At 46.0% G+C, this 72,089-nt stretch overlaps 1 protein-coding gene across 2 annotated transcripts; it reads left to right on the top strand.

Annotated features, from left to right (window-relative positions):
• Positions 1-32,518: 32,518 nt before the first annotated feature.
• Positions 32,519-60,785, top strand: LRR1 (leucine rich repeat protein 1). 2 transcript variants are annotated; one of them, XM_068251964.1, is made up of 4 exons: positions 32,521-32,856; positions 38,002-38,100; positions 55,691-56,418; positions 60,315-60,785. In XM_068251964.1, exons 1-4 carry the CDS (start codon positions 32,674-32,676, stop codon positions 60,568-60,570), a joined length of 1,266 nt encoding a protein of 421 aa, XP_068108065.1. In that variant the 5' UTR covers positions 32,521-32,673; the 3' UTR covers positions 60,571-60,785. The 2 variants fall into 2 exon arrangements, with proteins under 2 accessions (XP_068108066.1, XP_068108065.1); XM_068251965.1 differs by lacking the exon at positions 38,002-38,100 and having other exon boundaries at positions 32,519-32,860; positions 55,695-56,418.
• Positions 60,786-72,089: the final 11,304 nt, after the last annotated feature.

Raw genomic sequence — 72,089 nt, 5'->3', positions numbered from 1 at the left:
ACAGGTACATTTACACACAGGGGAAAAGCTGCGGACGGATTCCTGAGAAACTTCATGCTGAAATCTGCCTATAATAGCTAAATGCATGGCAACAGTGTTATCACCACAGATCTGCGTTTCATGAGATCTCAATTGCTCCCCCCTTCCTCCTGAGACTCACCAGCGGAGTGGTTTTGGCATGGCTGTGATTTATTCTATGGTTTATTCTATGGAGTGTGTGAATTCTGGGAATGATTACCATCATGAGATACAAATAATTTACTCTAACATTCAAATTTCATGAAAATTATACAGCTTGAACCTGTAAAAAATAAAAATTGACAGAATGTTATTCTAATTGGTCCAACTTCAAACTGCATATAACATTTACAAGTCATTTAAATGTTGAGAAATTTGCATCTCATTGATCATCCCTAGTAAACTCCACCCCTCCCCAAATGTTAACTCCTCCCCCTCCATGCCATGGACAAGCCCAAGACTCACATTGTGTATCCTGTACAAATATACCAATGGAAGGGAAGCTCCATTGCACATTACCTATGAAGCAGTTTAGAAGCATTTAACAGTATGCTTCAGTGCAACTGTAAATGTATCTGTCTGCCCTAGTGTGACTAGCCTTGAAGTAGGGGACACAATTGACTGTTTTGTGTGCATTTTCTGCACATAAAAAACTGAGAACTCGTAAGGTGGCCATCCACTGGTCGATTTGCCATCAGATTCAACCAACAGATGGATCCCTCTCTGAACAAATCTGATCAGAGAGGGATTGTATGGCCACCTTTACTGCAAACAGATTGTGAATCGATTTCAGTCTGAAACCAATCACAATCTGTGGAGCTGCCGCCCCTCCCCCCCCCGCATACATTACCTGTTCTGGCCGGCGCGAGTCCCCACTGTCTTCTTCTCTGCTCTGGCTTTGCTCTGCTCTGGCTACTGAACTTCCTGTCCAGGGGAAGTTTAAACAGTAGAGGGCGCTCTACTTTTTAAACTTCCTGCCGGGACAGGAAGTTCTGTGTAGCTCTGGAGCCCGAAGCGGAGAGGAAATGGTCTGGAGCCCGAAGCGGAGAAGAAGACCAGGGGACTCGCGCCAGCTGGAGCAGGTAATGTATTACCGCTGTATTGCGTCGGTCGTCGGGCATTCGAACGCCGCACTCCCGACCCGCCGTCGACCGAGAAAAATCTTCCGCACGGATGGGTCGACGGGAATGACCTCGGGAGCTCACCCACAAAATCCATGGACAGGTGGGTCCATGGTTCATTCGGGGTGGGCAAAGGCTGCAATGTTCCCACAGGTGCCAGACGGGAGGGTTTACTTTTTGCACATACTGCACATTCTCTCACATACTCCTTGCAGTCAGTTGCCAAAGAAGGCCACCAAGCACACCTAGCAACAAGGTCCTGTGTTCTGGAGGCCCCAGGATGTCCAGCATTTTTGTGGGAGTGGAACATCTGCAATATCTGGAGACGAAACGGCAATGGTACAAATATGACCCCTTCAGGTTTTCCTTCAGGGACATCCTGCTGGAAGGGACTTAAAGTCTTCATCCAGTTCTTCCAGGTCTCTGTGGCAGCCAATACCACTTTCTGTGGGATGATAGTCTCTGGGTCTGAGGGCTGTGCTGTCTCTGGCTCAAAGCATCTGGATAAAGCATCTACTTTAATGTTTTTACTACCCGGAGTATACGTAATTACAAATCTGAATCTCGAGAAAAACAGTGACCACCGAGCCTGACGGGGACTCAATCTCTTAGCCCCCTCAATGTATTCCAAATTTTTGTGATCAGTGTAACTGTAATCGTATGTTCTGCTCCTTCTAGCCAATGACGCCATTCCTCAAAGGCCAATTTAATGGCCAGGAGCTCCCTGTTGCCAATATCGTAGTTTTTCTCTGCTGGTGAAAACCTACGCGAAAAATAGGCACACGGGTGTAATCTTCCCTGCAACCCAGAACGCTGAGACAGCACAGCCCCCACCCCAACCTCTGAGGCATCCACCTCTACGATAAAGGGATAGGAGGTGTTGACGTGTCTCAAAATGGGTGCAGAACAAAACAATTCTTTCAGAGTGGAGAAAGCAGCCAGAGCTTCGAGGAACCAGTGGTTGGTATCTGCCCCTTTCTTTGTGAGACTGGTGAGAGGTGCAATGACTGTGGAGTACCCCTTTATGAACCTTCTATAGTAATTTGCAAACCCAAAGAATCTCTGGAGAGCCTTCAGTCCCACTGGCTGAGGCCACTCCAGGACAGCAGAGACTTTGGCGGGGTCCATAGAAAGGCCCGAGGTAGAAATTATATAGCCCAGAAAGGCGACAGATGTTACCTCGAAAATGCATTTCTCCAATTTAGCATAAAGCATGTTTTGTCTTAGCTTGTGCAACACAAATCTGACATGAGCCCTGTGCTCTGTGAGGTTAGCTGAGAAGATTAGTATATCATCTAGATATACCAGGACAAATTTACCCAAAACCTCCCTGAACACCTCATTGATGAGTTCCTGAAAGACGGCCAGAGCGTTACACAACCCGAAGGGCATCACCAGGTATTCGTAATGCCCATCGGGTGTGTTAAAGGCCGTCTTCCACTCATCGCCCTCTCTGATCCGTACCAGGTTGTATGCACCCCGCAAATCCAATGTTGAAAAAATCTTAGCATTGGTGACCTGAGTAAATAAATCATCTATCAAAGGTAATGGATAGCGATCTTTTACTGTGATTTTATTCAGACCCCGATAATCAATGCATGGTCGAAGGCCTCCGTCTTTTTTCTTTACAAAAAAGAAACCTGCTCCAGCAGGTGACCGGGAAGGGCGAATGAACCCTTTAGCTAAGTTTTCGCGGATATATTCCTGCATGGCCAATTTCTCCGGCCCAGATAAATTGTAGAGATGACCTCTAGGGGGCATACAACCAGACCGGAGATCGATGGGACAATCGAAAGGGCGATGTGGAGGAAGTTTATCGAGCGGATCTAGGACAAAACACGTCTGAGAATTCAGAATACTGATCTGGTACTCCCTCCATGTGAATCTTGGTCTGGCCCAAGGTTACCTTCGCTAAACAATGATGAAAGCAATGGGACGACCAGCTCGTTAGCTGACCAGTGGCCCAATTTATCTGAGGGGAGTGAAGTTGTAACCAAGGCATGCCAAGAATGATCGTGGAGGTTGTCATGTGTAACACAAAAAAAAACAAAATTTTCCTTGTGCAGCGCCCCGATAGTGACTCCCACCTCAGGGGTCTGTGACAGAGGACTGTTGCCCTGCAGAGGGGAATCATCTACTGCCGTAACTTGAATAGGAGGTTTTACCGGGGTGACCGGAATACCCAACTTTTTTGCAAATTCATAATCCATAAAATTAGCCGCTGAGCCCGAGTCAATGAAGGCTTCAGTGAGTCAGTGACTTCAGACTTATCTTCCCATGAAATCGTACAAGGAAGAAGCAAATGTTTATCATCTAGGGGTAAAAATTGCACGCCTAGGGTATTACCCCCAACTACTCCTAGGCAGTAGCGTTTCCCGATTTCTTAGGGCAATTCTGTACCCTATGACCCCCCTCTGCACAATAAAGACAAAGCTGCTCTGCTATCCTGCGTTTCCGCTCCACTTGAGACAATTTTGACCGACCAATCTGCATTGGTTCAGGTGGAGGCGAAACGGGAGGAGGTGGAGTAACAGGGGTCGTAGCGTGGGAAACCATTCTCGCATAGTTCCTACCCCGTGTCTGTCTCTGATAGCGCAGCTGGCGATCTATTCTGATGGCCGATGAAATGGCCTCATCAATGGACTTAGGTTCAGGCTGACAACCCTGACAAGAAACAATCTAAGGCCTAGTGCACACCAGAGCGGTTCGGCTGCGTTTTGCGATCCGCTTGCGGGTGCGGATCCGCTAGGGTAATGTATTTCAATGGGCTGGTGCACACCAGAGCGGGAGGCGTTTTGCAGAAACGCATACTCCCGGGCTGCTGCAGATTTTGGATTGCGGATGCGTTTCTGCCTCAATGTTAAGTATAAGAAAACTGCAAACCGCTCTGAAAAACGGCACTTCAGAGCGGTTTGCCAGGCGTTTTTTGTTACAGTAGCTGTTCAGTAACAGCTTTACTGTAACAATACATGAAATCTACTACACCAAAAACGCTACACAAAACCGCAAAACGCTAGCTGAAACGCTGCAGAAAAATAAGAAAAAGCGTTTCAAAATCTGCTAGCATTTTGCGGATCTGCTAGCGGGTTTTGGTGTGCACCAGGCCTCAAAGGGCAAAGGTATCCCACCTGGCTGATAGTGACCACCTCCTAAATTCAGCAGCATACTCTTCAACCGGACTCTTGCCTTGACGTAACAGCTTGAGCTTCCGTTCAGAAGTCGAGGCAATGTCTGGATCATCGTAAATTATAGCCATGGCTTTAAAAAATTCCTCTACAGAGGTCAGGGCCAAGTCTCCGTCGGGCAGACTGTACGCCCAGGTCTGAGAATCACCTGATAACAAAGTGTTAATAAATGTAACCCTTTGGGCCATAGTTCCTGAAGAATTAGGTCTCAACTCAAGGGGCTTGATTCACAAAGCGGTGCAAACACTTTGCACGCCTGTGAAAAGCCCTTTATCACGCCTAAACTTAGTTTAGGCGTGATCTGAAGGAATTCGCGCGAACTCCCGCGCGCAAAGTTTTGCGCGCGGTGCGCTACGCGCACAGCGCACCGTGCTTCGCGCGAAGTGCCCATTAAGCCCTATGGGACTTTGCGCCCGCGCGTACGCACGGAAACTTCGCGCGAGTTAGAGCACAAAGCGGTGATAACTTTGCTGGTGCAAAGGTTATCACGCCTAAAGTCTTTTAGGCGTGATAACTGAGTTATCACCGCTTTGTGAATCGAGCCCAAAGTATGATAACACTCCCAGTCTGTACATTACATGTGCTGCAAGGCGGGAGGCGTCTGCTCTATTGTTGGGCTGGATTGATTGATTGATGTGATTGTTTCTATGACATTGGATCTTATGGGTGGGTCGCTGTGTTTTTTTTTTCTTAGTTTTATCTTTTTATCTATTGAGTTTGTGTCTGACCTGGTCTTTATTGTCTGGAACTGCTACGGCAACACACACGACTGCTGACAGGACAATGACTATTCTCTGTTATTATTTCTCCAACAGATTATGGTGCAGACGATAATGGTGCGCACTACATTTACCAGCAGGAAACTCCATTGCAGAAAATATACACAGCAGACGTCACCATGAGGACAAATCACCACATCTCTCCAATCCTGGGGAGTCTTCTGATAGATCCCATCCTGTTAGCTCAAATACCCATCCTTTTTTATCTTCTGAGTGTGGGAAATGTTTTTGTTTGAAAACTGGTCTACATACACAACACAGAATTCACACAGGATAGTGTCCTTTCTCATGTGCAAAGTGTGGGAAATGCTTCAGTCAGAAATCTGGTCTTGTTAGAAATCTAAGAAATCACACAGGAAAGCGTTCTTATCCATGTTCTGAATGTGGAAAATCTTCCCGTGTCAAATCAAATTTTATTAAACATCAGAGAATTCACACAGGAGAGCGTCCACATTCATGTCCAGAGTGTGGTAAATGTTTCATGCAGAAAGGTAGTCTTATTATACATCCGAGAAGTCACAAGGAGAGCATCCTTTTACATGTTCTGAATGTGGGAAATGTTTCATTCGTAAATGTATTTTTCTTAGACATCACAAAGGAGAGCGTCCTTATTCATGTCCAGAGTGTGGGAAATGTTTCAGACAGAAAGGTAATCTTACTACACATCAGAAAAATCATGGGTGAGCTTCCTTTTACATGTTCTGAATGTGTGAAATGGTTGTCAGAAATTTGTTTTTCTTAGACATCACAGGATACACAAAGGAGAGCGTCCTTATTTGTGTTCAGAGTGTGGGAAATGTTTCAGTCAGAAAGCTAGTTTTATTAAACTTCAGAGAAGGAAAGCGTCCGTAGTCATGTCAGGAGGAAAGTTACAGTCAGGCAGCTTATGAAGCTACCGGGAAACAAGCACAAGTCTCCTGGAAGCACATATTATTAGAGCACCAGCAATGACGTGGCCTCATAGTGCTGGAACTACACTATAGATGTCACCTGCTCTACATTCAGGACTTTCTCCAAGCTGGGGACTCACCCTAACCTCTCATTTCTTGCTGATCATCTCAGAGTACATATGCAAGAAGATTACTGGGGAAGACTAGAGTTATTAGTTAGTTACCTGGTAACATTGTTTCCAGTAATCTTCCAGGACAAGTGCCCCCCAGGCTTGCCTGGTCACCTGCTATGAGTTAGACTGTATGCCCATATAACTGACATATAACCCAACTCATTGTTTACAGCGGCGGAGCGCATATGGAAAGCGCGTCCACCGCTTATCCAAAGGGAGCTGAGCGCCATGCGCTCCAGTGATGGCAGAGACAGGCCGAGACCCAGAGGCTTGCGCCTCAGCGTGGATCTCGGCGTTCCGCCACCATGAGCAGCCAGTGGATCTTACACCCCTGAGGACTGGGGCTCCACACCTCCACATTTATTCCACACCTCATTTTGATTACATTAAGTCACCTATACGTCATTTGATTTGATGCACAGCATTCCATTATTTTCAGGCCGGTTTCACACTGTATTTTGGTGTCAGCGGCGCGGCACGCCCACCGCACCATCAAAAACAGGCCTTCAGGAAATACCCCGTTACTATGCGGTATTCCCCTTCTGGCTTCCGGCCAAACAGGAAGTACAGTGCGGTGTTGGGGGAAGGTAGCAGGCACCTCATGGGAGGGTAGGTGGCACAGTATGGTTTAGGAGAAGGGTAGCAGGCACCTCATGGGAAGGGTAGGTGGCTCAGTATGGTGTAGGGGAGATGGTAGGTGGCACAGGATGGTGTAGGGGGAGGATAGCTCTCCTTGGTGGTCTTGTGGCTCCACTCCCTTGCTCTTCCTGTTGGTCCCCCTTTACACTTCCATTGATATGCCTGGGGGTTATGAGTATTAATTAGTATTTATATAATGCTGACATCTTCCACAACGCTTTAAATAGAACATAGTCTTGTTACTAATGACTTCAAAAAGGTTTGGAACCACGGACATAGATGGTTGAAGTGTTTTTATTTTAAAAAACAAAACAAAACATTAGTAATAAAAAAAAAAAATAAATAAAAAAAAAACACAAACATCTTGGCAAACAAATTGGCCATGGTTAAGGCAACCATATATCTAGCGATGATGAGCCTTGTGACACTGCATCTGGCCACCTCGCTTGTGATACTATACAGTGTTCTCCCCAGGGCCAATTAGGTGGGCGGGCCGCCCGGCTGTTTTGAAATCCTGTCCGGCTGCTGGGTTGCCAGTTCCAGGCTCAAATATTTCCTGGCTGCCTCCGATAAGGTTCGCGTTCCGCCCACTGGGCGGGTGTGTTGTGCTAAAGCTGCCAATCCAGCCGTCCTGTCTTTAGGATGCGCCGCTGGTGGGGGATGCCGAGAGTTGTAGGATATTCTCTGTGAATTTCTACCGCAGAGCCAAATACAAAACTTCATCTCCCAGCATACTCTGCACGGCGAACGCGCAGTTTCCTCCCTAGGCGGCAGCTTCAAGTTGCTCTACGCTGCTGGTGACCCCTCCGGGATTCACTCTGCCGTCTACCGCCACAGACCAGGGAGAGAGAGGATGAGCACAGACAGCAGGGCGAGCGATGGCTAGACAAAGCAGCAGAATATTATAGTGAGAGTGCATGGAAACTGGTGACAGCCTGAGCCGGGAGATGCTCCCTGTCACTGACACACACTGAGACTCAGATGCTGCTGCTGTTCACTAGCAGGGGATGGGATTACCAGCTGATCACCTTTGGACAGATGGATTACCGGGATGCCAGACAGTGGAGACTGAACTATCTGGTGAGTGACTGCTGGAGGGGTCAGTGGTGTGGTGATGCTGGAGAGGTCAGTGGTGTGGTGGTGCTGCTGGAGGGGTCAGTGATGTGGTGGTGCTGCTGGAGGGGTCAGTGGTGTGGTGGTGCTGCTGGAGGGGTCAGTGGTGTGGTGGTGCTGCTGGAGGGGTCAGTGGTGTGGTGGTGCTGCTAGAGGGGTCAGTGGTGTGGTGCTGCTGGAGATGTCAGTGGTGTGGTGCTGCTGGAGGGGTCAGTGGTGTGGTGATGCTGGAGAGGTCAGTGGTGTGGTGGTGCTGCTGGAGGGGTCAGTGGTCTGGTGGTGGTGCTGGAGGAGTCAGTGGTGTGGTGGTGCTGCTGGAGGGGTCAGTGGTGTGGTGGTGCTGCTGGAGGGGTCAGTGGTGTGGTGGTGCTGCTGGAGGGGTCAGTGGTGTGGTGGTGAAGCTGGAGGGGTCAGTGGTGTGGTGGTGCTGCTGGAGGGGTCAGTGGTGTGGTGGTGCTGCTGGATGGGTCAGTGGTGTGGTGCTGCTGGAGGGGTCAGTGGTGTGGTGCTGCTGGAGGGGTCAGTGGTGTTGTGATGCTGGAGAGGTCAGTGGTGTGGTGGTGCTGCTGGAGGGGTCATTGGTCTGGTGGTGCTGCTGGAGGCGTCAGTGGTGTGGTGATCTCCACAATTCAATATATACATGCAAAACGTTTTGTTTTTTTCATGAACCAAAGTTCTCTTTTATTCTTCAAATTTTCTTCAGAAAGTTGGTGATAAGTGTGGTGATGCTGGAGGGGTCAGTGGTGTGGTGGAGCATCTGGAGGGGTCAGTGGTGTGGTGATGCTGGAGAGGTCAGTGGTGTGGTGGTGCTGCTGGAGGGGTCAGTGGTGTGGTGGTGCTGCTGGAGAGGTCAGTGGTGTGGTGATGCTGGAGGGGTCAGTGGTGTGGTGATGCTGGAGGGGTCAGTGGTGTGGTGATGTTGGAGGGGTCAGTGGTGTGGTGATGCTGGAGGGGTCAGTGGTGTGGTGATGCTGGAGGGGTCAGTGGTGTGGTGGTGCTGCTGGAAGGGTCAGTGGTGTGGTGGTGCTGCTGGAGGGGTCATTGGTCTGGTGGTGCTGCTGGAGGCGTCAGTGGTGTGGTGATCTCCACAGTTCAATATATACATGCAAAACGTTTTGTTTTTTTCATGAACCAAAGTTCTCTTTTATTCTTTAAATTTTCTTCAGAAAGTTGGTGATAAGTGTGGTGATGCTGGAGGGGTCAGTGGTGTGGTGGAGCTTCTGGAGGGGTCAGTGGTGTGGTGATGCTGGAGAGGTCAGTGGTGTGGTGATGCTGGAGGGGTCAGTGGTGTGGTGATGCTGGAGGGGTCAGTGGTGTGGTAATGCTGGAGAGGTCAGTGGTGTGGTGGTGCTGCTGGAGGGGTCAGTGGTGTGGTGGTGCTGCTGGAGAGGTCAGTGGTGTGGTGGTGCTGGAGGGGTCAGTGGTGTGGTGGTGCTGCTGGAGGGGTCAGTGGTGTGGTGGTGCTGGAGGGGTCAGTGGTGTGGTGGAGCTTCTCAATTGCGCTCGCATAATCTGGAATGATCTGCGCAGGTGAAGAACTACTGCACCTGCACAGAACACTCTAGACTACGTGAGTGCGATGGCGAGGTGGGCATCTACTTAAAGCCAATGGGAACCGGGGGTTAAGGGTGGCCACAGACGATCCAATCTTACCAAATCTATGTAGTAGAAGAGTAAACTGAGTGATTATACTTGAACAGATACTATAGGCAGGCCCTTCTATTACATAGAAATGGTAAGATTGGATGAAAAGGATTGGATGGTTAGTGGCCACCCTAAAATACAAAGCTGGATACTTACCCCAGGAGAGGGAAGGCTCTGGGTCCTAATGAGCTTGTCCTCTCGTTCAGGCGGCAGCTCCTTTATTCATTCAAATCCCCTGCTGCGCGGGACTTCAGAAGTCTTCAGGAGCCGAGTCCTCCCGAAGACAGGCGGCTCTAAACTGCGCACACACGAGTGCGCGTGAGTCGCTGCTCGCGCAGTGTAGAGAGGCCCATCTTCAAGAGCACTCGGGCTTCCAAAGGCTTTTCGAAGCCACCGTTCCAAACAAAAATGCAGCATGCAGTACCGATTAAAAATCGGAACATCAAAATCGCAATCGCATATAGTGTGCAAGAGGCCTTAGCCAAAAAGATGAGGGAGATGGCATGTAGCTGTCCAGATGCTCACCCCTCTCCCGTTCTCCTCCTTTGCCTGATAAATTAACACCGGCAACCTCTTCTGGGTCGCCGGAGCCGGCCAGCACCATGCCTACAAAAGGTAAATATCTTAGCGAGCTCCACCCTTAAATTGCCTAAACAGAAGAAAGGAACAGTGGGTATGCTGCAAATTCAAATGTCACACCAACATATAAGAATGAAAAATAAAAAATTGCGCTGCCTCACAGTCCAATATGAGTATGGAACACACAACAGTTCTTAGCCACGTAGCCACCAGAAGCGTAGTAGTTCCTCTTCAGTTGCCCTCAAAAAAACACAGAAACAAGATTCATCGCATAGACCATCACTTCAAAATTGATCCTCCACCAGCTAGGACCCGCGTGATATTTAGAGGGCACCACCTTCTCCTGTGCTCCACCACCCACAGGTATCGCCCTCACCTTTGACTGTAGCTGCCCAGACCTCACAGACAGCAATCAGCGCATAAGGTAATCACCAAATCCTGGCTTCTCACTGCTTCCGATCAACCAGATTGCTCACACCGATGCCAAGTATAAAGGAAGAGATAAAAAATATCATTGCGTAGGCTGCTAGCAGCACTTAACCACTTCCCGACCGCCGTATGTACAATTGGCAGCCGGGAAGTGCACCCCGCAAGGACCGCCGTATTGACAATTGGCGGCGGTCCTTGTAGGGGCATGGGCGGAGCGATCGCGTCATCAGTGACGCGATCCTCCGCCTCCGCCTGGCGCCGCTCACCCGCCGCAACATCCCGCCGGCCATACGGAAGCGCCGGCGGGATGTTAACCCGACGATCGCCGCATACAAAGTGTATAATACACTTTGTAATGTTTACAAAGTGTATTATACAGGCTGCCTCCTGCCCTGGTGGTCCCAATGTCCGAGGGACCACCAGGGCAGGCTGCAGCCACCCTAGTCTGCACTAGTGTTGTCCGGATCATGAACGATTCGGATCTTTGATCCGAATCTATTTTACGAGTCGATCATCCGAATCATCAAAATGAGTGATTCGGATCGCAAAAGGGGCGGGGCCAGGAGCGACACGCCCCCTCTCAGTGGGCAGCGGGGTCTTGGAAGCAGAGCTGAGATGGATCGCTCTGTTGGATGGGAGGCACCCTTGCAGGGACAGGTAGATGAGAGAGAGGGGACATGGGTGCCACTGCCAGATATGTGTAGAGCACACATACTGGCTGTAATGTGCTGCCCATTATAGGCTGTCTGTTCCGTAGTGCTGCACAGTGAACACATGGGAAGCTTTTGGCTCAGCACAGCTCAGTAACTTTGCAGACAGTGTGATTGAAAGGCAATATAATCCTCCTGCACTCAGCACTAAACAGCTGCACTTATCTTCTGGAAATGCTTTCTTTCACTGTGCGACCTTTTCTTTCAAAGTGTACAGATGAACATATAGGTGAAATACATGTAAAGCATATGATTGCAGCATGTGGGTATTACGTGCAAACATTTCTGCTCTCTGCTCGTCCCTCCTCCCTTCTCTGTCCACTCCCTGCCCTCTGTCCATCTTCTCCCCTTCTCTGTGTGTCCACTCCCCTCCTCTTCTCTGTCCACTCCCTGCCCTCTGTCCATCTTCTCCCCTTCTCTGTGTGTCCACTCCCTCCCCTTCTCCTGTCCACAGACCTGTCCTGCTGTTCATTTCACCCCCGAATGCTTCCGGTAGTAAAATGATCCGAGATTCGGATCAAAGATCCGGATCTCTTCAATGATCCGATTCGAATCATCCGGATCATTGAAAAGATCCGAACTTCCCATCTCTAGTCTGCACCAAGCACACTGATTTCCCCCCCCCCCCCCTGCCCCAGATCGCCCACAGCACCCATCAGACCCCCCCCTGCCCACCCCCCAGACCCCTGTTTGCACCCTATCACCCCCCTAATCACCCATCAATCACTCCCTGTCACTATCTGTCAACGCTATTTTTTTTTTATCCCCCCCCTGCCCCCCGCTCGATCCTGATCCCCCCCCACCCCTCAGATTCTCCCCAGACCCCCCCCCCCCATGTACTGTATGCATCTATCCCCCCTGATCACCTGTCAATCACCTGTCCATCACCTGTCAATCACCCGTCAATCACCCCCTGTCACTGCCACCCATCAATCAGCCCCTAACCTGCCCCTTGCGGGCAATCTGATCACCCCCCCACACCAATAGATCGCCCGCAGATCCGACATCAGATCACCTCCAAAATCCATTGTTTACATCTATTCTCTCCTCTAAACACCCACTAATTACCCATCAATCACCCATCAATCACCCCCTATCACCACCTGTCACTTTTACCTATCAGATCAGACCCTAATCTGCCCCTTGCGGGCACCCAATCACCCGCCCACACGCTCAGATTGCCCTCTGACCCCCCCTTATCAATTCACCAGTGCATTAATTACATCTGTTCTTCCCTGTAATAACCCACTGATCACCTGTCAATCACCTGCCAATCACCTATCACCCATCAATCACCCCCTGTCACCCCCTGTCACTGCCACCCATCAATCAGCCCCTAACCTGCCCCTTGCGGGCAATCTGATCACCCACCCACACCATTAGATCGCCCGCAAACCCGCCGTCAGATTACCTCCCAAATGTATTGTTTACATCTGTTATCTTCTCTAAACACCCACTAATTACCCATCAATCACCCCCTATCACCAACCGTCACTGTTACCTATCAGATCAGACCCTAATCTGCCCCTTGCGGGCACCCAATCACCCGCCCACACGCTCAGATTGCCCTCAGACCCCCCCCCCCCCCCCCCCTTATAAATTCGCCAGTGCATTAATTACATCTGGCCTTCCCTGTAATAACCCACTGATCACCTGTCAATCACCTGCCAATCACCTATCACCCATCAATCTCCCCCTGTCACTGCCACCCAACAATCAGCCCCTAACCTGCCCCTTGCGGGCAAACTGATCACCCACCCACACCAATAGATCGCCCGCAGATCCGACATCAGATCACCACCCAAGCGCAGTGTTTCCATCTATTCTCTCCTCTAAACACCCACCAATCACCCATCAATCACCCCCTATCACCACCTGTCACTGTTACCCATCAGATCAGACCCTAATCTGCCCCTTGCGGGCACCCAATCGCCCGCCTACACGCTCAGATTGCCCTCAGACCCCCCCTTATCAATTTGCCAGTGCAATATTTACATCTGTTCTCCCCTGTAATAACCCACTGATTACCTGTCAATCACCTATCAATCACCCATCAATCACCCCCTGTCACTGCCACCCATCAATCACCCCCTGTCACTGCCGCCCATCAATCACCCGCTGTCACTGCCACCCATCAATAAGCCCCTAACCTGCCCCTTGCGGGCAATCTGATCACCCACCCACACCAATAGATCGCCCGCAGATCCGACGTCCGATCACCTCCCAAGTGCAGTGTTTACATCTGTTCTCTACCCTAAACACCCACTAATTACCCATCAATCACCCCCTGTCACTGCTACCTATCAGATTAGACCCCTATCTGCCCCTAGGGCACTCAATCACCCGCCCACACCCTCAGAATGCCCTCAGACCCCAGCCCTGATCACCTCGCCAGTGCATTGCTTGCATCTATTCCCCCCTCTAATCACACCTTGAGACACCCATCAATCACCTCCTGTCACCCCCTAGCACACCTACCCATCAGATCAGGCCCCAATTTGCCCCGTGTGGGCTCCTGATCACTCGGCCAAACCCTCAGATCCCCCTCAGACCCCCTTCCGATCACCTCCCCAGTGCATTGATTGCATCTATTTTTCCCTCTAACCACCCCCTGAGACACCCATCAATCACCTCCTGTCACCCCCCTAGCACTCCTATCCATCAGATCAGGCCCAATACAACCTGTCATCTAAAAGGCCACCCTGCTTATGACCGGTTCCACAAAATTCGCCCCCTCATAGACCACCTGTCATCAAAATTTGCAGATGCTTATACCCCTGAACAGTCATTTTGAGACATTTGGTTTCCAGACTACTCACGGTTTTGGGCCTGTAAAATGCCAGGGCGGTATAGGAACCCCACAAGTGACCCCATTTTAGAAAAAAAGACACCCCAAGGTATTCTGTTAGGTGTATGACGAGTTCATAGAAGATTTTATTTTTTGTCAAAAGTTAGCGGAAATTGATTTTTATTGGTTTTTTTTCACAAAGTGTCATTTTTCACTAACTTGTGACAAAAAATAAAATCTTCTATAAACTCGCCATACACCTAACGGAATACCTTGGGGTGTCTTCTTTCTAAAATGGGGTCACTTGCGGGGTTCCTATACTGCCCTTGCATTTTAGGGGCCCTAAACCGCGAGGAGTAGTCTAGAAAACAAATGCCTCAAAATGACCTGTGAATAGGACGTTGGGCCCCTTAGCGCACCTAGGCTGCAAAAAAGTGTCACACATGTGGTACCGCCGTACTCAGGAAAAGTAGTATAATGTGTTTTGGGGTGTATTTTTACACATACCCATGCTGGGTGGGAGAAATTTCTATGTAAATGGACAATTGTGTGTAAAAAAATCAAACAATTGTCATTTACAGAGATATTTCTCCCACTTAGCATGGGTATGTGTAAAAATACACCCCAAAACGCATTATACTACTTCTCCTGAGTACGGCGGTACCACATGTGTGGCACTTTTTTTTACACCCTAAGTACGCTAAGGGGCCCAAAGTCCAATGAGTACCTTTAGGATTTCGCAGGTCATTTTGCGACATTTTGTTTCAAGACTACTCCTCACGGTTTAGGGCCCCTAAAATGCCAGGGCAGTATAGGAACCCCACAAATGACCCCATTCTAGAAAGAAGACACCCAAAGGTATTCCGTACGGAGTATGGTGAGTTCATAGAAGATTTTATTTTTTGTCACAAGTTAGCGGAAAATGACACTTTGTGAAAAAAAACAATTAAAATCAATTTCCGCTAACTTGTGACAAAAAAATAAAAACTTCTATGAACTCACCATACTCCTAACGGAATACCTTGGGGTGTCTTCTTTCTAAAATGGGGTCATTAGTGGGGTTCCTATACTGCCCTGGCATTTTAGGGGCCCTAAACCGTGAGGAGTAGTCTTGAAACAAAAATGACCTGTGAAATCCTAAAGGTACTCATTGGACTTTGGGCCCCTTAGTGCAGTTAGGGTGCAAAAAAGTGCCACACATGTGGTATCGCCGTACTCGGGAGAAGTAGTATAATGTGTTTTGGGGTGTATTTTTACACATACCCATGCTGGGTGGGAGAAATACTTCTGTAAATGACAATCTTTTGATTTTTTTACACACAATTGTCCATTTACAGAGGTATTTCTCCCCCCCAGCATGGGTATGTGTAAAAATACACCCCAAAACACATTGTACTACTTCTCCCGAGTATGGCGATACCACATGTGTGGCACTTTTTTGCACCCTAACTGCGCTAAAGGGCCCAAAGTCCAATGAGTACCTTTAGGATTTCACAGGTCATTTTGAGAAATTTCGTTTCAAGACTACTCCTCACGGTTTAGGGCCCCTAAAATGCCAGGGCAGTATAGGAACCCCACAAATGACCCCATTTTAGAAAGAAGACACCCCAAGGTATTTCGTTAGTAGTATGGCGAGTTCATAGAAGATTTTATTTTTTGTCACAAGTTACCGGAAATTGATTTTAATTGTGTTTTTTCACAAAGTGTCATTTTCCGCTAACTTTTGACAAAAAATAAAATCTTCTATGAACTCACCATACTCCTAACGGAATACCTTGGGGTGTCTTCTTTCTAAAATGGGGTCATTTGTGGGGTTCCTATACTGCCCTGGCATTTTAGGGGCCCTAAACCGTGAGGCGTAGTCTTGAAACGAAATTTCTCAAAATGACCTGTGAAATCCTAAAGGTACTCATTGGACTTTGGGCCCTTTAGCGCAGTTAGGGTGCAAAAAAGTGCCACACATGTGGTATTGCCGTACTCAGGAGAAGTAGTATAATGTGTTTTGTGGTGTATTTTTACACATACCCATGCTGAGTGGGAGAAAGATCTCTGTAAATGGACAATTGTGTGTAAAAAAAATTAACAAATTGTCATTTACAGAGATATTTCTCCCACCCAGCATGGGTATGTGTAAAAATACACCCCAAAACACATTATACTACTTCTCCTGAGTACGGCAATACCACATGTGTGGCACTTTTTTGCAGCCTAACTGTGCTAAGGGGTCCAAAGTCCAATGAGCCCCTTTAGGCTTTACAGGGGTGCTTACAATTTAGCACCCCCCAAAATGTCAGGACAGTAAACACACCCCACAAATGACCCCATTTTGGAAAGTAGACCCTTCAAGGTATTCAGAGAGGGGCATGGTGAGTCCGTGGCAGATTTCATTTTTTTTTTGTCGCAAGTTAGAAGAAATGGAAACTTTTTTTTTTTTTTTTTTCTCACAAAGTGTCATTTTCCGCTTACTTGTGACAAAAAATAATATCTTCTATGAACTCACTATGCCTCTCAGTGAATACTTTGGGATGTCTTCTTTCCAAAATGGGGTAATTTGGGGGGTATTTATACTATCCTGGAATTCTAGCCCCTCATGAAACATGACAGGGGGTCAGAAAAGTCATAGATGCTTGAAAATGAGAAAATTCACTTTTTGCACCATAGTTTGTAAACGCTATAACTTTTACCCAAACCAATAAATATACACTGAATGAGTTTTTTTTAATCAAAAACATGTTTGTCCACATTTTTCGCGCTGCATGTATACAGAAATTTTACTTTATTTGAAAAATGTCAGCACAGAAAGTTAAAAAAATCATTTTTTTGCCAAAATTCATGTCTTTTTTGATGAATATAATAAAAAGTAAAAATCGTAGGAGCAATCAAATAGCACCAAAAGAAAGCTTTATTAGTGACAAGAAAAGGAGCCAAAATTCATTTAGGTGGTAGGTTGTATGAGCGAGCAATAAACCGTGAAAGCTGCAGTGGTCTGAATGGAAAAAAAGTGGCCGGTCCTCAAGGGGTAGAAAGCCCTAGGTCCTCAAGTGGTTAATCTGGAGGGAGCAGACCCACCATCCAAAAAGACCACCGTGCCTATGGACTATAGGGGCCACCTCTCACACACGTGTCCCAGCACCCAACAGGACCGCGCTCACCTATGATGTATGCTGCCCCACTCACAGACAGCCACTAAGCATATTGGTGAGCCGTCCTCCGCACAGAGCCGGAGCTTAATGTAAACTTCCTCCACGTATAAGGAAAAAAGTAGCCCACTGCAACTGAGTAATCTGATATAGTGTAAAACTATTTATTAAAAACAGTAAAAAAAGAGTGCTACTCACAAGCATAAAAAAGAGTCAGGCATATCATAAAATCCTTGAGGACGTCTCCTCCATGCACTGCCAACTCCTGTCCGCTTAGCCACGCCCTACGCGTTTCGTCTTACGACTGGTAAGGGATACCAAGCAAATGCTGCAGAAGCTTGAGGGAGTGGTGTTTGTGGAGGGACGGTTCTTTATAACGGCGGACGTCTCCTCTCTATACACTATTATTCCACACACAGAAGGAATTAAGGCAGTAAAGGAAGCTTTGGAAGAGATGGGTAGTCTGAAGGGGCAGCAGATAGAATTTATATTGGAGCTCCTTGGTTATTGCCTAAGCCACAACTATTTCTGGTATGGAGGCAGTTATTACAGACAGAAGGTGGGCTGTGCGATGGGGGCAAAGTTTGCCCCCAGTTATGCAAATATTTATATGGGTAGGTGGGAAAAGTGTGTTCTGGATATGGATATAAGTAGGCCCATTATACACTGGTGGCGTTACATTGACGATCTGTTGTGGATATGGGAGGGGGTGGAAGAAGATATAGTGAAATATGTGGAGAACTTGAATAATAATAATTTGGGGATTCAGTTGGATGTCAAGTGGAGTAAAGACACGGTGGATTATTTGGACCTAACCATATACAGAGAAGGGATAGGGGTGGGGACTAAAACGTTTAAAAAAAAAACTGATCGGAATGGATACATACCAACCAATAGCTGCCACCATGATACGTGGCTGCGCAATATACCAAGGGGCCAACTTATTAGGATGAAGAGGAACTGCACCAGAGAAAGTGATTTTCTGGAGCAGAGTGAGATCCTGGTGAAAAGATTTGAGGAAAAAGGATATAAGAGGGAGGTGTTGGAGGAAGAAGTGCAAAAGATTAGACAAATGGATAGGGCAACAACCCTTATAGACAAAACCAGTGGAGGAGAAGAGAAAGATCATGGGTTCTCCATTGTTTTGGATTACAATTCTCAATACAAACAATTGGAGAAAAGCATTAAACGGCACTGGAATGTTCTGTTAGGAGATCACATATTAGCACACCACTTACCCCCCCGACCGACCTTTATATATAGGAAGGCAAAGAATCTGTAGAGTTTGGTGGTCCCGACTTTTGTGGACGGGCCTAAAAATAACAATACAACGGATCTATTAGGGCAGGTCGGTTTCTTCCCGTGTGGGACATGCAATGCGTGTTGTAAAACTAGGTCCAGGAGAAAGAATATGGTTACATCATTCACAACAGGTGAAAGTTTCAAGATTAGGGAATGTATAACCTGTAACTCCAGACATGTGGTTTATTTGGCATGGTGTCCGTGTGGGATACAGTATATAGGACGTACGACCAGAAAATTGAGGGAAAGGATGTCTGAACATATCAGAAATATAGAGAAAGGAGTAGAAGGACATAGTTTGTCAAAACACTTCAATTTGAAGCATAACCGAGACCCTGCTCTGCTTCAGTTCACGGCGCTACAGAAATTACCGATTAGGTGGCGAGGATGTCATAGAACCAGGGAAGTCTCTAAGTTAGAGACAGAATGGATATATATAAAATGAAATCTTTACACCCTATGGGGTTGAATATAGAGGTGGATATAAATTGCTTTATTGCTGATGATTGAAGGGGATGATGTTTTTGGGCACAGTATAGTGATACATTTGGTTATTATGTTGAATATGTTGTGATATAAATCATAGAAAAATTGGTTGTAATAATGTGTGAGTAGTACACAGTTGGGGCACGTTTTGTTCATGTGGGTGGGGGGGGGGCTAATTTTCCCCTTTAAAAGTCAAATATGTTCGGGGTATCAATAGTATCTATTGTCATAATTATACACATTTGGGTTTGTTATACACGGATTAAAGGGAGGGTTAATAATAATGGGGGAGTAAGGGAGGGTACCAATGGTTATTGGGAATGACACAGGAGGTATATAGGGTATTTTTGTATATGTAATGGCAAGTGAGTAAGTGCACGAACCCGTATATGCACATGGAATGGGGGGGGGGGGTGTTCTGTAGTATTTGCATATATGACTAAATTTTCATAGTACGCAACTTGTTGCCAATTTTTGGCTGCAGTAGGGTCCCTGGTCTTTCTATTGTAGGTGGACCGCAATGTATTGGTTAAACACTTCCTGATAGGAAGCGCCCGATGATGGCCATGATGATGCGGAGGCAGTGTGGTCATGTGACTCCTCCTCCGCAATCTCGCGAGAGGTGGGCATGGACGCAATGTGAGGGATGGAAAGATGTCCGCGTCAGAACGCGGAGCAGTGTGGTGTTTTGCGTTCCAGCTGAAATGACCATATTCTCGCGGGTCCTGAGTGGCGCTTGCGCAGATGGGGGGTTCTTTTCTCGCGCTGTTAATCATGGGCATCTGGGCGTGCAATACTCAAATGCTAGTAAGTTGAATATATTAAATATTGAAGGGTAGGAGGGATGTGGGGTATGACGTATGGGGAGGGTATTTAAGCACTGCTGACCAGTCCTGTCCAATAGCCCCTGATGAGTCGTAAGACGAAACGCGTAGGGCGTGGCTAAGCGGACAGGAGTTGGCAGTGCATGGAGGAGACGTCCTCAAGGATTTTATGATATGCCTGACTCTTTTTTATGCTTGTGAGTAGCACTCTTTTTTTTACTGTTCTTAATAAATAGTTTTACACTATATCAGATTATTCAGTTGCAGTGGGCTACTTTTTTCCTTATACGTGGAGGAAGTTTACATTAAGCACCAGCTCTGTGCGGAGGACGGCTCACCAATATGCTTAGTGGCTGTCTGTGAGTGGGGCAGCATACAGTGGAGGAAATAATTATTTGACCCCTCACTGATTTTGTACGTTTGTCCAATGACAAAGAAATGAAAAGTCTCAGAACAGTATCATTTCAATGGTAGGTTTATTTTAACAGTGGCAGATAGCACATCAAAAGGAAAATCGAAAAAATAACCTTAAATAAAAGATAGCAACTGATTTACATTTCATCGAGTGAAATAAGTTTTTGAATCCTCTAACAATAAAAGACTTAATACTTAGTGGAAAAACCCTTGTTTGCAAGCACAGAGGTCAAACGTTTCTTGTAATTGATGACCAAGTTTGCACACATTTTAGGAGGAATGTTGGTCCACTCCTCTTTGCAGATCATCTCTAAATCCCTAAGGTTTCGAGGCTGTCTCTGTGCAACTCTGAGCTTGAGCTCCCTCCATAGGTATTCTATTGGATTAAGGTCCGGAGACTGACTAGGCCACTACATGACCTTAATGTGCTTCTTCTTGAGCCACTCCTTTGTTGCCTTTGCTGTATGTTTTGGGTCATTGTCGTGCTGGAACACCCATCCACGACCCATTTTCAGTTTTCTGGCAGAGGGAAGGAGGTTGTCGTTCAGGATTTCACGATACATGGCTCCGTCCATTTACCCGTTAATGCGATTAAGTTGTCCTGTGCCCTTAGCAGAAAAACACCCCCAAAGCAAAATGTTTCCACCCCCGTGCTTGACGGTGGGGACGGTGTTTTGGGGGTCATAGGCAGCATTTTTCTACCTCCAAACACAGTGAGTTGAGTTAATGCCAAAGAGCTCTATTTTGGTCTCATCAGACCACAGCACCTTCTCCCAGTCACTCACAGAATCATTCAGGTGTTCATTGGCAAACTTCAGACGGGCCTGCACATGTGCCTTCTTGAGCAGGGGGACCTTGCGAGCCCTGCAGGATTTTAATCCATTGTGGTGTAATGTGTTTCCAATGGTTTTCTTGGTGACTGTGTTTCCTGCTAATTTGAGGTCATTCACTAACTCCTCCTGTGTAGTTCTAGGATGCTTTTTCACCTTTCTCAGAACCATTGACACCCCACGAGGTGAGATCTTGCGTGGAGCCCCAGAGCGAGGTAGATTGATGGTCATTTTGTGCTCCTTCCATTTTTGCAATCGCACCAACACTTGTCACCTTCTCTCCCAGCTTCTTGCTAATGGTTTTGTAGCCCATTCCAGCCTTGTGCAGGTCTACAATTTTGTTTCTGACATCCTTGGACAGCTCTTTGGTCTTTCCCATGTTGGAGAGTTTGGAGTCTGCTTGATTGATTGATTCTGTGGACAGGTGTATTTTATACAGGTGACTAGTTAAGACAGGTGTCCTTAATGAGGGTGACTAATTGAGTAGAAGTGTCTAACCACTCTGTGGGAGCTAGAACTCTTAATGGTTGGTAGGGGTTCAAAAACTTATTTCACTCAATGAAATGCAAATCAGTTGCTATCTTTTATTTAAGGTTATTTTTTCGATTTTCCTTTTGATGTGCTATCTGCCACTGTTAAAATAAACCTACCATTGAAATGATACTGTTCTGAGACTTTTCATTTCTTTGTCATTGGACAAACTTACAAAATCAGTGAGGGGTCAAATAATTATTTCCTCCACTGTACATCATAGGTGAGCGCAGTCCTGTTGGGTGCTGGGACACGTGTGTGAGAGGTGGCCCCTATAGTCCATAGGCACGGTGGTCTTTTTGGATGGTGGGTCTGCTCCCTCCAGATTAAGTGCTGCTAGCAGCCTACGCAATGATATTTTTTATCTCTTCCTTTATACTTGGCATCGGTGTGAGCAATCTGGTTGATCGGAAGCAGTGAGAAGCCAGGATTTGGTGATTACCTTATGCGCTGATTGCTGTCTGTGAGGTCTGGGCAGCTACAGTCAAAGGTGAGGGCGATACCTGTGGGTGGTGGAGCACAGGAGAAGGTGGTGCCCTCTAAATATCACGCGGGTCCTAGCTGGTGGAGGATCAATTTTGAAGTGATGGTCTATGCGATGAATCTTGTTTCTGTGTTTTTTTTTAGGGCAACTGAAGAGGAACTACTACGCTTCTGGTGGCTACGTGGCTAAGAACTGTTGTGTGTTCCATACTCATATTGGACTGTGAGGCAGCGCAATTTTTTATTTTTCAGCACCATGCCTACGCTGGACAGGCTGCGTACACCCAACAGCACTCGAACCCAACTGGGAACTCTCTGCGCATGACGTCAAGATAACATCATGCGCAGTGCACTGCTGGCCGCAATTGCGTGCTGTATGATGCGCACAGGTGGGCCAGGGTAGGCATGGTGCTGCCCATCTTCAGCGAGCCGGGGGGAACTTAGCAGGCAAATGAGGGGAATGCGGGGAGCGGTGGTTATCAGGAAAGCTCATTGTACATACCTGTCCCCCCACGTTTCTAATAAACGAGTTGGCTCCGGTATCCTTTATGGTGATTTGTTCTTGGAATTCACCCTGACAGCACGGAAAACAATACTTTACTCTGTGACTGGACACATACTTAAACTCCATGGTAACAGGTCATCGGGACAGATAGTGTCAAGACAATATATACTAAATAACGATAATATATCCCAACTAAAAAGTGTCTTTGCTACTGGTCAGGGCCGTTTCTTGCCCCGTTCAGCCGGTTCTGCTGAACGGGGCGCCGATGAGAGACAGATTGGGGGGCGCCAGGCAGAAGGAGAAGGATGTGACGTCACCAGGTGGGGTGCGTGCAGGTATGGCTTGTGCTATGGGCGCCATACCTGCCACCAGCCGCTGCCACCATTGCCTGCGCCCCCCTCTCGCAGTAATCCGATCAGTCAGTGCCGCCCCCGCCTCCTGAACATCCTCGTTATTGCAGGCAGTATCAGCGCATAAGCAGTGTCAGAAGGACGCACGCTACTCGCGCACAGTGTACTCCACATGCGGAAGGGACTAATGACGTCACTTCCGCATGTGGAGTACTCTGGGCGCGAGTAGCGTGCGTACCTTCTGTCACTGCTTATGCGCTGATACTGCCTGCAATAACGAGGATGTTCAGGCGGCGGGGGCGGCACTGACTGATTGGATTCATCAGCGGAGGACTGGTCGCCGCAGATCTGAGGTCTGTAATAACACCCAGTCAGCACCCAGCCCCCCTAGAAAGCCTGCACCCAGTTCCCCCCCCCCCCAGCAAGCCTACAGCCAGCCTGCCCCCCAGCAAGCCTGCACCCAGTCAGCACCCCCCCCCCCCAGCAAGCCTGCACCCAGTCAGCACCCACCCCCCAACAAGCCTGCACCCAGCACCCAGTCAGCACCCCCCCCCCCCCCCAGCAAGCCTGCACCCAGTCAGCACCCACCCCCCAGCAAGTCAGCACCCAGTCAGCACCCAGCCCCCCAGCAAGCCTGCACCCAGCACCCAGTCAGCACCCAGCCCCCCCAGCAAGCCTGCACCCAGTCAGCACCCAGCCCCCCCAGCAAGCCTGCACCCAGTCAGCACCCAGCCCCCCCCCAGCAAGCCTGCACCCAGTCAACACCCAGCCCCCCCAGCAAACCTGCACCCAGCCCCCCAGCAAGCCAGCACCCAGCCCCCCAGCAAGCCTGCACCCGGCCCCCCAGCAAGCCTGCACCCAGTCAGCACCCAGCCCCCCAGCAAGTCTGCACCCAGTCAGCACCCAGCCCCCCAGCAAGCCTGCACCCAGCCCCCCCCCAGCAAGCCTGCACCCAGTCAGCACCCAGCCCCCCAGCAAGCCTGCACCCAGTCAACACCCAGCCCCCCCAGCAAGCCTGCACCCAGCCCCCCAGCAAGCCAGCACCCAGTCAGCACCCAGCCCCCCAGCAAGCCTGCACCCGGCCCCCCAGCAAGCCTGCACCCGGCCCCCCAGCAAGCCTGCACCCAGTCAGCACCCAGCCCCCCAGCAAGCCTGCACCCAGTCAGTCCCCCAGCAAGCCTGCACCCTGCCCCCCCAGCAAGCCTGCACCCAGTCAGCACCCAGCCCCCCCAGCAAGCCTGCACCCAGCCCCCCAGCAAGCCTGCATCCAGCCCCCCAGCAAGCCTGCACCCAGTCAGCACCCAGCCCCCCAGCCAGCCTGCACCCAGCCACCTCCCAGCCAGCCTGCACCCAGCCGCCTCCCAGCCAGCCTGCACCCAGCCGCCTCCCAGCCAGCCTGCACCCAGCCGCCTCCCAGCCAGCCTGCACCCAGCCGCCTCCCAGCCAGCCTGCACCCAGCCGCCTCCCAGCAAGCCTGCACCCAGCCCCCCAGCAAGCCTGCAGCCAGCCCTCCCCCCCCCCAGCAAGCCTGCACTCTGCAAGCCAGCACTTTGCCCCAGCAAATCTGCACCTTGCACCCAGCCCAAGCCATCTAGCACTCAGCCCCAGCAAGCCTGTACCCTGCCCAAACCAGCCATCACCCTACTTCAGCAAGCTAGAACCCAGCATCAGCAAACCAGCACCCTTCCCAAGCCAGACAGCAACCTGCCCCAGCAAACCAGCACCCTGCTCAAGCCAGCACCCTGCCCCAGCAACCCAGCACCCTGCCTCAGCAAACCAGCAACCTGCCCAATCCAGCCATCACCCTGCCCAAGCCAGCACCCTGCGCTAGGCAGCAGTCTGCCCCCAGGCAGCACCCTACCCCAGCCTGCACTATGCCTCAGGCAGCCAGCATCCTACTCCAGGCAGCTCCCTGCCCCAGCCAGCTCCCTGCCGACAGCCCTCAGCAAGCACCCTGCGCCAAGCCCGCAATTAGGGGACAGCTATGGCTACCTAATATCATGGGGATACATCTTGCAACCTAATACTAATACTGTATATGTGCACGTGGCTACTTAATTATTTTATCGGGGGAACATGGCTAGTTAATTTGTTTATGCAGGGCAAACTTGGCTACTTAATCATTTTATCTTGACGCACCTGCCTATGTAATTTGTTTGTTGTGAGACACCTGGCTGTTTCATTATTTTATTTGGAGGTGTGTAACTACTTCACTATTTTATCTCGATGATTGTGACAACTTTATTTTTATTGTGCGGCACATGTCTACTTATTTTATCTGGAGACATGGAAGTATTTGATTATTTTATCTGGAGGCATGGAAGTATTTGATTATTTTATCTGGAGGCATGGAAGTATTTGATTATTTTATCTGGCGGCATAGAATTATTTGATTATTTTATCTGGAGGCATGGAACTTATTAATTATTTTATCTGGAAGCATGTGACTACTAGTTTATCTGGAAGCAAGTGACTATTTAGTTTTGAGGCACAAGGCTAATTAATTATAAAATCTAGCGCACCATGGCTTCTGAATCTCTGTATCCTGGGGTGGTGGTAGGTGTGGGCATTTCAGTCTTTGCCATAGGCGCCATATTACCCAGATACGCCTCTGGGTGACCCCAGCCGCCTCCGTGGTCCCCCGCCCAGAACCCCACTGATCCTGGCCCAGCGCCTTTTTCCAGAATCCAGTTCCACCTGCCATGATGGTGGACAACATCATGGTAAGTAGGCAGGCAGTCTATGGCACTGCCTCTCTCTTTCTGACGTGGCTGTTGGGGGAGGGGAAGGGGGGCGCTTTTTTTGCCCTGGGCTGGTGGTCAGAGCCCACCATGGTGTTGTTCTGACAGTGTGACTCCCTGGCTGGGGGTAGGGGGTGCTCTTTTTGCCCTGGGCTGGTGGTCAGAGTCTGACCACCATCCAGCCCAGGGCAAAAAGAGTACCCCCCCATCCCCAGCCAGGGAGTCACAGTCAGATCATGGTGGGCTCTGACCACCAACAAGCCAGCCCAGGGCAAAAAGAGTACCCCCCCATCCCCAGCCAGGGAGTCACAGTCAGACCATGGTGGGCTCTGACCACCAGCCCAGAGTCTGACCACCAACCAGCCAGCCCAGGGCAAGAAGAGTACCCCCCCATCCCCAGCCAGGGAGTCACAATCAGACCATGGTGGGCTCTGACCACCAGCCCAGGGCAAAAAGAGTACCCCCCCCTACCACCCACAGCCAGGGAGTCAAAGTCAAGGAGGAGATTACTGACAGGGCAGGAGGGATTGCAACATGTACTGGGAGGGGGGTTGTGGGGTCAGGCCAGTGGGGGGGGGGGGGGCATATTTTTGACTCTCGAACTGGGTGAAATTTAGCCTAGAAACTGCCCTGCTCCTGGTAGCTATGTCACATAAAATAGGTCTCTCCTGTTAAAAAAAAAATAAAAAAAGTGCAGTGACTATATTAATGTGGAAACTGAACAGCAGCTAGAAGGCTGATTGGATTACACTCAGTATTCTAATCAAGCACTTCTGACTGCTGTCTGCCCTGCAAATTAACCTAACCTCCTGCCCTGTCAGTAATCTCCTCCTACAATCAGCCACCTTCAGCGCATTACAACGGAAAATTGAATACTTACCTTCCGTAATTTTCCTTTCCTGGATCAAACGATGGCGGCATACCTATGGGTATTGGCTCCGCCCCCAATCCCGATAGGACAGATCATCTATAAATTTTCAGCGCCCGCCCCCTCCAGCCATTCTGGTCTAAATCAGTCCTCGAATGGACAAGAGGGAGGGATTCGTATGCCGCCATCGTTTGATCCAGGAAAGGAAAATTACGGAAGGTAAGTATTCAATTTTCCGTTTTCCTGGACCAAACATGGCGGCATACCTATGGGATATAACAAACCACACTTGAGGGAGGGAATGCTGCCAAATATACGTATTTATTTACACCGACAACACAGCTCTTCCAAACTCGACAGAAGACAAAGAGGCAGGATCAACATGATAGTGCCTCAAAAACGTATTCACAGAAGACCAACTGGCAGCTTTACAAACAGATTCTACTGACACTTTTGAGAAGCATGCCCAAGAAGCAGCCATGCCCCTGGTAGAATGCGCATGAACCTCCTTTGGGGCAGGCAGCCCCTTAACAGTATAACATTTCTGAATAATTCTGACTAGCCATGAAGCCACCGTTCGGGTAGTTACAGGAAGGCCCTTTCTTGGACCTCTGAAGTTGACAAATAAGCGATCTGAGTTTCTGAATGAAGCTGTAGTCTCTAGATAAGACTTAATAGATAGGCCAACGTCCAAAGGATGACATTCCCCCTCTGAGGTGAATGTGGGCAAGGAAAGCTCTTGGTTAATGTGGAAACCAGACGCTACTTTTGGTACAAACTGTAATACTGGCCTAACTACTACCCTATCCGGGAAGAATTCCAGAAGGTTACTCGAGCAACCTAGAGCCTGGAGGTCTGACACTCTCTTCCCAGAAGCTATAGCCGTTAGGAACACTGTTCTTAAAGTCAAATCTTCCAGAGAGATAGACTGTAGCGGAAAGAAAGGTGGGGAAGAGAGGACTTCCAGCACCATAGGCAGATCCCACTTTGGGAAAAATGGCTTTCTTGGAGGGCGTATTTTAAAGACTGCCTGCACAAACTGTACAATCAAGGGATTGTAGGCCCACTTCTGGTTTGTCAAAGCCGAGAGTGCTGATATTTGAACCTTGATAGCTGCCACACTAAGACCCTTTTCTACTCCTGACTGAAGGAAGTCCAGGATGTTCTGAACTTCAGGGAACATACTATCGAATCCGTTTTCTAATGCGAAGAAAATGAATCTTTCCCAAATGCGGTAGTAAGTTGAGTTAGTGGAAGGCTTTCTTGCTCTTAGGAGTGTCTCTACCACCTGACTGGAACATCCCATGTTTGCATATTTTTGCCTCTCAATTTCCAGGCCGCTAAACACAGGCCTTTGACTCCCGGATGAAGGAGGTTCCCCTGAAGTAGAAGGTCGTGAGTCGCTGGTAACTTCATTGGCTCCTCTATGTTAGGAACATTGCCAGAGGAAACCATGGCCTCCGCGGCCAAAAGGGCAGGATAGCAATGATCGTGCATGATTCCCTGCACAATCTCTGCAGAAATCTGGGGATCAGTGGAACTGGGGGAAAGGCATATCCTAGCAGGAAATCCCACTTCTGGACTAGACAATCCACTCCTGCTGAGGTGGGATGCTGGTAAAGTGAAAAGAACTTCCGAGCCTTGTTGTTCTGCGGGGAAGCCCATAGATCCACCTGCGGCTGACCCCACATCACGACTATCTTCCTGAAGATCTTTTCGTTCAAGGACCACTCGTGGGGACTTGCGAACCTCCTGCTCAACTGGTCCGCTAACACATTCATTTCCCCTGGAAGGTATGATGCCGTAAGATCTGACAGATTTCTCATAGCCCAATTCATTATCATAGTAGATACTTGGAGCAATGACTGACTCCTCGTCCCTCCTTGCCTCCTGATATAGGCTACTGCCGTGATGTTGTCTATCCTCAACAAGACCGATCTTCCATAGATGAGATGACGAAAAGCCTTCAAGGCCAAAAAGGCTGCCCTCAACTCCAGGAGATTTGAGGGTACACCCCTTTGCACTGTTCTCCACCTCTCCTGCACTCGGATCCCATTGCAGTGTGCACCCCAACCCTTCAAACTGGCGTCCGAGGTGATGACAATTGGAATCTCTGTCTGAATCTGACAACAGTTTCTCAAGTTCCGTTCCGTGGACCACCACAGAAGTGAGTTCTTCACAAGCAATGGGAGATGAAACTTCTGAAGCATGTTCCTCTTGTTCCAACGATGCAGAAAGAATATCTGAAACTCCCTGAGCGCCCAATGAGCCCATTTCACCATTGGGATACAAGATGAGAAAGTCCCCAACAGGCTCAAACACTCTCTGGCAGACAGGGACTGACAACTCAAGGCCCTTCGAATCTTTCCCCGAAGTGCTGTAATCTTCTGCTCGGGGAGGCACACTTGATTCTGGACTGTGCGAAACCTCGCTCCCAGGAAGACCAAGTCCTGAGACGGCACCAGCTGGCTCTTCTTGAAGTTGACTAGCCATCCTAGGTGTTGCAGTAGCTGAAGCAGCCTGAACTGGTGTTGGATCAACTGCTTCTGATCCTGGTGGAGTAGCAGAATGTCGTCCAGGTAGTGGAATATCCTCAGACCCTGGAGCCTGAGATATGCGATGACTGGTAGAAGTACCTTGGTGAATGTCCGTGGAGCGGTCGACAGACCGAATGGCAGGCACTGAAATTGATAACCTCTCCCCTCTACCGAGAATCTGAGGAACTTCTGAAAGCTGGGCTTTATGGGAATATGCAGGTAAGCATCTGCCAAGTCCACTGTTGTCATCCAGTCTCCAACACTTATCATTGGGATGATGGATTGCAGAGACTCCATCTTGAAGTGCTTCAACATTATGTGTCTGTTCAAATATTTCAGATCGAGAACTGGTCTCCAACCCCCTGATGCCTTTTCCACCAAGAACAGAGGAGAAAAGATTCCTGCCCGGCATTCTCTTTCTGAAAGTGGGATGATTGCCCCTTGATCCAGCAACGATCGTACGTAATCTTTGAGGGCAAGATCTTTCTCCCTGTGTTGCGGCACTCTTGTCGGCATAAACTTGAAGCGTGGGGGTGTTCTTTTGAATCTCCAAGAATGTCCCGTCTTCAAGGTATTCAACACCCATGAATCTTCCACGATTCCCACCCAGGACTTCCAAAAGAGGCTCAGCCTGGACCCCACTTGGCCGTCCTGAGTGGACGTCCCATCAAAAGCGCTTCTGGTTCTGCTGCGCATCAGACGAGATCTTGGACTTCATCCCCTTTCCGAAGGTGGACTGAGTCCCTTTCCAGCTTCTGTCAAACTGTCTGCCTGGCCTGTAGGATCTTGACTGTTGAAATCTACTGCCAAAACCTCTCCTAGAGGTTTGTTGCCTGGAAGATCTCTGCTTCCTGTCTTGCGGAATTAATCCCGACTTTCCTCCTGTCACTTTTGAGATGGCATTGTCCATTTCGGGGCCGAACAAATGAGCTCCATCATATGGGATTTTGCACCAATTTGACTTTGAAGACTGATCGGCCGACCAAGGCTTCAACCACAAGGCTCTCCTGGCTGTTACACTACACAGCATAGACCTGGCTGCTAGTCTGATTATGTCAATCGCAGCCTCTCCCATGAAATCTCCCGTCAGCTTTAACTCGTCCAGGGCCCTTATGATTTCCTCTTTATCTGCCCCTGAGTTCAACGCTGTCTCTATGTTGTCCACCCAGACACGAGACGCTTTAGCTAAAGAGGTTAGGGCAATAGCCGGCTTACATGCAGCTCCCGCATTCAGAAAGGCTCTCTTAATATCAGTATCAATCTTCCTTTCAGACGGATCCTTAAAGGCAATGGCATTTTCCATGGGCAGAGTCACGTGTTTAGTTAGTCTCATCACCGAAGCGTCCACCGCTGGTGCAGCGTCCAGCAGTTTGCAATCCTCTTGCCCCAGTGGATACAGTTTTGATAATCTGTTGTTCATGGAGGGCTTCTGCTCCACCTTACTCCATTCCTTAAGAATTACCTCTTTTATGACTTTCATGAATGGAAAAACCTGCGGTTGTTGGTCTAGGTGCGGGTAATATTTATCTGGTTCTGGGACTGAACCTCCCTCATCCTGCCACTCTATTGCCGACCTGATAGCTGTCAGGAAAGCAGGTACTAGAGCAAAACTAAAACCCGCTGCTGATACTTCCCCCTGCGTGAGGGCATCCTCCCCTGGCGCCTGCGGCATTGCCGCCGCCATAGGTTGTGGAGGAGTCATATTCTGAAAAGTCTCTTTCACAGCTTGCTGGATAAAGGCTAACACTTGCTGGTTATCTGTGTCTCTCTCTCTACCCAGCTCCGCAAAACAGACCTCGCAAACTCTTTTGCCTGGCATTGCCGGCTGAGTGCAAGACCAACACAAGTTCTGAACTGGTCTCTGAAAAGGTTCCAAAGGCTCAGAATCAGGGGAAATGTCCCAGTCTCTTCTGGTCCTCCTAGGGGACCTATCTCTTCCTCGATATTGCCTGCGAGGGGAAAAGCGCTCCGAAGACCGTCTCCTCCTCCTGTCACGGGAACGTCTACGAGAAGACCTGGACCTGGACCGGTGCCTTCTCCTAGATGAGTCCCTGTAGCGTCTCCTACTTCGGGACCTGGATCTATAGTCCCTTGAAGATCTCCTCTTGTCCCGAGAGCGATGACTTCTACTTCGTTCCCTTGATCGAGGACGGGACTTCTGTCTCCCCGTTGAGGAAAGACGTTCCTTAGGGACCGCCTGACCACTTCCTCCTTCCCCTGGACTGTGGAGACATAATATAATGTTCCACTGTCACATCCACCATATAATTTATAAATGGGGAATACTAGCACTCTTTTTCCCACAGGGCCTGTGCAAAGGATAAACTTTAACAACAAACACCAGGTGCATAAGGTCAGAGAAAGGCTGCATTTAGCCGCCTGTTACCTGACAGGGACCACCTCCTCCTCATGCTCAATAACCTCCATTCTCTATTTAAGAGAAAGATAGACAGAGCCATCAATAAAAACAGAGCAACCGAGCTTCAGCAATCAATAAACCTTGCAGAGCAAGGAACATTACATACCTGCCTCCAGCAGACCAGGACCGGGCACAGTAAGGAACAGCTTCCCAAGTAATTTCTGGGCTGACAGCGTGGTACCAGCGCGGAAACACGCTACCCACCGCTATCACGCCGGTAACAACGTGCATAACTCTCTGCACTTCCTGGAGGCCTGAAAAACACTCCCCCTGGCCAATCAGCGCTTGCCAGCGCGAAATCTCGCCTCTCGCGAGACTTCCAGCGCTGCATTGCGCAGGACATGATGCGGAGGGGTCCGGCGGCCATCTTGCCTGAGGGCAGCCACCACACAGTCAGAAGGTTGCCATGCACCTTGGAGTCGCCGTTCGCCCTGTTTAAGGGCTAGAGACGCTCCAACCAAGCGGGAGAGGCTGAACCCGCACAGGTAACCCATATGAGGGGAAAGAGGGAAAGCAAAAAGGACCTAAAACAAAAGGAAACAAAAAAAAAATTAGCACAACTATATAGACGAAACTGTCCATTCGAGGACAGAAAAAAGAATGGCTGGAGGGGGCGGGCGCTGAAAATTTATAGATGATCTGTCCTATCGGGATTGGGGGCGGAGCCAATACCCATAGGTATGCCGCCATGTTTGGTCCAGGAAAATAGACCCCATTCACAGCACGGAAGTGCTGCGGGATCATTAACCATTGGAGGGCAGCTCTGCAGAAGCACAGTCTGAGCTGTGCTATGTCTGTCTGATGTGCTCGTGCTGCTGTGCTGCCTTCTCTGCGGAATGAGGAAGCGATCTCCACAGACTGAGGAAGTCATGTCTGCGCATGTCTGCCATGGAGGGCAGGTTTGATGCAGCGTAATCAGACATACAGACTGCACTCATCTCTGTATACATTCAGATCAGCGCAGCAGCGTGATGTCACTACACGCAATAGGGAACCTGTAACCAGAGCGACGTTGTCTCCAGTCTGCTCTCTATAGTCTTGGAGGACTAAGCGCAGCTTGTTGACGTCATTGAGCAGCGCGCGGGATTTCAATGCTGTAATAACAGAAATGGCGGCATAGATCAGGGATAAGCTGGCTGCTTCTCTATTGTCCTGGGAGGGCAAGTGTTGCCGCCATGAAGCTGCAGTGTGAAGTGGAGATTATTAACCGCATGCTGCCCACATTCGGCATGAGGAATAGGGGGAAGGGAACTCGGGCGGTGCTGTCTGTGGGCAGGCAGGAGCAGAAGGGCGGCCACAGGGGACCCATCTACCTTATGATCTGCACCCTGAAAGACAAGAGCGGCTCCAGATACAAGGCAAGTGTCTGATCCTTATGGGTGGCTGCAGCCATGGCAACAGTGGGCGAGGGAGTAACAACTCCCTTGCATCAGTAGTTACTATGGCAATGGTGGGGGATGCAAAATTGTTTGACAGCATTCCATCACCACAAAAACAACAAATCCAGGGACACAGGCCTGTCTGTTACTTTCAGTGAGGATGAGGGGCAAAGTCTAGTGTAGAAATCTCTACTGTGAAAGCAAGCAGGACCTTGTGCATAAGCAAATCATGCATGTGGTAACATCAGCAAGAGGGGACACACCAGAGCTGTTCTTGGAACTCGTTGTTGAAATAATAACTTTTCAGAACTGTTAGAATACACTAGATGGTAATTTTAGCAGCTATGTTGCTGATTAGCTTAGCAAAGGAGACTTGAATACCGTAAAAATAATATGGCAGATGCCTTTAATGTTCCTGAAGGCAAAATCAGACAAAGTTACATACTTACCTCAGTAGAGGAAAAGACATTGAATAATTCAGAGGCATTCCCCTCAAGTTCGCCATTTTACCGATGTGGTGTTCTTCCCAGCCTTTTTTAGCCGGGTACTCCACTCGGCTAATTTTGGTGACCACCCGGCTATCATCGGCTCACCTCCTCATCCGCCTCTGATGCTGTAAGCAGAGTTGCGCAGAGAAGTGCCGAACCTGCATTCTCCCCCACCCGGCTAGTTTTTCATGCCACTCGGCTGGAATTTTTTTTAGGGAAAACACTGCTGATGGGACCTTCTAAACCAATTTGAACAAGGGCTTGTGGCCATACTTCCATCCATGAATAAGTGCGCCTGCACTACGCAGGCACAAGATGACCCATGCCTTCTCAGTAGCTTGTGTATGGGGTCCAGTTGGACTTATAAATATTTTATGATGTTTGTGTAATTAATCTGATTTTACAAGTTATCATTTTTGACACAATGATTAAAGTTTGGTGATTATTACATTACTTCCTCGCTCCCATGTGCCCCTTTTCTTATATTTCCATAGTTTTTGATATACAAAATGATTGAACAACAAATAATATTTGTAAAGCGCTTTTCTCCCATAAGACTCAAAGCGCATAAACTTGGCTCAGACCAGTATTTGGTTGATTGGTAAATTGTGGTACAGAGGAAGAATTCTATAAAGAGAACCTGTAACAATGACAAAAAAAACCCTCTAGGGGAAACTTACCTTGGCAGGGGGAAGCCTCAGGCTCCCAGTGAGGCTTCCCCGACCTCTGAAGCTGCGGGGAATCCAGCGCTGGCTCCCCCGACAAGCAGTGATATATTTACCTCTCCGCGATCCTGCGCAGGCGCACTAGCGGCTTTTCATGTGGGCTAGGCGGAAATAACAGAGCCTAATCATATCCACTCTACAGCACAGGCAGGGGACTTGCGCCTGCGCAGTAGATCGGATACAATCGGTTGCAGGATCACAGTAGATAAATATTTACCTCGCTGCATTACGGGCAGTCCCGGCGCTTGAACTGAGGGATGGAGGAGGACAGGGGAAGCCTCGTTGGGATCCAGAGGTTTCCTCCTCCTGAGGTAAGTATCCCCCAGAGGGATTTTTTTTTTCAGTTACAGATTCTCTATAAATCTGCAAATGCCAGGCTAAGCAGGTGGCTTTTCAGTCTGCATTTCAGTAGCTCCAGGGATGGGTTGTCTTTACTGGGTTCACTGTGTTACATGCACATAATGTGAACAAGTCCTAAACTGACCCTATGGAAGCCAAAAACAAAACCTGTGGCAATGGTATATGTGTTAGGACACTGGACAAAGTAAACCCATGGCAGTTGCATTTATAAAAGTTAACTACTTTCCTAGCTAAAGGGAAGCCTCTATATAGTCCGTAGGCTCCCCCTACTGTTGCTGTAAATGGACCCTTTGAGCATATCGCACAAGCTTGCTGGATAGGTTCTCGTGGCTGCGCTCCCCACCATGTACCAGCGTGGCCATACTGCACAGCTGTCTGAAGCTTTGGCCATACTCATATTGGCGCAGCATTATGCTGATGCATGAATGGTAGTAGTCCAGTATCTCAGGATTGGTTCATACGGGCGGTGTTCGGGGACATTGTTTACTAACAGGATTGGTCGGATGCCTACATTGAGATGAATGGGAGTGTACATCTCAATGCGTTTACCGTCCTTGGCCTCTGAGCAAATATCACTGTCACATAAAAATTTCTGGGGTGCTGCATGTAGCATCTTGTGGCGTTTGGCAGTTACGTAACGGAACAATGGGAACTGATGCCACAACCAGAGACGAACAACAAAATTGATGGAAGGTCTCACTTACCAAGAAAGGTTAGATAAACTGGGTTTATTTAGTCTAGAGAAAAGACGCCTTAGAGGGGATCTGATTAACATGTATAAATACATCAGAGGGCAATATAAAAGCTTGGCGGATGAGCTTTTTGTCCCTAGGCCTTCTCTAAGGACTAGAGGACATGATCTGCGCATGAAGGAAAAATGTTTTAGCCATTTATTTAGGAAAGGGATCTTTACAGTAAGAGTGATTAAGATGTGGAATGCATTGCCACAGGAAGTAGTTATGGCAAACTCTATACCTGCATTTAAAGGGGGCTTAGATGCTTTCCTTGCATTGAAAGACATCCATGTCTACAATTACTAGGTAATGCCTAATGATGTTGATCCAGGGTTTTTATGATTGCCATCTGGAGTCGGGAAGGGATTTTTTTTCCCTTTTGGGTCTAATTGGACCATGCCTTGTAAGGGTTTTTCGCCTTCCTCTGGATCAATAGGGATATGTGAGGGAGCAGGCTGGTGTTGTACTTTGTTCTCTGGCTTAGCTCGATGGACGTATGTCTTTTTTCAACCCAATGTCAGCCAATGTCTGTATTTGCGATTTGGATTAAAATAAAGACCCTTGGACTATACCAGCGAGAGTGCGGACATCTTCCTTGTGTTCCTGTCCTGCTGTTCATTATCCAGCACCTTGCACCAGGTATCAAAGGTGGAGCGGACTTTCTCTACCAAATAACTATGTAACCGTATCACGCGCAGAAGCTCTTGTGAACCGGCCTTTAGACAGTGTTGTCCTTCTATAATCACATGGGACCCAAGTACATAGCTGATCTGTTGGAGCTATGTGCCCCTCCACGCATCCTCCACTATGGTGTATTCCCAGGATCCACTTAAAAATGCTCGGGTCTTTTCCTATGCAGACCCAACTCTATGGAACTCGCTTCCACAATCAGTGCGAGAGCCCCCTTTTCTGGACAGATGACCTATGTCTCGTGAATAGCCAATTAGGCCAAATTTGCAAAGCCAGATTTGTCAGGTGTTACTTGGTTTGATGCACACATAAATTCTCTATAAAGTGTACAGCTTTAAAGGAAACCTCAAGCAAATTTGGTTGCCCCATGATATACTTCCCGGGGACTTTCTCCAGCCCCTTGAAGCCGACATGTCCCATGCAGCATCTCAGCTCGCAGCCGCCGGCCCGGGGTCCCCGCCGATACAGAGGCCGACCTCGAGGTCCTCCTTACTGAGCCTGTGTGAAGCGCCGCTGTCAATCAAGTCCACGTTGTCCACAGAACTACTGTGCCTGCGCAGTACGCTGCGGACATCGTGGACTTGACTGACAGCGGTGCAGGCACAGTACAGGAGGTTGGGCTTTGCACCCGTGTGGACCCCGGGCCGACGGCTGCGAGCGGAGATGCTGCGTGGGACATGGCTTCAAGGGGCTGGAGGAAGCCCCGGTAAGTATATCATGGGCAAGCCACATTTTAAGAAAAGGCTAAAAACCCACCTCTTTTCCCAAGCCTTTGAGACTGCATAACACAGGGTCAAAGCGCTTTAAATCCCCAGGGAAAAAAGCGCTATAAAATTATTATGTATCAGGGGTGTCAAACTCAAATACAAAATGGGCCAAAACTGTATACTAGGACATAATCGCCGGTCAACCTCAATGTGTACTGGCCACCTTCCTCCCTTTTAAAGTTCCCAGGTGGCCCCTTCCCTCCCCTATACAGTTCTCTGGTGTTTAGTGCTTTTTCCCTTCCTCCCCCACATGGCTTTCCTGATGTTCTAGGGCTTCACCTTCAATATAGCTTCCCTGGTGGTCTAGAGTGGGCCAAATATAATGCAAAGTGGGGAAACAACTTGAGCGCCAAATTTAACCATTTCAGCCCTCAGTCGTTTTTCTCCTTATGCAATTTTCACCTCCCATTCTTTCGCCAATAACTTTATCACTAATTATCACAATGAATTGATCTATATTATTTATTTATTGTATTTATAAAGCGCCAACATATTACGCAGCGCTGTATCGTTTTTTCCGCCACTAATCAGGCTTTCTTTGGGTGGTACATTTTGTTACGAATTCTTTTTTTCTAAATGCATTTTAACAGGAATATTAAGAAAAAAATGGAAAAAGTTCATTATTTTATTTCCCCATTTGTCCCGGTTATTACACCATTTAAATTATGTCCCTATCACAATGTTTGGTGCCAATATTTTATTTGGAAATAAAGGTGCATTTTTTCAGTTTTGCGTCCATCACTATTTACAAGCTTATAAATTAAAAAAACATTAGTAATACACCCTCTTCACATGCATAGTAAAAAAAATTCAGACCCTTAAGTAACTATTGATTGATTTAATTATTATTGTAATTTTTTTTCATTAAAAATGTTACTTGGGTAATTTTTGGTGTGGGAGGTAAATGGTTAATTTTAAATGTAATATGTTTCTTTAATAAAAAAAAATGTATGTAGATTTACTATTTGGCCACAGTCCAAAAAATGTTTTTCAAGTCCTGGAAGCGAACGCTCTCGCTTCCAGGAAGTATAGAGAGGACGGGAAACAGGTTTTTTTTTCTTCTTCTTCAGAAAAATCGCGGCTTCTCAAAGCCGGGGACTTAGATCAATGAATGGGAACTATGTTCTCATTCATTGGTCTCCTGGCTAACGCGGGCGCGCGCAGCAGCAGACGACAAATGGGCGTGACAGTCACGTCCATTCGGCTAAAATGGTTAATGGCTCTTGAGGGCCAGATTCGGCTCGCGGGCCGGGGTTTGACATGTATGTTCTATATGCACATACATAGCTATGCACAGATAATTCATAAGATTGAGGACTGTGTTTTAACAAGAAATCATATTAATTTATTTTCATTACAGCTTCAAGAAAACATTGAAAACTTATTTTCCAAATTTATAAACGAAGGAAAAGCAACACTGCGGCTGAGAGAGCCAGCTGTGGATATTTGTCTTAGCAAGGTATTGTATCTTTCATGTTTCTAAATGCAAATTACACACAAGAGTGAAATTCCACTTTTGTAAAGAGGAACTGTAGTGAAAATAACAATGCATTAAATTGCTTATTGTTTACCATATTCACTTATTTATTTAGTCAGTGTTTGCCCATTTTTACATTTTTCCTCTCCCTGATTTACCTTCTTAAATGTATCACTGGTGGTGACATCTTTAGTTCAGCCAGGTGATCTGTACGGAATGTTCTTTACTGAGAGATCTGTGCACAAAGGGAAACTCTGGTTGCTTGGCAGTTGGAAAAAGCCGTTATTTCCCACAATGCAACTAGGTTCACAAGTAGAAATCTGTTAGGACCTTGGTTATGACATCACACTGGGGGAGGGGTTTCACCACAATATCAGCCATTTAAACCCCGCTGATGATCTATGAGAAAAAGTAAAGATTTCTTGTGGGAAAGGGGGTATCAGCTACTGATTGTGATGAAGCTCAATCCTGGGTTAAAGTTCTTCTTCAAGGGAAAAAATTGCCACTTTGCCTGTACATACATACAGCTTATTCAAAAACAGACATCCATAGTTCAACACCAAATCGCATAGACACCAAGGGCCAGACGCAATTCTCTTCTTCTCCTGAGTTTTCTCCTAGGAGATAATTTTTCATCTTCAATTTAAAATAACTTTTTAGCGCTTTACAATGGAAAAAGTACGTGAAAAAAGTACTATCAAAAGTATTTTAAGTATTTGTTTGCTTGTTGATGGTTTTCAAAGGTATTTTATATACAAGTTGTGAAAATATCACCTAGGAGAAAACTCAGGTGAAAAAGTGAATTGCATATCACCCCAAGTCTGAAAAATATCAAATCTATTTTGAGACGTATTCCTTTAAAAACAATTAAAACTGCTGCTGGGGCAGAGCGAACGGTCACAGTATCTATAATATATAATTACCACAATCCTCATATCACAGTACCACATGCGCAGGGCAATGCTATACACAGAGCATAAAGTCCAGGAAAGTAGGTATAAAACGCTTGTTGCAATAAATAATAAAGGCTCACTGAGTCTTTCTTCCTTGCGTCCCAGGATGGCCTTACAAGAGAGATTCCGTGCCCCTCCCCCTAAGGAAACACAAACTAATTAAACATTTAAATAGCTCCACCTCTCCCCCCAACCTCAGTTTTTTTTTTTGTGTGTGTTTCCTGGTCCACCCGGGAGCACAAGCTAGTTTCTGCTACTGTTTATTTTTTTTAGCAGCATGGCCCGGTGGTTCTGGTGGGAGCCGGGTTGCCCGTCTTACCGGTGGTGAGTAAGGGTCCTGTGGATGTCGGAGGTTGCATGGCTGGCGGTGTCTTTTGATCTTGGTATTGTCTCATGCGGAGATGCATTTCCGCCTGCCGATACACAGAATTTCGGTATCTGCATAGTGAAACTCCTCTTCCTCTGCGTGGTTGCGGCGTCTGCCGCAGGTAAGCAACTGCAGGTAATGAATATACTGCGCAGTGTGGACAGAGCATTGAATAATTATGCGTGCTTGGAGGAGGTTTTTTTTTTTTAAAATAGACTGTCTATCTGCCTCTTGCTGACACTTTGTAGTGCTGAGTCTGGGAGATGGAGCAGCCCATTTCTCCTTCAGATTCTACAGCTAGGCCTGCTGATGTGCAAACCGCCCAGAGCAATGTTGTGGCATGCTGATCATTGTGTACACACTCACTCACTCACTCACTCACTCACTCGCTCACTCACTCACTTTGCTTGTTTGACTAGACTAAAACAGTTCAGGTGATCAAACCATTTATTCTGTTTGCTGGCCCTAACAAGCGTGTACACGCATCTAAATCGACCATTTCTCGATGGATCAGGGAAGCAATCACGCATATAAGCACAAAGGAGAATCGCTTCCACAAAGAATTACGGCTCATTCAACTAGACTTCTGTCCACATCATGGCTTCTCTGGATCAGATCTGTAATGCGGCAACCTAGGCATCTTTTAATACTTTCATTGGGCACTATAGAGTGGACGTTTTATCAAATCAGGATCAAACGTTTGGAAGAAGAGTGCTTCAGGCTTTGGTCCCGCCCTAGGAGTTAGGAGTTTCTCGCTTTTCTCTCTTCAGGCCATCCTGAGGGACGCAAGGAAGAAAAACCTTGTTAAACTTACCGTTAGCGGTATTTCTTTAAGTCCCTCAGGATGGCCTGGTTTTTCCCGCCCTGGATTATCTTATGACATATATATATATATATATATGTGTGTATATGTATGAGCTTCTCTCAGCCTATCACACACTGGTTAGCAGCCATGTTTTTTTGTTTGTAAACACTGCCTAAAACTGGCAATTAGAAGCCAGGATTGCAGCATGGACTAGCAGAAACAGCAAAGGGGGGCCCTGGGGAACATAATGATTAGAATGGTATACTTTTTATTGTTTATTGTATTGTCTCTTTAAATCACCTTTCTTTCCTATTCTGACATTCAGTTTGGAGTTCAGGAGATTGTCTTGACCAGGACCACACCCTTAAATGCATTGAAGCAACTGCCATGTGATTGGTGGATTAAATAATTGCATTAAAGGGGCACTATGGCGGAAAATGTAAAATGTGCGCAAACATAAACAAATAAGAAGTACCTACGTTTTTTTTTTTTCCAAAGTAAAATGAGTCATAAATTACTTTTCTCCTATGTTGCGGTCGCTTACAGTCGGTAGTAGTAATCTGACAGAAGTGACAGGTTTTGGACTGGTCCATCTCTTCATAGGGAATTCTCAGCAAGGCTTTTATTCATTATAAAGATATTCCCTAAAAAGGATTTAAAGAAAAACGCCAGTGAAAATAATGTAATAAAAAGTGCTTCATTTTACAATAATTATGTATAAATGATTTAGTCAGTGTTTGCTCATTGTAAAATATTGTAAATCCCTGATTTACATTCTGACATTTATTACATGGTGACATTTTTACTGTTGGCAGGTGATGTAGCTGCTGCATGCTTTTTTTGGCAGTTGGAAACAGCTGTAAACGGCTATTTCCCACAATGCAGCAAGGTTCACAGACAGGAAACTGCCAGGAGTACGTACTCAGACTTTCTTGTGGGAGGGTTTTCACCACAATATGTCATACAGCGCCCCTGATGGTCTGTTTGTGAAAAGGAATAGATTTCTCATGTAAAAGGGGTATCAGCTACTGATTGGGATAAAGTTCAATTCTTGGTCGGAGTTTCCCTTTAAACAATGATGCTGGCCAGCTTCCCTGCTTGCTACATAGATTTTTTAGCAGCTGGACAGAGCAACTGCCATTCACTAAGTGCTTCTGAAAATAAATAAAATCCCTGAGAATTCCTTATGAAGAGATGAACTAGTCCAGAACCTGTCACTTCTGTCAGATTTCTACTACCTACTGTAAGTGACAGCAACATAGGTGAAAAGTAATTTATGGCTCATTTTACTCTGAAAAAACATACTTCTTATTTGTATATGTTTGCACATATATTAAATTTTACAATTTTGTTTTGCCATAGTGCCCCTTTAATGAGAATTTAAACAGGTGTTCCTAATAATCCTTTTAGGTGAGTGTAGTAACAAACTATAACATGGTTCATACCAGGGCTGTGGAGTCGGAGTCGGGCAATTTTGGGTGCCTGGAGTCGGAGTCGGAAAAAAATGCACCGACTCCTAATGAATTTGTAACTGTAATTAAAATAGAAAATATGATAAAATGTTCTATTTCTCAGATAATAGTCATTAAAAATAATGTATATATACAGTATATATACAGTAATAGCTGTACTCAGTCCACAAAAATAAAATAAACCAATCAAAATTAGTTACTTGTGCTGCTTCAATAAAGCAGTCCCCGTATTTTTAAGGTCAGATATACATATCTGATTGTGACTGTATATATGATGTGTACACAGGAATCTCTTATATATACTAAATAACATCTATGCTGTAAGAATAAAGCCTGATGTGTAGCTGTGTCACTAATAGAGATAGTCAATGAGATGGAAATAATTCTGCATTGATGCTGATTTATGCAAATTTATGCACTCCCTTTGCTGATGAAATCAAATTTGATATGTTGTTAAAATTTGGTTTAGTGACTGCAAATTAAAGGGTACCTGAGACGAATGAAAAGTAAAGTTTTATACATACCTGGGGCTTCCTCCAGCCCCCTTCAGGCTAATCAGTCCCTCGCTGTCCTCCACCACCCGGATCTTCTGCTATGAGTCCTGGTAATTCAGCCAGTCAGCGCTGTCCAGCCGCATGCCGCTCCCACAGCCAGGAACACAGCACCTGCGCAATAGTGCTGCACAGGTGTAGTATGCTTCTGGCGGTGGAGTGTGTGCATGCGCACTACGCCCGACTGGCTCAAGTACCTGGACTCATAGCAGAAGATCCAGGTGGTGGAGGAGGACAACGAGGGATGGATTATCCTGAAGGCGACTGGAGGAAGCCCCAGGTATGTATAAAACTTTAATTTCATCAGTCTCAGGTTTACTTTGTTACACAGTAGTACTATACTCTACATATGCACTCCCCACAGAGCTGCAGGGAATCCACTGAGAATGCTGTGCACATTGAACACAGAGGTGTTGTCTGTTTACAATCTCCTTATTCCCCTGCAGAGTACCTGCACATCACTCTTACATGTTCCCACACTTACATTGCCTAGGGCCTGATAGATGTTCTTTGTTCCGGTTTGTACCTTTTACAAGTATTCTTACCAAGGACTACTTTTAGTCTAAAGGGAATAAATATAGTAGTCTACATATCCTTCTCACTTCAGTTGCCTTGTAAAATTCCTAGACGTTGGCAGTTAAGAGACGAATTTCACGTTACATACTTTTAATCAACAAAATTGTAATATGCAAATTAGAGGAGTCGGAGTCGAGGAGTCGGTGGAATCCTAAACTGAGGAGTCGGTGGATTTTTTGACCGACTCCACAGCCCTGGTTCATACAAGAAGACAGCGCACAGTGACTTAGTAATACAACAGGTAGCACAGTACAATAGTCACAGAATTGCAGCAGAGGAAGTAAATAAAGCAGGGAATGAAAAGGGACTGCTACAGCAGTGCCATCATTATTAAAAGAAACTGTATTGAACATACACAACACAAATCTCTTTAAATTTTCACTTCAGTCTGAAGTCACTGTACTATGTATTTGGCTTATAAGTCTGCACAAAGCAGCAACTAGAATTTAGTGTAATTGTTTACCTACTTTAATGACTACAGTATATTTATTCCATGAGTGGGGGTTGTCTTATTCCAGGTTTTGTGGCTGTGTACACTCAGCTAGTGGATGTAATCACTCCCATCCTGTTAACAGCTGATACCAATGCCAAGGCAGCTTTAGCAGTGAAGCTTATGGAGGCTCAGAGGGGATCAGTAAAAGTCGTCAGGCAATAGATCAGTGGGTGCTGCCTTTTATTTGCTTGCAGAAAATTCTCCAATCAGCACTACAAAGAAGTACGGTTTTCATGCTTAGACGAAAATTGCTTTTAGAGTGTTTGGGTTATTTATTTAGATATTTATAGCCAGCTGCAAATTGAAATGAAGCAACCATTTATAATTACATTACCTTATAAGGTGACTTGCATAACACTGAGAAACTGTATATCGTTATATTTTATATAGTGCACAGTTTCCATAGTGCTGTACATTGTACAAAACAGCCTAGTGGGGAGCATAGATACATGAGCAGTTGAACACATTGTACACAATCAGGATATCCAGCAACACAAGTACAAATTCATACTATTGATATTCAGTTTGAAACATCATCAACCCTGGTACATGTTTATTGGACAAAATACATCAGAACCAGGAAACACTACAGGGAGTTCCTTGCCCTTGCGAGCTTACAATCCAGTGCTCCCCAACCCGGTCCTCAAGGCCCACCGACAGTGCATTTTTTTTGGAAATCTACACAGGTAGTTAGTCAGCTCTGCTGAGACACTAATAACCCCACCTGTGCATGTTTGTGGTTTTCTGCAAAATGTACTGTTGGTGGGCCTTGAGGACAGGGTTGGGGAACTCTGATCTACAGGCTAGTGGAATGATGACACTAGGGGAGGAGATAAAAGGGTTAGCAAATGAAGCAGTGATTCCTTATCTGAAGAGGTGTGCTTTTTAAAGTGTACCTGAGACATGTAAAACCCATGTATTTATACTTACCTGGGGCTTCCTCCAGCCCTGTACATGCCACATAGTCTCTCCCCATCCTCCTGTGCTGCCCCGTTCTCCTGTGGTAAGTTTTGGCAAATTGGCCAGTCATGCACGCCCGGCTGTACTTGCCCCTATCGCGCTCCTGTGGCTGGGAGAGTTTTGCGCAGGTGCATCAAACTGTAGGATCAACTTGTAATAAAGTGTATATGATATAACAGCAGTTTTATGAAATTGCATTGTAGGACATACCCAGAGATTCTGTGCTGTAAATAAATCCTATAAATATCATTATATCCTATAATATCACATCTGAAAAGACAGATCACACCACTGGGTTGAAGTTATCCCATTCCTGTAATTGACAAGGTATCTGTGACAGTGGAGAGATTTTGCAGAAAGTATTTTCCGGTGAGCAGCTGCTGTTCTCATATATTCTTTAGAGTTCGCTGTAGGGAACATCATTAATGCATGACTTTAACAATATAAAAAAAAAAAACAGACATCATTAAATGCAAGTCCTACTTGCCATTCCATGACCTCTGTTTAGTAAGATTAAAAAAAATCCACTGAATCTACTACACACATCCCTCATCCAGCAGTTTGCTATCTGCTGTCTACAAGACATCTTCCTACACTATGGCTGTGTTTCCTTAGGGAAAAAGTAAGCAGCCTTTGTGGATTTTCAAAAGCCAGGCTAATATCACACACCTCTGTATTGGCTGGATAGTGTAATGGTTAAAGGGGTTCTTTATCCCTTTTTCTGACTGAAACTTGAAATAATTGCTATGGCCCTTTTAATAGGTACAAATCATTTGTTACCTCAATCGTGGTGTTAAACCCAATCTACATGATACGATTCGATTACGATTCTATTTACGATCCGATTAAATCCGACATGTCAGATCGGGATTCAATCCGATTTGCCATTGTTTTGCAATGGCAAATCGAATTGAATCCCGATCGGATGTGTTGGATTTAATCAGATCGTAAATAGAATTGTAATCGAATCGTATCGTGTAGATTGGGCTTAACAGCTGTGCTGTCTCTCTCCAGCTCCGTTATAATTATTTATCTTGAAAGACCAATATTGTGGCTGTAGGAAGAGGCAGATTAACGGCAGCTGTTCTGTTGCCTCCCTGTTATCTGCCTTTCCCTCCCCCTTCTCTGTCTCTGACACAAAAGACCTGGGTTCAAATCTTTGCTCTTCCTATTCAGTAAGCCAGCACCTATTCAGTAAAGAGTCCTTGGGCAAGACCCCCTAACACTGTTACTGCCTATACAGCGCGTCCTAGTGGTTGAAGCTCAAGTGCTTTGAGTCCGCCAGAAGAATAGCGTAATGTAAATGTTATTTGTCTCCCCCCCCCCCCCCCCCCCCCATCCCTCATTGCAACAGATAAGCCTATTTAACTTAGCTGAGTATGGATGCTTATAGCGCAGTGATTCATGTTTATTTACCTTGAGGGGTGAGCAGTCTTGTCTTGCAACTCTTTTGGAGATGAAAATGTGCAGAGGACAGCCATCTGTATGGGTGCATGCTTTCGAATTTTTCAAAAGATCACTTGTTTTATGGCCAGCAGATGTCGCTATTTACTTTTAGTGCATCGAGAGCTAGTTATGTTTAGTGCAATGCAGAAATACAGGAGCTGTCATGTCTGATCTGGAAAAGCTTGATGCCTCCTGTAATCCAGGTCCTTTGGCTACAATAGTGTAGCTTAGCTGCATTCCCCACATCAAAGCATTCAGCTATTGCCCACATTCAGGGACTGTATAACAAGTTTCACCAAGCTACATCTCTGAGACTCATTATTTATATAGCGCTGACATCTTCAGTGCTGTACAGATTATATTGTCTTGTCACTAACTGTCGCTCAGTCACTCCGCTCCTCCAATGAACTTCGCCTGACTGCCCCCCGCATCACCCAATCCCATGAACTCCTCCAAGGCTTCTCAAGATCTGCTCCAACACTATGGAACTCCCTACCCCCACCCATTAGGATTTCCCCCTCCATCACCATTTTGAAGAAGGCCCTCAAAACTCACCTTTCTACTCTGGCCTACCCCCCTCCCCCCCCCCCCCCTTTCCTTCCCTAATGCTCTAAACCAGGGGTCCCCAAACGTTTTGGGTCGAGGGCCTGTTCAACCTACTTCAGACTGCTGGGGGGTCAAAGTACACATAAAATTATGTCTTTGCGGGCCAGACAGTGAAGTATACCCAGGTGACAACCTGAAGTCCAATTGGACAGCAGTGTCACCTGATGTGGAATTTGATTGGAAACCAGCAAAATTACTGCTTTCTGGCTTCCACGTGGAAGGCTGGTGCCAGCACTGCTATTCTATATGCGGACCAACAATATTTAAAGATGTAGTTGACCGCATCTATAAGCAATACATATTGTGTGTGTGTGTGTGTGGGGGGGGTAAAAAACCCTCAGGGGGCTGCTTTCGGCCTGCGGGCCTTAGTTTGAGGACCACTGCACCAAACCCACAGCTGAACTCTGGAGTTCAGCTAAGTGGAGTAGAAGAGCCTCTCGTGAGTATGGGGGAATAGTCAAGAACACTTCCTGTGATCTGATGCAAAGGCCTCAATTCACTGAGCTTTATCAAACACTTTATCAAACGTTTGATAATTTACCTCATGGGAAAAAATCTAATTTTGAATTCACTAAGGTTTTATATTTATCAAATGTTTTAACGATAAAACGTTCAATAAATCTCTAACACCGTAGTGAATTCAAAATTAGATTTTACCCATGAGGTAAATTATCCAACGTTTGATAAAGTGTTTGATAAAGCTTAGTGAATTGAGGTCAAAGATATTGGAAACAGGCACACAGGACATGTGACCAATTGTTCAGATAATGCTAACATTTATATAGAGCTTTGCTCCTGTCAGACTCCCCACACTTGAGCTGCTGCCACTAAGGGCATGCTGAATAGGCCAAACTACAGCGTTAGGGAGTTTTGCCCAAGGACTCCTTACTGCTATCTATCCAAAGCCAGGATTCAAACCCTGGTCATTTATATGAGAGGCTTAACCCTTAACCAGCTCACTTATTCTGAGTTAATTCAAATTGGATGCAATTTGTATGCAGATCGACATTGAACCTATCAAAATCAGCTGCAACTGCATTTGATCTGTACTCTTGTCATCTGTATGCAAATTGCAACAAAATTTGCAGTAGTTGCTAAAATGTACAATCCATTGTTCATTTGTAATCCTTAGTATGATTTCATATAGTGCTGACCTTTTCCCTAGCGCTTTGGAACACAAAGCAGCTACAGATTGTGTCCGTAACTGTGCCACAGCAGGGCTCCCAAGGTAATGTCCCTGCAGTCCAGGACTGGCTGGGGAAAGAGGCTGTTGCAGATGTTCATTCTTCTAGGGTTAACCGCTTGCGGATTGTGGTGTTAAAAACCCCCTGAAGACCAGGCCATTTTTTTGTAAATTGGGCCACTGCAGCTTTAAGGCCTTGCTGCAGGGCCGCACAACTCGGCACACAATTAATTCCCCTCCCCCTTCTTTTTCTCCCCACCAACAGAGCTCTCTGTTGGTGGGGTCTGATCACTTTCCCAGTATATATATATAGAGAGAGAGAGAGAGACAGCTAGCCAATGACGGCGATCGGCTGTCATAGGCTTCAGCCTATGAGAGCCAATAGCTCCCCTGTGTCACACGACTGTCCCCAGTACAGCGCTGCCTTAGATCGCAACGCTGTACTATGTTAATAGACGGGAAGACTGAAGGCCTTCGCCTAACAAGCGAAGATGTGCGCGATCTCCTGCTAGCCCCATTGAAAGCCGTTCATGCCAATCGTCATGGAGCAGTCTTGGGGCTGCCGCTGCGTTCATGCCAATCGGCGTGGAGCGGTTGGCAAGTAGTTAAAAGACAGCTGTCGCAAGAGGAGTATGGATGGAGGCGCCATATTTAATTCCTTTTAAGTAATACCAGTTGCCTGGCTATTCTGCTGATCCTCTGCCTCTAATACTTTTAGCCATAGGCCCTGAACAAGCATTATTATTATTATTGATTTATAAAGCGCCAACAGATTCCGTACGAAGTGAGAAACGCACATGGGATACATAATGATACAGACAATGGTGTATACCAATATACAAGATAAATCATTATTGACAAAATACAAAAATGATACAAAATAAAGAATTGGTAATGACAGTGATAAAAGTAACATGATAAATAAAAAGTTTAATACTTTTCAAGACACAAAAGGGGAGAGAGCCCTGCCCTTGCAAGCATACAATCGAAAGGTTGAAGCAGATCAGGTGTTTCTGACATTGTCAGATCTGATAAGATTAGCTGCATGTTTGTTTCTGTTGTTATGCTGGGAATACACGGTACGTTTCTGTACCATGTATCGAGCCGCTGATGGCTCGATTGATAATATCCGACGAGGGCCCGAAACCCCGCCAGATCGATTCCGCGCTCAATACCGCAGGCAGAACAATAGAATAAGACGAAAAAATAAGTGCAGGCAGAGGAAAGGATGAGAAATGCCGGCACTGCTGTAAACTGCTTGTTTATTCATAACACATGGTGCAACATCGTGGATTCAATTGTATGCATATTGAGACATAACATACCGGTTTGCTGGTAAAGCTGTGCGGTGGGTGCTGGGGGATGAGTGCCCGTGGGGACGCGCCGGAATCTATCGTGCGGTACATACACGGTACAGAAACGTACAGTGTATTCACAGCATTAGGGCCAGTTCACACTTACTTTAAAAACGTATTTGTGGTGGCTGGATGGAGTAATGGGTAAGGGCTCTGCCTCTGACACAGGAAACCAGGGTTTGAATCTCGGCTCTGCCTGTTCAGTAAGCCAGCACCTATTCAGTAGGAGACCTTGGGCAAGTCTCCCTAACACTGCTACTGCCTATAGAGCGCGCGCGCCCTAGTGGCTGCTGCTCTGGCGCTTTGAGTCCGCCAGGAGAAAAGCGCGATATAAATGTTGTTTGTCTTTTGTCTATTTGTGTGATACGTAGGAAGCTGATCCTTTGTTAAAAATAGTATCCACTTCTACTTGTTACAAAACACGGATCGTATACGGATCCGTGTGCAGCAGAACGCAGAGTCCTAACTTGGCACATTTTTCCGGACCGGATTGAAAAATGTGCCCAATGAAAGCATATGAAAACTGGCACTGTCTGTTCTCACTAGGCTAGTCGCCGCGACGTCTTACTGACGTGTCCTGCCGTCCATCGCCGTCGCTCAGTCCATTCTAAAACTCCCAGTGGCCGGGGGATGTCCATCGGGCTGCAAAAGATCATTGGGAATCCTCAGCAACAGGGAGAATTCTGATTGGTTTATGTTGAACCAATGAAAATTTGCCCTGTTGCTAAGGAGAATTGGCGTGCTGCAGCCTATGGAGAGCCACGCTTCTTCTGGCCACCAGGCTGTTGAAGGGACTGAGCTGCAGTGGGACAGGTGAGCAGTGATTCTTATGGGCGGACGTGATCGACATATGTGGATGGGGTGTGGACTGGTCAAATGTGGATGCGTTTCCGTTCTGCATCTGATCAAGTGTGAACCGGCCCTTATTCAGACAGTACTGCAGGGCTGCCAGGCAACTGCTATTGTTTAAAAGGAAATAAATGTGGCCCCATTCATATTCATCTCACTTTAGTTGTCTTTTAATAAAAGGTCTTGAAATAATTCATATTATTCCTTTGACAGAACCAGGAAATGTACATGAGCCAGATAATTATCAAGATCATCTGAGGAAAATCGTTTCTAGAATAGTAAAGGTTGGGGTTTTTTTTTTTTAGGTCAGGACGGTTATTGTTTTACCTGGTTTTGTTTTTAAAGGAATACTTAAGTCAAAAAAACAAAATGATTTTTACTCGCCTGGGGCATCCCTCAGTCCCGTGAAGCTGTATGGTGCCCTCGCAGCCTCGCTCCGATCCTCCTGTCCCCGCCGGCGGCTACTTCCGGGTTCGCCGACAGCCGCCGACAGGCTGGGAACACGAGTGATTCTCCGCGTTCCCAGCCGCTATATCACCCTCTATGCTGCTATAGCGTATATGTTATACACTATAGCATCATAGAGGGTGACATAGCGGCTGGGAACGCGGAGAATCACTCGCATTCCCAGCCTGTCGGCGAACCCGGAAGTAGCCGCCGGCGGGGACAGGAGGATCGGAGCGAGGCTGCGAGGGAACCATACAGCTTCACGGGACTGAGGGATGCCCCCAGGTAAGTAGTTAAAAAAAAATAAATAAAAAAAATAAAGATTTTTACTCAAGTATTCCTTTAAGGGAGTATAGGTTGGGGTTCATCTCATATTCTGGACATATGCGCTAAGAGTTCTTATGTTCACTCCAAGCTCACAGTAATAGGGCTTCAATAAAATGGCATAGTGGTTTTTGTTTTTTTGTTTCTACCTGAATAATACCTTCTGTCACAAGAAGGCAAATTTCTGCTTTACAGAGAATTTAAATATGCATTTTAGTAAGTGGTGGTGCTGGGGTACTCCATAACTTTTTTTTTTTTTTTTTCTTTTTTTCTTTCTGTAGCTCTACATAGCATTCTTGCTTCTTTACTGAAAGGTTGTAGCTGCCTTGAGGGGTTAATTAGTTGTAATTTGTCACTTTCCAAGACTTCCTTATGCAATTTTGCTTCAGTAGCCCTGGAGCTGTTCTGCACATTTAATATGGTTGTTAAATTACAGTAACCTCGTAAAGGAGCACTGTCATGAAAACATAACATTTTAAAATACTTATGTACTCATACATACAAGAGGTAAAATGCACTGTACTTTTTTTTTTTTTTTTTTTTTTTTTTTTTTTTCTGTCTAGATGTTACTTGTAGTGGGCAGTATGAATCTGACAGCTTTGAATCTTTTACCGACAGGTTTTGGTCTAGTCCATCTAGTCATGGGAAATTCTCAGGCCGCTTTCACACTGCATATTGGCGAAGGCAGTGCAGTCCGGGGACTGCCCTGCCAAAAAACAGGCCTTCGGGGATTACCGCGTTGATATGTGGTAAATCCCTGTGACAGCAGGCCATACAGGAAGTGAGGCTCTCTAGCGCTCACTTCCTGTGGCTGAATTGATGACGTACGCGGAAGTGTATTTATTTATTGTATTTATAAAGTGCCAATATATTACGCAGCGCTGGACATTAGTTTTGGTTACAGACAATGTTTAGGGGTGATATACAGCAAAATGACAATACAGGAATGCAAGAAAACCAGATCACACAGCACAGTATGAATACAAGGTAATGCTTAGTCAGTCACTGGAGGGGAGCATGGAGATTAGGCAAGTTAGGTTCACTCAGATGCATAGCATGGGTTCACAGTAATGGAGATGCATGATCAGGTAGGACACCAAAGGAGGAGGACCCTGCCCAAAGGCTTACAATCTAAAGGCCCATACACACGTCGGATTTTAGCGAACGACCCGTCGTTTGAACGTTCCGTCGTTCAGACGTTTTCGCGTCAAATCCGACGTGTGTACAGACTATCGTTCGGGTGATAAGACTGGTTACCAGCGATCCGCCCGGCGGATCGTTGGTAACCAGTCTTATCACCCGAACGATAGTCTGTACACACGTCGGATTTGACGCGAAAACGTCCGAACGACGGAACGTTCAAACGACGGGTCGTTTGCTAAAATCCGACGTGTGTATGGGCCTTTAGAGGGAGAGGTAAGGACACAAAAGGTAGGGGACCAGAGTTCAGCTGTGGGTTTAGAGCACTTGTGAGGGGTGGTAGGCCAGAGTAAAAAACGCTGAGTTTTGAGGGCCTTCTTGAAGATTTTGAAGGAGGGGGCTGCCCTAATGGGTGGAGGTAGGGAGTTCCATAGTGTTGGAGCAGCTCTTGAGAAGTCCTGGAGGCGTGCATGGGACTGGGTGATGCGGGGGGCGGTTAGGCGAAGTTCATTGAAAGAGCGGAGTGAGCAGCTAGGTGTGTACCTCTGAGTAAGATCGGAAATGTAGGTTGGACAGGTTTTGTGGACAGATTTGTAGGTCAGACACAGTATCTTGAATCTGATTCTGGACTGGATAGGAAGCCAGTGGAGGGATTCAAGGAGGGGATCCGCTGAGGTGGAGCGATGGGAGCAATGGATAATTCTGGCTGCCGCATTCATGATGGACTGAAAAAATATGCTTGTGTGCGACGCGCAAAACTTGCGGCAGTCATGTAAAAACACGAGCGTCGCCATAGACTTGCATTACTTCCGGTTCGCCGCAGGAATCGCACAGCAACATGGGTATGCACTCACGTTAGGGTACTTCCGGTGCTGCGCACAACATGCTGTGTGGTCTACCCCATAGACTTTCATTGCCTTAGCGTTAGGCTGTGTCATAATGCCGCACCACACCAGTGTGAGAGGCCCCTCAGGGTTTCTTTTTCATTTTAAAAGCATTGTCTCAGTCCATCTGCAAAAGTAATGGCATACATGCAAGCAGGCTGGCTGACATCCTGCCAGGGGGTGCTTTGAAAGTTCCCCATTAAGAGATGGACTAGCCCAAAACATTTCAGGTAGGCAGGGAACACGCAGAGCAGAAAATGCATGCCGAAATGCACATAATGTAACTCTATGAGCCGCATAAAAAATGCAGTGATGTGCATTCTGTGCATTTTTAGGTGTGGGCAAAATAACGCTCAGCAAGTTCATTTTTTTTCTGCATGCGCTATGAGTTTAGCATGCAATTTTCATACAATGCTTCCCTATGGGAAATCAAAACTGCATGCAATCTGCATACTTTTTTTGATGTGTGTATTATTTTTTTGTTTTTGTTTTTTAAAAAAAAGGGGGAAAAATTTGAACATATTTTTTTTTTCACTTGTCCAATATAAATATTCATTAAAAATAGATAAAGGAAAAGCACATGAAAGTTAACACACAAAATGCTGAAAGCTGGCTGGGAAAACTGCAGAAACGCACACGGCAGAAATTCCAGCAGGAACAAGCGTGTTCCCTGCCTAAGGGCCCATTCACACCTGAAAGTGTCAAAACGGTTTTGCGCGGGTGATTTTTAGCGCGATAAAATCACTGTACACTTACGCGATTCAGAGCGAGCGCGATCAGCGCTTTTATAAGCACTGTATCGCAATCACTGCAGAATCGTGAGAAAATGCTGCAGGCAACACGTCTTTGGAGATTGGGGGGGATTTAGATAGATTACAGCGGCGGGGATGCGGCGGTTTAGGTAGGGCTAAAATGTTAAAGAGGATTTTGTAATAAAAAACGGATTTTTAAGAGACTTCAGTGTTTATTTAAAGGGAGCTGTCCATGCTCGGAAGCCATCAAACCTGAATGAACTAGAGATGTTTTGTAAAGAGGAATGGTCCAAAATACCTTCAACTAGAATCCAGACTCTCATTGGAACCTACAGGAAGTGTTTAGAGGCTGTTATTTCTGCAAAAAGGAGGATTTACTAAATATTGAGTTAATTGCTTTTTTGTGGTGCCCACATTTATGCACCTGCCTAATTTTATTTAAACAATTATTGCGCACTTTCTGTAAATCCAATAAACTTCATTTCACTTCTCAAATATCACTGTGTGTGTCTCCTATATGATAAATGTAACTGACATTTAATATCGTAACAACCAACAAATTATACAGGAAAATCATGACAATTTAACAAGGTTGCCCAAACTTTCGTATCCCACTGTAAAATACAACTGTGGGATATCAAGTCATTTTTAGGAGGAGGATTGATACAATTATTTTCCTCATTAGTTTATTTTCACCTCGGATGTCCTTTATTGGAGTCTTGTAAGATATCCAGGGATGCAATTTGGAAAGTGTGCTCGGATTATATAATTGGTGTGAAATTAAGCTTCTGTAGCTGTCATGATCTCATGAGCCATAACACTAAGCTCAGGGAATCTGTTTTTTAGGCTCTGTGTTGTTGTTTCAAGTGAATCTTACCCACAGTATTGACTGCAAAGTTGCAGGCACAGCCTGATTCTTTCTTAAGAGATTGCAGTCTATAGCAGTGACAGTCTGTGGAGCAGGAAGTGGCCAGTGTGTGGGCTACTGAAGTGGTACTTTTACAAGTAATTTATTTGATACCATTTCATCTACACAGATATGAACAAGGTCTGCAGCTGAGTGCCAACACAGATCTAGGGGGCTATTTGTGCCTAAAGTGTGGCTGTTACCAGTGAAAATGTAAATTATTAGTCAAAGCCACGGTTTTTATTCACTTGTAAATATTCATCCAATTCTTTACATTTTCTATGCAGTTCTGCTGACCCTGCTGAGGCCATTGTTCTCCTACTTTCCCCGCCCACTCCGTTGTACACCACGCCGTCAGACCTCCTTCCCCCACCCCAACCCTCTATGGTACACGTGTCAAACTCAAGGCCTGAGGGCGAATCCGGCCCCCTACATCATTTTATGTGGGCCCCAAGACCCTTAAATTTGCATGATTGTAAGCAGTAAAAAATAGGTGGAAATGTATCCGTGCTGTGTACTTGTGTTTGTGCCAGCGATCTTTGACATCTCAATGGAGGCAGCAGGCCTTTGCAAAAGTACAGTGAGTATGCGCATTTAACTTTTTGGCTTGTGCACATGTGTACCATTTGATCTTTTTTTTTTTTTCATTATTTTCTGGAGAAAAAATGGCAATTTAAGTGACTGTGCCCATCTACGTTCCTGATGGGGAACTGCGCTCAAAGCATGTCTGCGGAAGACAAAACATACTGACAGCTTCTCCTCCCATCAGGAGGTGATGCACGCTTGCAAAGCCACATGCCCACCCGACTCGGACACTGCCAGCCTATCAGTCTCCAGCTCCAGGATGACGTCACTCAGGTCACGCCATGTTATGTGGCGATCCTGATGAGGAACTGGAAGACCCAAAGGGCGGCTGCGTCATTGCTACACCTGCCCCCCCCCCCCCTTTCACTAGTGGCCTACCAGGGAGTTGGGCAGAATATAAACATTCCTGCACACTCACCTCATGTCCAAATGGAGTCCAGTGTGAGCAGGGGGCAGCTGCACACCCGACCTCACCTGCAGGGAAAGAGACCCTCACTGCCCAATTGCAACCCTGTGGAAAAAAACAAACCGTATCACACTTGCTAACATTTATATTACTGATGTTGCTACCTACCTTGCTAACATTTATACTACTTATGTCGCCACCTACTATATTACTGATCTACTGATGTTGCCACCTACCTTATTTAACTATCTCATTAAATCAATCAAACACAGATCGATCAGGCATGTTGTGGCCAATAGATTCCTGGTAGATTGGACCAAAAAAGATCAAAACAGGTGGAAAAAAAATTATACATGTCTGACCAGTTTAGTAAAACAGGCCCTGTGTATAACGGTAATGTGTGAATTCTAATACTGGGAGAAAAAAATTACATATTCTGAGTAAAAAAAAGAACACCTTATGATTTGCTGTTTCATAACTTATAATATATATATTTTTTTTCATATTTTAGGCAGAGGTCTGTAATCTGAAGAACTTTCTTTCCGCTGTGAGCTTGGCACACAAAGGCAATGATGCAAATCCTGTGCCACTATCACGTCTGACTCCAGCCAAGAGTTCAGAAATAGAAAAACCCAGAGCCAGACTGATAATCACCAACAAGAAAGACTATCCCATCACAAAGAGCTTCCCCTATTCCCTGGAGCACCTGCAGGTCTCCTTCTGCAAGCTGGCTCGGGTGGACATGCGAATGCTGTGCCTGAAGAGGCTGCAGAAACTGGATCTCAGCAACAACCATATTAAGAAATTACCAAAGACGATTGGCGACCTTGTATGTCTCCAGGAACTGACTCTGAACAACAATCTCTTAGAGACTTTCGTGGTGGAGCTGTGTAATTCTACCCTCAGGAATTCGCTGAAGTCTTTGGATCTCAGTGAGAATAAATTAAAAGCCCTTCCTATTCAGTTTTGCAACCTCCGAGAACTTGTAAACGTGAAAGTCGATGGCAACGAGATTATTCGACTACCTTTCAATATTGGCCATCTCTCGAAGCTGCGCTTTTTCTCAGCCACTAGGAATAAGATCCCCCATCTTCCCAACAGCTTCAGATTATTAGTGCTTGAGAAATTGGACTTGTTTGGCAATCCATTTGTACAGGCAAGTCCAATGGTTCCTGATATTCAACTGAAGATCCCTCTAAGCTTACTGGAAACGGCTTCAAGGGCAGCTATAAGTTACAGGTAGGTTAATTTACTTGTAGAAATGGCTATCCCAGAATTTATATATACTACGTCACCCCCAAAAAAGTAATTTAAAAAAATTCTGGAATGTTATTTACTTGGTAGAAGGTGATATAAGCGCTGAACTATGTAGACAGCTGCCAGAGGCTCCCACTCCACAATTGGTTAACTTTTTGAGTCCCAGAGGTTTATACCCCTCCTAGTGACCAGGCCATTTTTTGCAATCCAGCACTTCACAACTTTAACGGTTTATTGGTTGGTCATACAACTTGGCACCCTTTCTTCTCACAAATCGAGCTTTCTTTTGGTGGTATTTGAGAACATAGACCCCGCGCAGACGGTGACCAGCTATGCCACTCTGCTGCTGTAATCAGTCAAGATACAGAAAAAATAGATTGCAATTTTTTAAAAAATGGGCATAACCTAAAGGCCTGTACACACGCCTGACTAAAGCGGCCGATCACGACCTCCTCCGCTGATACTCAGAATACTTTATTTCGCATAGCATGAATTGCCGTGTGTGCATCGGTTGCCGACCCCCAACGCACGAACAAACCGCTTGGCAGATCAAGTCACCCCTGCGATGGTGTATCGTATTGTCCGCACCGCTTCCCCACCCGCTGCGTGACACCTGCCCCGCTCCATCGTCCCTCCATAACCCCCCCCCCCCTCCCCTCCGCATAGCAACAGAACATGTCATAGCTGACACGCGTCTGTACAGGCCGTCAGTGATGTTGTGCTAGGGAATCTGATCTCAATCCTCAACGGGCGACATGCACCTTAATGGGTAGATCAGTTTTGTTTTTATTAAATTGGAGAACAGAAACAAAAATGTATTTATTTTTTTGTAGGTTGCCCCTTCTTTATAAATGGGCCCAGAACACTCACGTATGTTTAGCAGACATTAGTTTGCTTTACTCTATTGTCTGGGAGCAGTGTGTAAATATTACGCATGTTATGTTTCAACCTTTTGATTTTTGTTTAGTAACTGCCTAGACTACATTCCAAGCTTTTCTTTCACCAACCCTCTTACAAGGCTATAGTTCTGTGGTATTTTTCTAGGGAAACAAACCACAACAAACAAACTGTTCTCTATTGTCTGGTTTTCCCAATAGTTTAAATACATTCATCTGTAGCAGAGCTGCTAATGTGTTTAGTGAGACCTATGCAGGACAACATACACATTCATTCTTAGGGCTAGTTCACAGTGCTCAGTTGCATTGCAGAATAATTTTGCAAGGCCCCTTATTGCCCATACAATCCTATGGGCTTGTTCACGGTGCTGCGTTGTAACTGATCACGTTATTCTAACTCTCTACATGCACGCTTTGTATTAAAAGTCTGTGGGGGACATTTATCAAGAGTGTCTGAGAAAAAAAATATTAGTAGGTTTTTAGAAATCTGTGCAGTATTGTCTCAGACATCTCTAAAATAGTGCAGATTCCTTCTTAGACTGTTAGGAATGGGAGGATTTAGGAAGGTTTCTCAGGCAGTGCAGTGTGTGAGGAAAATTGCTGTTGCGGAGGTTACCAATACATCTGCTGTATTGCATCAATGCCCAGCACTGGAACGGTTAAGCACAGAAAAGGTTCACAGGACGCCTGGCAGCAGGGAGGAGCAGTACTTCAGAAATCGTGCCTAGCCTGCACTGCTAGTACTATCAGCTATTAAGCACTTCTTAATTTGCAGTTTTCTTAACCGTAGTGCAGTTCTAGAAATCCACGCTAAACTGCTGCTGTTACGTAGGATTTGAGAAGTTTCTTATTATCATGCAGAACCGTTCCTCTGCTGGTTAGAACAGTTTAAAGAGTAACTGTCAGGCTGCAGAAGCTAATTTAAACCTCTATTCTCCTGTGTTAAACAGTTTAGAAGGAAGCCCAAAAGCAATTAGTGAAGATAAAAATCTCAGTTACCTTTGATGTGTGCTTATCAGCAAGGCTGTTATTCTTAAGAAGACGCAAGCCGCATACCATATTGCAAAGCATTCTGGGGCTCTCCCCTCGGCTGCTAATGAGACGTTACAGCAGCTTGTAATCGCGTAGCACTGATAAATCTCGGGCAGAGTACACTGCAGGAGTCAGCTATTGTTCCTAGCCACATGGCTCATTAATATTCACTGCACACTGTGTTGTTCAAGTACAAGCTTATCTGTGATCAGGAAGCAGGCAGGACATGACGACACATTTGACAGAAAAACATGGAGCCTGCCATGAGCTGTCAGGAGCATCTATCTCTGCATATACTATATACAAATTCTGTGAAATCCAAACGTGGACAGTGAAATGCATATGTAATGTAAGTACAGCCAATCTTTAGCTACTGATATATGTGTTTATTTTCTCTGAGACCTTATACCTAACAGCTCCTCTTTAAAGGGGTTCTTTCGCGAAAAAAGTAGGCAGTTAAAAAATGTGACAAATGACAGGTTTTGGGCCAGTCCATCTTTTTGAGGGGGATTCTTAGGGTTTTCTTTGTTTTCAACAGCATTTCCTGAACAACAGTTTAACTGCCAAAATAGCAAGATACCATCCGGCCTCCCTAATCACTTGCACACTATTATGTCAGTTAAATTTTGCAACTGTTGTTCAGGAAATGCTGTTGAAAACAAAGCCCTGAGAATCCCCCTTAAAAAGATGGACTGGCCCAAAACCTGTCATCTGTCACATTTTTTAACTGCCTACTTTTTTCGCGAAAGAACCCCTTTAAGAAGAAAAAACTGTTGGTAATGCTTTGATAAATCTGGCCCTTTGTCCAGTCTTCATTGCAGATCACAGTTATAATGTGTACATTATGCAACTGACCACTGTGAACCCAACTAACTGTACAGAGAAAATTATAATATGAGAAAATTCCACTTCTGGAAAAATGCTGTTCAGCTTTTTTACAGTGCAAGGGTTAAAGAATACATTTTACTTGCTTTCTTTTTTTTTATGTGCATATAAAATGTAGGTATTGTGTGATAATCATACCAGAGATTGGCAGGACTGTCAATTCACTGCCAACCATTGAATTAGTGCAGGTGTGCTCCTGCTCTGTGCAACTAATTCCCTTATGCAGAAGGAGGAGTTTATAGACAGTGGCCGATATGCAGGTTTTCTACTAGGTGATGTTTTCAAACTTGTCAATAAAAAGCCCTTTAAACCACCAGCAATCAAGAAAATACTCAAAATAATTTGGTGTATTTTTTTTTACCTACTTTTTGGTACTTTCAATTCAAAAATGCTGAAATGTTATTTTAAATGGATGAAGAAAATGTATCTCTTAGGAAAAAACTCAGGAGAAAAAGTTAATTGCATATGTGTCCATCTGTACTTTCCAAACCTGTCCTCAAAGCTCACTAACAGTGCATGTTTTGTGGAAATCCACAGAGCTAGATAATCACCTCTGTTAAGATACTAATCACCCCACTTGTGAATGTTTATGGTTGTTTTCAAAATCTGCACTTTTCATGGGCTACACTTCAGTACTGTGGGGAGGGTTGAAAACCAGTTATGGTCTAGAGACCTCTGGTTAAAACAATGGGGCTCACCAACATCATGCTGCATGTTGTCTTGTACTTAAGTCCATTTACTTACCTGGGGCTTCTTCCAGCCCCCTGACGTCTTCCTTGTCCCTTGCCATCATCTTCTCCATTCCTCTGGTGTCGCCCACCCCAGCCTTGCGCCTCCTCCAACGCGCTTGCCAGGAGCACTCTGCGCTTGCGCAATAAACAAAAAGTGGCCAACCACTGTAGTGGTTACATGTTTTACCTAGCAGATGTTCAGGACCAGTAGCCGAATTGGGGGACTTGAAATTCCTCTATTGCCAGAAGTGGCTAATTGGGGATCTTTGTTCTGAAAGTTCCACCAACACTCATCAGTTTTTATAATGTACTTTTGTTGTTCTTCTATTTGCAGAATTCCATACGGACCACACATCATTCCCAAACACCTCTGCCAAGATCTGTCAGTGGCCAAAACGTGTGACTGTGGAGCCCCATGCCTGAGTTCCTTCATTCAGTCCATTGTATTAATGAACCTACATAAGGTGTCTCAGACTGTGGTACTGGTCGATTCCATGGGGGGCACAGAAGCCCCCATTGTCTGTTACTTCTGCTCCCTCACCTGTTATTCTCTCTTTCTGGATAAATACCTACAGAGCAACAGGATGTAAACCGAGGTCCAGCTTTTTTCAGGAACAGACCATTCCATAATGACCTGCTGGCCACAGACCACATGTGTTGAATCTTAGTACATGTGCACACAACTTATTTCCTGCTGCAGAACTGAAAACTGTGGGATCCAGGGTGCACCTGTTTATATCTGCTGTGCTTTCTTTTTGGCAGCCACCACCACCTCTCAAATAATATTGGTTTGCCTCATACATTAGTGATTGATTGGTAATGTACTAGTGTACTTTTATTTAACTGTGCTGAACTTTTTCAGGATGCGCAGGCTCTAGCCCCGTAAAGCAGTCCTGAAGACTCAGGGGAAGGGGGGCAGGGGGGGATTGAGTTGCACTTACCTGGGGCTTCTGCCAACCACTCTGTGCCCAACGTTCCCAAAGGATCCTCCAGTCCCCCCGGCACAGCCTGCTGACTCACAAAGTGAAACGGAGCGGCGGTGAGGAACCAGGGGATAGTTTTTACCACGGCGTGTGCACAGGACGTCTTCAGGTGGCCCGGTAGAAGCCCCCGGGATGTTTTTTTTTTTTTTTTTTGGGGGGGGGGGGGGGGGGTTCTTTCTTAAACATTACAGGTTTCCTTTAAGAACTGGAGCTCTTTTTTTCACTTTTCCATAGTGATAACTGTGATTGGCTCACAGCAATCACTGGGTCAGGAGGCAATGAAAGTGGTTTCTGACTGGCGCATGGAGCTCAGCTTTTATTTTTAGACATTTATGCCCTAGCAGAGATAAGCAGCTCCAAACAGGGTGTAGATTTCTTTTAGCTGCATTTGGAAAAATGTTAAAATGAGACCCTGGTCAATAAACTACTCCCCCCCCCCCCCCCTTTTTTTTTGAATGGAACCCGAGCTGCGAGGGGATATGGGGGATGACATATCATCTCCTTTTAAACAATGCAAGTTCAGCGCTGAATCATATACGTCCACCACCGGAAACACCAAAAAACAGATGCGCTTACCGGATGATTACAGACCTTAACTACAGGGTCTGCAATAAAGCCTTATGAGGTCAGCAGCAGGTGTCTTCACAGCTGGCCTCCTCTCCAGGTACAACAGAATGATTCAAATGCAGTATTTCACCGTATTTGGGCATGCAAAAAAACAATACACATCTAAGCGTATCTATTGCAATTTTAATAGAGATCCATAAAAGCAACATGTAAAAACTTTAAAAAGATCACTCACATCTGGGCCCTTATCACAGGGACCCACGAACAACAGCACATATGTCATAAGATGCCGTCCAGCCACACGTCCGCCTCACCCGACCGGTTTCACTGTCAAAGTTTCATGAAACTTTGACAGTGAAACCGGTCGGGTGAGGCAGACGTGTGGCTGGACGGCGTCTTATGACATATGTGCTGTTCATCATGGGTCCCTGTGATAAGGGCCCAGATATGAGTGATCTTTTTAAAGTTTTTACATGTTGCTTTTATGGATCTCTATTAAAATTGCAATAGATACGCTTAGATGTGTATTGTTTTTTTGCATGCCCAAATACGGTGAAATACTGCATTTGAATCATTCTGTTGTACCTGGAGAGGAGGCCAGCTGTGAAGACACCTGCTGCTGACCTCATAAGGCTTTATTGCAGACCCTGTAGTTAAGGTCTGTAATCATCTGGTAAGCGCATCTGTTTTTTGGTGTTTCCGGTGGTGGACGTATATGATTCAGCGCTGAAGTGTTTTATTCTATTATTGATCAAGATGCTGTACTGAAGTGTTGGACTTTGGCTGCTATATATATACTTTGCTCCATCTGATTTAATGGTTTTTGGTTGCGCTGATATTCATTTGATTATATTGTAAACAATGCAAGTTGCCTGGCTGTTCCCCTGATCCTGTCTCTCAGTCTAAAGCCTGGTACACACCATGCAATTTCCTGTCAGATAGATGGGACGAATAGATAATTTCCGACAGGTCCGATCTGATTTTCGATCCTTTTTTTTTTTTTTTTTTTTTTTTTATCGATTTTGCTGAGAAGTGATCAGAAAATCAATCAGAAAAACTTTCTGATCGGATCTGTTGGAAATGATCTACCGACGCATCTGTCTGATGGGAAATTGCATGGTGTGTACCAGGTATAATCTAATACTTTTTGCCATAGACCCTGAACAAGCATGCAGCAGATCAGGTTCTCAGACTTGTCTGACTGACTGGATTAGCTGTATGCTTGTTTCAGGGTTGTGATTCCGACACTACTGACGTCAAAAGATCAACAGGGCTGCCGGGCAACTGGTATTTTCTTAAAGTAAATAAATATGGCAGCCTCCATATCACTCTCACCTTGGGTACCCTTTAAGATGCATGCTATCTGCTGTAGGTCCAGTAGCAGTAACTCTGTGCTTAGACTGAAGGTAAACTAGCTGCAGCGTGTCCCGATTTGATGCTTTGAAATTATTCCCACTTCTACAGGTAGGAATTCATTCTCTGTACTCATTATCCTGCATCTGCAGATGTTAGCAGCACTTCACCAAACAGTATGGGAATACTGATTACTCCTTTTTGATATGCAAACAGTGGCAGTGACAAAGAAAAACTGTACAATAATGTGTCTTGTGTGCTGTTTTCACATTAAATCGGTCACAATCAATCCCTGCATAACCAGGAACGTAGCTCACAATGCGATAGTATAGTGATCAATCAGGATGAGCCATTCAAGCAATGGCTTTTAATAACAAAAACTTTTTTTTAATCGTAAATAATGATTCATCCCAGCAGCACCTGTCAGCACTGGTTCCGCACAGTGTGTGTGGCTGGATAGTGTCAGAGGCTCTGCCTCTGACACAGAAGACCTGGGTTCAATTCACTGCTCTGCCTGTTCAGTAAGCCAGCACCTATTCAGCAGGAGACCTTGGGCAAGTCTCCCTAACACTGCTACTGCCTACAGAGCGCATCCTAGTGGCTACAGCTCTGGCGCTTCAAGTCCTCCAAGAGAAAAGGGCAATATAAATGTTCTGTGTCTGTGAGTATTTGCTATTGGGATGTATCAAGATTTGCATTTAATAAAGTTTTTTTAACTAAGGTCTATTTGATCAGCTCGTCTTGAGTGATCTCTATGCTAATGACAGTGACAAGCTTGTATTTCTATTAACAAAATTACAGTTGGTAAGGCATGTACAGTGCATTGCTGATTAGGACATGCATTGTTATAAGAACACAAACACTTTAAAGATGCTTTACATCCACAACTTTGTTGCAATATAACAAATAACAGTACTTGCTAGAATATTATAGCGCAACTAGACCCCCAATTGCTTGGATTAGAGGTGGCAAGCGGGAGGAGGATCAGGAAACAGAGGGTGGCATGCAGCAGAAGGGATTAGTGTGTAGAAGGTAAATGCAGTAGAAGGTATCGGGGAACACAGACTAGCATGCAGCAGATGGGATTGGGGATAGAGGGTGGTATGCAGCAGAAGAGATCTGCAGACAGTGTGGCATGCAGTAGAACTGATCATGGAACACGGTAACATGCAGCATGAGATCAGTGAACAGAAGTTGCTGGTACACAGCAGGTGTAATGCAGACATGAGATAAGCAGACAGAGGGTGGCATGCAGCAGAAGTGATCAGGATACACTGTAGCATGCAGCAGATGGGATTGGGGAACAGAGGGTGGCATGCAGCAGAAGAGATCAGCAGGCAAAGATTGACATGCAGATGGAGGGATCAGTGAACATATGGTGGCACACAACTAAAGGGATTGTGAGCAGCTGAGGGGAATGGCACAAGCCAATCTTGGAGTTGGGGAAAAAAGTTTTTGCTTTCATTTATACAGGTCAGGAACACCTAGTCATGTATCAAGGAACACTCCCAGCTAGAAACACTGCATTTATTGCCAGCCAACCAAACAGCGGCTGCTGCTGCCCTGTGTTACATCCTCCTAAGGCAAAATTAATAATGCAGTAAATATGGTTTGTTAATGTAGGTCGGCATTTTAATCAGAAGTAAAAACCTTATGATATAATTGTACGTGTAGTACGGATAATTAATAGAACATCAGTAGCAAAGAAAAAAGTATTTTATTTTCAGTTGTATAGCTTTTTTTATATGACCTTGCATCATTCTTTCATATTTGCAATTGCAAACCACACACTGTATTTTAAACTATGAAACAGAACTAATGAGCCTTTGAACTCCCCCTGCAGTAAAACCTTATTTGAAGCTGCCTCTCACTGTTTCTTTTGATGTATAAGTGCTTCAGAAGAAAGACTGTCTCTGACCCAGAATGGATCGGTGAGCTTAGAGAAGCTTTTTTTGCATAGATAACTGTAAGTTTCTTAACTCTTGAACTGGAAACAATATGAGACTCATATCTGTGCTAGTAATGCTCTATTTTTTAGCTGTACTACCCATACAAATCCATTATTTCATAAGTTTATTTTTTACTCCAGATTCCCTTTAAAGAGACACTGAAGCGCAAAACAAAATGATATAATGAATTGATTGTGTAGTATATATAATTACTAGAACATTAGTATCAAAGAAAATATTCTCATATTTTTATGAGTTTTTTTATAACCTTGCATTATTCTCTAATATTTGCCTTTTACACACTACTCGGCATTCCAAATGATTTTACAGAGCAGGCCAGTGAACTATTGAACTGTTCACTGCAGAGAAAAAGATGCAATGACTGACAGTTGAGATAACAAGCTTCAGAAGACAGAGCTCTCTGCGACTTTGAAAGTCGTGTAGCTCAATGGCTCTTCTGCATAGATAACTGGAGTTTCTTAACTCTTCCTGTACTGGAAATAATATTCGACTCATATCTCTGCTCCTAATGTTTTATTTCCTAGCTGTACTACACATACAAATCATATCTTTTATTTTTTTCGCTTCAATGTCTCTTTAACCACTTGCCGACCGCACACTCATAACGCGTCGGCAAAGTGGTAGCTGCAGGACCACCGGCTGCAGGCTAATTAATCAGGAAACAGCCGCTCGCGCAAGCGGCTGCTTCCTGTCAATTCACGGCGGGGGCTCCGTGAATAGCCTGCGGGCCGCCGATCGCGGCTCGCAGGCTAAATGTAAACGCAAGCGGAAATAATCCGCTTTGTTTACATTTGTACAACGCTGCTAACAGTAGGAGCGTTGTACCAGATCAGCGATCCCCGGCCAATCAGCGGCCGGGGATCGCTGTCACATGACAGGCAGGAGCCTGTTAGAGGCTGCACAGGACAGATCCGTTCCTGTGCAGCCTCCGATCTCCGGGGCAGGGAGGGAGGAGAGGGAGAGTGGGAATCCTGCGGTGGAGGGGGCTTTGAGGTGCCCCCTGCCAGCCACACGCAGGCAGAAGCGATCAGACATCCCCCTAGTGGGGAAAAAAGGGGGGTGATCTGGTCGCTCTGCCTAATGTTTGATCTGTGCTGGGGGCTGTAGAGCCCACCCAGCACAGATCTCAGTAATCAGCACTGGTCCTTAAGGGGGGGGGGGGGGGGGTAAAGGCTGGGTCCTCAAGTGGTTAAAGGGAACCTTAACTGGTGGGGAAAAAAATTCACTTACCTGGGGGCTTTCGGACGCGCTTTACGCCTCTTTACGATGGGGAAGAAGAGGACGCTTTGCCCGAGGACGACTGGCAGTCGTCCGAAAACGAAACTTAGCCACGGAGGGAGACCGGAGGGCACCGAAGGACCGGTGCGGGCACAGGATGGCTGCAGGAGGCTCGGGAAAGCCCCCAGGTAAGTGAATTTTTTTTCCCCACCAGTTAAGGTTCCCTTTAAAGAGAGTCTGAAGCCAAAATAATTTGCTTTTTGTTATTGCTTACTTAAGTTAAGCAGTAAGATCAAAGTTGATTCGCCGCAACAGCGCGGCAGAACGATGTATTTATTCCCAGAAATCCCGGGGGAAACATTTTCCCTTTGCTTCCTGGAGGAGGCAGAGCTTTGTGCAGTAACTCTGCCTCTGCTCCAGTCAGTCTCCGCCAATCTCCACCCTCCTCGTCCCCTTCAGTCTTCTTTCTCTGAGAGGGGCGCGGAGAGGCAGAGATTGACTGGACTGGAGGCACAGCTACAGTGCAAAGCTCTGCCTCCCCGGGCAGCAAAATCCACGACCTGGAAAGTCATGGAATTTTGCCCTGGGGATTTTGGGGGGATAAATACCCTGTTTTGCCGCGTTGTTGCAATGATTCAGCTTTGATATTACTGCTTAACATAAGTGAGCAATAAAAAAAAGCTAATTATTTTGGCTTCAGACTCTTTAAGGGCTCTTTCACAGTGCGACGTTAAAGTCGCACGTTATTAAATTAACGTAGAGCAATGTAAAGTCTAAGCGACATTCACAGTGCACACGTGTGAGTGTGTAATGTGTAGCGTTATTAAAAAGTGCTGCATACTGTGCGTTTAGCAATGAATCTGCTGCGTTACTTGAGTTGCACATGCTCAGTAATTTTTTTTCCCTTTTTGTAAATGTTCTGCATGCGCCGTTTTCGTTCCATAGTAAATACATTTTCTAACGTGCGACTTTAACGTCGCTCTGTGAAAGTGCGTAAGGGTTAGGGCCACGTTGTGCAACCGTAACGTCGCATCAAATGCAACGTCCTACTGTGTAGCCTTAGTGTACCTTGCTGAAGTCAGGTGCCAGTTGAGATTTTATTATTTTGCTGAGCTACAATCGATGCAGAGCATAATGGACTCTCCATATCTCCTAAATATTGATCTTCATTAAGGGTAGCAAATGTAGTGGTGGTTTTGTTCTGCAGCCAGTATGGTACATCACTAGGTAAATGACTGATACTGATTGTTTAGCTGGATATCTTACCCTGGTATCTGGCACCGGCAGGGATTGTCTGATGCCGCATACATGTGCTTGCTCAAGTGACCAGATAAAAGCATAATCTAATTACCGAACTCCAGTGCACCATCTTCTAGCCTTCCTGTAGCTCCTAGCAGCTTTCCGGCATCCTCCATGTACGGCTCCCTGCGTCGGGTGATGCAACACGCCAAGAGCCGTGCAAGGATGTGGGAAAGCCGCTAGAAGCTACAGGGTGGCTGGAAGATGCCATCCAGAGGCTCTGTAATATTTACACACACACCCCTCCCCCCCCCAACCATTATCCTTTCAGGCATGCCGGTTTGTTGAGACTTACAATTGCCTGAGTTCCAAATAGCGAGTACTGCTGTACTATGACAAATTTCAGTATGAATGTGATGGAATATGTACTGATTGTGTGCTGCTCCTGTTTGCTACCTCCCACCATCCCACCATTTTTTTCTAAAGAGAGAACAGCCTTTCCTGACCAATGTTCAGTCGTTAGAACCTTAGTGTTGGATTCAGTGCTTCCATTGATAAATTCATTGTATTCAGTCTGATGTTTAAAGCACACCTGACCCGAAATAAAGCTACCTAAGGTGGGCAATCAGGTATGTCCATGTTCTATCCACATACCTCGTGTATGTAATCCGTTCCTTTCTTTTCCTATCTTTGTTCCTTTTGGTCTTCATAATCTGTCCTTGAAAAATTTGACTTTTGACAAAATATAAGTTTTCATACAGGAAGAGGCGGGCTTACTTTGATGATCCCTCCTATCATTCTCCTGTTTCCTTCTCTTAAGGGAAGTGAATGGGGGGGGGGGGGAGAGACACATCACAACAGGCCTGCCTCTTCCTGACTAAAAATTAGACTTTTGCCACAAATCAAATTTTCACGGAGTGGTGATTATGGGGACCAGGGGGAACAAGGAGAGGAATGGACAATGCACAGAGTTATGTGGATCCGGCAGGAACATACCTCTGTGCTTACCTTCGGTAGCTTTGTCTTGGGTCAGGTGTGCTTTAAACTCTTAATATGGGTAGCTTAATTATTTAAAAGGGGAAAACTGATCAATTTTGCTAGTGGGTTATTCTTTCTGCAAATGGTTTTAGAAGTCCAGTGTCTCTACAATGAGATGAACATGAATAAAATGAAGCAATGATTTAGCTTAAAATATACTGATTTTTTTCTTTTAATAAATATATATTTTATTTATGGAGTATACTTGTAGTGTTTATTTAAACTCTCTGGATTGGCTAACACAAATCTCTAGGAATATCTATCTACCCCCACACACCACAGAAATCGGCCTTCATATGCCCCTGCGCCACGGTGCAGCGACATGGTCCTATGCATAGCACCGCCTCCCTGACTAGTGACGTTCTCCCTGCTGGGCAGGAAGTACATCACCAGGATTCCTGTTGGTCCACTCATCCGAGTCGCACTGTGCTTCCGTCATCCACACTTGCCACGTCACCCGTTGATTTGCATTGCTCCATAATCTGGGTGGTAGGCATAGATCATGCAGTAACACGCTGCCAACTTTGCAAGGGCATTGCAGCAATTTGAATACTTCCTGCACAACGCGTCGCAATGCATGAACTGAACAAGTCTCCATAGACTTGCATGGCCCTTGCAGTGAGGAAGCGGTATGGAAGAGTAATGCAGGGTGACACGGCGCACACGAGGCCTTATGGTAATAACTGATCTAACTAGTAGAGACATTTGGGTAACACATCCTGGAGTTTCTGTTGCACAGTGATGTTCTTCAGCCTAGGCACTCAGAAGTAAACCAGGTCCATAGTGACATAACACAGCATGTACAAAAGTGACAGAAGCATATGCAGCAGAGGCGCAGAGGTCACCTGCTGTTCTGTGCCTGCTGGCACCTATTAATATTCTTCAATTACCGTGATAGTCAGACTTGCCAAATAAGAAACACCACAAAGGATCTGGTATCTACGGGGAAATTGCTTGTAGGTGTTGCACAGCATGATTACGTTGGCTTCCTTGAATTCATATTTTGTTTATTACTGAATGCCTGCCAAACAATTTTTTTTTTATTTAAGTATTTGGCAGATCTCCTAACCTGTAACCTGAACACTAGCCAAATGCAATACACAGTCACTGGAAGTCTTGTAATTCGCCGCCAGCCAAACAACCCTGATCACCAGTGTAAAGTCTCCTGTGTGTATATTTATGGGGTTTCACTGCTGCACAGAAGAGGAGTAGTAGAAGTTGCGGACTGCTGTGTGAACGGATTTTAAAAAAACGATACGATCTATCAACTTGTCAGTTTTCCAATGTGGTGAAATGGGCAATATAAAAGTCTACATTTAATTATTGGGGCTTCTTCCAGCCCCCTGAAGTCTTCCTAGTCCCTCGCTGTCATCTTGCACTCCTCCATTTTTCTTGTGTCCGCCTTCAATACTGGATATGCGTCCCTGTGCTACGCACATCCTCATAGGAGCGTTTTGCGCTTGAGCAGTTAGCAAAACTTGAAACCATGGATTTGCAGAACGCTCCCGACTGCGGGAGCGCAATAGAAGACGCACTCGGCCAGTGTCACGCATTGTGGGATTACAGAGGGGGACAACTGAGGAATGGCTAAATGAGTGACGACAGCGAGGGATCAGGAATAGGGATTTATGCAAATGTGTGTACATTTTTATGCAAATATGTGCAGCTTGAAAATGGACCAACCAAGTCCCACCCAGGTTTAAATTGATTGGTCCATTTTTAAGCTGCTTAGATTTGCATAAACTCGGAAGAATTTGCATATCATTGATCACCCCTAATCGGGAAGACTCAGGGCCGGGACAAGGTCTATCACCAACAGAGGTTGAGCTGCCCAAGTGCGCCCCCCCCCCCTTTACATCGGACACATCTCAGATCTCAGTTATTGTTCCTCTTTATCGGCTGGTGTATATAGTGAGCTGCTCCACAGGACTGCCTACAGTAATCATCATAGTACTGGAGATCACTTGAAGTGGTTTTTTTTGCTATGAGTTTTAGGTAGCCAGGTATAGGTGCCCCCTGGTTAGGGAGCCAGGTACAGGTATAGGGGCCCCCAGTATCACTCGAGGTATAGGTTCCCCCAATATAGGAAGCCAGGTATAAGTTCCCCTAGATTTCATTCAGATACTTAATATTCTCCTACATCTTCAAAACATACTGGTACAAAAACATACTGGTCTCCCCCAAACAATCCTATAGTGAATATATTAGTCTATGGCTATGGCAGGGAGTAGATTGTGAGCTCCTCTGAGGACAGTCAGTGACATGACTATGTACTCTGTGCAGTGCTGCAGAAGATGTCAGTGCTACATAAATACATAATAATATTATGGTAGGACATTATACTATGACTATGACAGGGATTAGATTGTGAGCTCCTCTGAGGACAGTCAGTGACATGACTATGTACTCTGTACAGTGCTGCAGAAGATGTCAGTGCTATATAAATACATAATAATAATAATATGGTAGGACATTAGACTAGGACTATGGTAAGATTAGAGTGTGAGCTCCTCCTAGGACAGTCAGTGACATGACTATGTACTCTGTAACATGCTGCAGAAGATGTCAGTGCAATATAAATACATAATAATATGTTAGGACATTAGGCTATGACTATGACAGGGATTAGATTGTGAGCGCCTCTGAGGACAATCAGTGACATGACTATGTAGTCTGTAATGTGCTGCAGAAGATGTCAGTGCTATATAAATACATAATATTAATATGGTAGGACATTAGACTATGACTATGGTAGGATTAGAGTGTAAGCTCCTCTGAGGACAGTCAGTGACATGACTATGTACTCTCTACAGTGCTGCAGAAGATGTCAGTGCTATATAAATACATAATAATAATAATAATAATAATATGGTAGAAGATTAGATTATGACTTTGGCAGAGAATAGAAAGTGAGCTCATCAGAGGGCAGTCAGTGACATACCACACGGTGTCCATCCGTCTTCAGCTTCTTCCTGTTCCATTTGTGGCTCACATGCCACCAGCATATAGTGTGTGACGGATGTGTGTTGTCACGTGTGCTAAATGCCAGCAGCGTGTGAAGCGCAAATGGAGGAGCTGAAGACGTATGGGCACAGCACGGTGGGCAACATAGGACAGGTTATGTATAAATACACACTGGGGGCACATTTATACACTAGGGGGTGACGGCAGATGCAGCAGAAGCAGGGGACTCGTCTGATTCCCAAGAGATGTCATGCTAAAATCGATGGGGAATCGGTCTGAGGTGTATGGGCACCTGGCAGATCTCTCTCTAATCAGATTGGATAAGAGAGAGATTTGTCTCTTGGTGAAATCTGCCCATCATCTCTAGCTGTATGGCTGCCTTTACTCTAGCATGGTAACATTAGCACACTGCAGTGTCATTTCTGTAAGTCCACGTCCTTACAGTATTTGTCTTGTCTTGTCTTATCAGTACTGGGAGTGAAGGGGGTAGGGAGAAGCACAGAAGGCTGAATGGCTTTACAGCCGGTCTCCCTCACTTCCAGAGTACAGGTTCAGGATGGAGGAAGGGCGCAGGGCTTCTCTCTCACATAAATACCTTTTGCCTTCCGTGTTATAATTCCATTCTCTATCAGCCAGCCATGCTTGACTGGGCAGCTTCCTGGGGGAGCAGCTGGATGACATCACTGACAGAAGTCAGCTAAGAAGAGTTAAAAAAAAAACAAGGAACTGTCTACCAATCTTACTGTCTAAACTAAGTATGACTCCTTATTAGGTGCA

The sequence above is a fragment of the Hyperolius riggenbachi genome, chromosome 9 (genome assembly GCF_040937935.1).
Source record: "Hyperolius riggenbachi isolate aHypRig1 chromosome 9, aHypRig1.pri, whole genome shotgun sequence".
NCBI lineage: Eukaryota > Metazoa > Chordata > Amphibia > Anura > Hyperoliidae > Hyperolius > Hyperolius riggenbachi.
This window is presented reverse-complemented; position numbering and strand designations above follow the sequence as displayed.

What these genes read in the sequence shown, in the direction of transcription:
- LRR1 (XM_068251964.1), top strand. Translation starts at nt 32,674, where the DNA reads ATGAAGCTGCAGTGTGAAGTGGAGATTATTAACCGCATGCTGCCCACA. An exon ending in TGGATATTTGTCTTAGCAAG is followed by an intron (nt 38,101 to 55,690) that starts GTATTGTATCTT and finishes TTCATATTTTAG; the next exon opens with GCAGAGGTCTGTAATCTGAA. An exon ending in AGGGCAGCTATAAGTTACAG is followed by an intron (nt 56,419 to 60,314) that starts GTAGGTTAATTT and finishes TTCTATTTGCAG; the next exon opens with AATTCCATACGGACCACACA.